This window comes from Ammospiza caudacuta, chromosome 2, assembly GCF_027887145.1.
Source record: "Ammospiza caudacuta isolate bAmmCau1 chromosome 2, bAmmCau1.pri, whole genome shotgun sequence".
NCBI lineage: Eukaryota > Metazoa > Chordata > Aves > Passeriformes > Passerellidae > Ammospiza > Ammospiza caudacuta.
The window spans coordinates 20,977,333-21,048,715 of NC_080594.1; the positions used below are offsets into that span (position 1 = coordinate 20,977,333).

Below are 71,383 nucleotides of genomic sequence, written 5' to 3' on the forward strand. Positions count from 1 at the left end.
TTTCCCAATCCATGTTTCCCTTGACATTATGGCCTTAAAATTGCTTTTGTAGTATTAGGGTGAACATCTACCACTTACATAGCACCTGTACATTTTCTGAAACACTCATGGTGTTTCCAGAATTACAACTGCACAATCTTTTGCCTAGCACAGAGCACCACTAGACTATAAGCAAGTAGAACTGTTGCATGCAATAATACATAATGCTTAGCCCTCAGATATATATTTCTCATTTTCATGTTTTAAAAACTATTCTTTTCACAAAGGAATATTAGCTCAATTCTATACATATAGAAATGAAAGCAAAGAGAGCCTGTTGAGCACATGAGATTATTATAGTGCAGCCTGAGGCAGAAGGGGGATGCACCATCACAGAGCCTGAACTATTCACTTTCTGTAACAAATAAGTAGTGCTGTGACTAGAAATCCATTTTCCCATTTCTAAGAGAAATTGCCAAGCCTACACTTGGGTTTGCTGGGTTGAATTCTAAATTTTAGCCACTGACTAGTGGTCTGGTAAGATTAGTGACCCGAGTAGGCGCAGGAACTGAATTTTATTAGAGACTTGTATAAATATATATACAAGATTGTCACGATCCGTCCTTACGAACAGGTTTCGTGATGGTTTGTGGATTGATCTCAGGGTGCAAAAAAAACTGACACGGCACAGGGGATTTGCAGTAATAATCAAAACAAATGCACTTTTATTGAATGACTACAGCAAAATGCGATAGAGGGATTAAGGGAGAGAAAAAGAGAGAGAAAAGAGGGAGAGAGAGAGAGAGAAAGAAGGGGATATAGATACCAAACGTAGAGGCGAAGTCCTTTGGTCCAGTCCAGCCAAGGATCCGCCTGTTACATTGGGGAGATCTCAAAATCTCTAGCTAACTCAGAGGTTTTTATTATGATAACTCTATTGGAAATTGCGAGGGGGGGGGGGGGGACAGATACAAAAAGGAATAGATGTTACAGGTAGTCCATGTTCTCAGCAGTAAGTGAGAGCCATTGTCTTCTTGGTCCAGTGGTCACACTTGCAACATCTGTCTTGCTTTGGTCAGCTTGCCTCCCCCCACACACCTCCCCCAGGTTGGTGATTTCAGTCCCAGTCCTTGCAAAGTATGAGAGGGGGTCTTCTCACATAGGGGTTTCATGTCTTGGTTTTTCTCCAGTGAAGAGGCTTCTTACATCTCAGTCTGTCTGTCACGGCAGTTGTAGACAAGTGAGGGATCTTCTGTGGGGGGACCACCCAGAACGCAGGAGAAGTCCAGCCAGGCCAAGAGGTGGGACAGCTTCCAAGGCTGTTGTTGCAAAAAGGGCACGGTGTCCCCTTCTTTCATTGGGCTCAGTGTAGCATACAGCAAACACCACCTGTGAACAATAGCTTAGCACTATGCTCAGGTCTTGGGGCCCTTGGCGTGTGTAACTTTCTCCTACAGAACCAGAGATTTAAGACGGGGGTGGGTCTCTTCTTCAGTGGTCCCCAAATGACGATTCTGAGGCAGATGAGTGATATTTCAGACAGACTCTCACAAAGATGTACTATGTAGAACTAGCACTGAAGTAGAAATCCTGTACTTCAGCTTTCAGACAACCATTAAAACTTCCAGTTTGTAATTTCTCCTCTCTGTAGCTATGCTGGGTTTAAATGCTCTGAATCAGTGGTGCTCCTTTTGATGTAGTTATCAGGCACTTTTACATGTCCAAGGCACAATTAGGGAGTTTGTTTCTGTCAGAAGGAAATGGTGTCCTTCTGAATTGAAAGGTAAAGCAAGGGTCTTCCCTGTGCTGGGTGATGCGCTTGGGTCTCCAAAACCCCAAGCAGAGCTCCAGGCTGAGGCAGAGTGGCTGGAGAGCTGCCAGTCAGGAAAGGCCCTGGGGGTGCTGGTCAAGAGCAGCTGCACATGAGCCAAGTGTGCTCAGGTAAGCTAGAAGGTCAAAGGCACCTGGCCTGTATCAGCAATGGTGTGTCCAGCAGGACCAGCACAGTGACTGTCCCTCTGTGCTGGGCACTGCTGAAGTGCTATAGATGGATAATGGGATGATTTGCTCTCGCAATTAAAAGATACCTATTGTGTTGTGAATATTAATAAAAGCTTTAGTGATGTATAGTTATGTTATTGTAGTTTAGATGTCCTCTGTTCTCCCCACAGTTCCCTTTTCCCCCTGTATTGTGACCATCAGACAGCCAGGGCTGTCTAGGGCAGGTAAAAAGAAGGCTGCACAGGTGTCCCTTGTATGGGGCAGTGGGGAATGGATAAGCTTGTTGCTTAGGGGGTGCGGCATGGCAACACCTGACCTCCAATCAAGTTACAAGAAAGCAGTCTCCAGTGGTAAATGGCAAAGAAGAACTGACGGACAGACTTTGGGAGGGGCCAGGGCTGGCTGATGGAACCCCCAGGGATATAAAAGACTGAGCATCCATCTTGAAGATGAACTGGCCATATGGTATGCACGAGGGGCAGTTCTCAGCACTGCAGCTTTTCCCTTATGTAGTCGTTTGTTGTATTTTTGTTAAAGTTTAATAAACCTTTTTAAATTTTCAAAGTTGTCTCTCACATGAAGCATGTCCAATCCTGGGGTCTCTCACTATAAGGACATTGAAGTGCTGGAGCGTATCAAGAGAAGGGAACAGAGCTGGGGAAGGATCTGGAGCACTAGGAGTAGCAGAGGGAGGTGGGAGAAAAGAAGGCTCAGGGGGGACTTTCTCACTGCCCACAATTCCTTGACAGGAGAGTGGAGCCAGGTGGGGATCAGGCTCTGCTCACAGGGAACAAGGGACAGGACAAAATAGAACAGCCTCAGGTTTTCAATGGCACTGGGGCAGGTTTAGATTAGATATTAGGAAAAAAGGGTTGTCAAGTTTTGGAACAGGCTTCTCAGGGAAGTGGCCAAGTCACTATAGCTGGAAATATTCAAAACCCATGTGGATACAGTACCTGAGGACACTGTTTAATAGTGAACATGGAGGTGGTGCTCGGTTTATGATTGGACTTGAGGATCTTAAATGTCTTTTCCAACCTTAACAATTCCATGATTCAAGGCAGGCTATTACTGCCCTGAAATCTCTGGGCAGCAGTGTGGTTATGATTGTACTCCCTTTTATCCCATTTTACAAGGAGGATACTACTATGGAGTAATCTAGATGAAGAGTACTCATCCATGAAAAGGTATTAAGGTATCTGCCTTCAGATCAGTCAATGACCTTGCAAAGAAGTAATTTAGAGTAACCAAAGTGATGAAACAGAGACAATGATGGAGTTTTAGCATCAGTAACTATGAAACAATACAGTTTGTTCCCTACTCTGTCTTTTCAGTTAGACCTTCTCAATACCAGCTTTAAATCCTTTCCATTCTCACCTACTCAAAACAAAAGGTCAAGGAATTTCTCCTCTGGCAGCCCAGCATTATCTGTTAAAAATACAGACTTCAGTTATCAACAGCTAAAAATCTAAAATAATAGCTGTTGAGGTACAGCCAATTGACCATGCTACAAACTCGGCCTCTGAAAATCTATAAAATTAATTTCTAAAAGTTTATCACACACAGGAACAGATAGCAAACCAGAGACTACAGAGATTGACAACATTTATTTATTTATTTATTCCCCACTTCTATTGACTTTTCAAAGAAACCCACCACAAATACCATCCAAGTTGGAATATACTAGTATGCTACCACTGTTAAAAAAAATGGCATGAAAAAATGTATAGTTGAAGGCTATTAAATTCTGATACATCTGGATGCTCACTTAAGAGTCCTTATTATTCTAGGACAGTGGAAGTACAGTAGACATTTGGTGATAGCTAATTTGCCAGCTCATGAAGACAAACAAGAACTGATCAGTGCATCTGCCTTCTCTTTAAAAGCCAATCAGCAATAAATAGATGGTATCATTGTGATGCAGGAACTTTGTTGGTCTCTCTCTTTGTGGTCTCTCTCCTTAGTTGGCCTTCTGGGTTTTCATGATTTTAGGCTACTGGATGGTTGGGGAGTTTTGGCAAAAAGAAACTTTGAAAGGTGAAAGTTCATTTTATTAGAAGAGGCTATGTTTAAATTTTACGCTTTAACAGATTATCACCCCAGTTTCATGCCTTAATGTCTAACAGCAAACACATTCTTTTTTCCCCAAAAAAAGGGACTATTATGAATGCATTATAATAAAAAATCAAATCTTTAGGTGGTAACCTATGTTATATTCAGCTGTTATATTAAGAGGTATCACCTGGGTTAATTACATAACACCATGTTAGAATATGCCTAAAATAAGAGTTTTTAATTAACTATGCTGTGGCTTAAACACCATTTTTCAGACATAACTCCACATTATTTCTGAAAATTTTAATATATCTTAAAAATATACCAATTAAAATAAATTATTGTTATATATTTCTTTATATCAAAGAAGAATCTTCAAATTTACAAAAAGCCAGTCCAGAGGTGTGTCATATTCCACTAGTGAAGAACTTAAAGTAACTGACATTATTTCCAAATAGTTAACTTCTTTCAACATACAGTTTATTGCCTGCTCTTATTTCTTATTTGGCTCACAGAAAGAAGAACGTTTTGTTTCACAAGAATGTCTCTCGACAGAGTGGACATGTGGATTTGTTGCTGGATGAGAACCATTTGTACTGAAAAAGAGAAATACATCTGTTTAATATACGAAGGCAAGCTGAGTACAGAAACACTAGTACATCATCAATAACCATTATTGCCAAGGATCTGTGTTAAGCTGCACCAGGGCAGGTTTAGACTGGACAATAGGAAGAAGTTCTTCACAGAAGTAGTGACTGGGCATTGGATTGGGCTGCCCAGGGAGGTGGTGGAGTCACTGTCCCCATGACTGAATTATGACACGAAGTGCCACATCCAGTCTTTTCTTAAACATCTCTGGAGATGTTTAAGAAAAGACTGGATGTGGCACTTAGTGTCATAGTCCAGCTGACAAGGTGGTGTTAGGTCATAGGTTGGACTTGATCTCAAATGTCTTTTCTAAGCTAGTTAATGTTGTGATTCTGTGAATGTAACTATCAAAACATTACCTATACTTAAAAAAAAAAACAAGAAACGGTAAAAAACCCCTTTTCACTCACACATGTATGCATGTGTGTATGTATATATGTATTTGTATATACACTTATTAGACATACACTATGTAGCAGCTCTTCTTTCATTACCTGCCCTTACATCTTAGTACAAAATTCACAAAAATAACTTATGAGTGCTCTTAATCCCAGATACTCCAATGACAAAGTGGAAAATTGTTGGTAATACAGTAGAAGTTTCTGGTTTAAACTATATGGATAGCCAGGCTGGATGGGGCTTGGACAACCTGGTCTAGCAGAAGGTGTCCCTGCCCATGGCAGGAGGATGGAACAGATGAGCTTTAAGCTCCTTCTGACCCTGCTCTATGATTCTAGGGTATTTTGCCTATTTTAAAAGATTTACTCCAGGTACTTACCAAGCAAGCTGAATGAAACTTCTTCTTGCATGTTCTGCAAGCTTTTTTGGGAAGAGAATAGTTTGAACCATGAATGACTGAAAAACAGATCATGCAATCTTCAACGCCTTCAAAACGTTTATCCACATTATTTTTCCACAAAGATAAGCCTTCCATAATACTTCCATTCTAAAAGAGGGAAAAGAGCTGTAAATACTGGAGAACTCCTTTGAACTATTCCTGTTGTAGTCATAAAAACATGAAGGAAACAAGGCCTGAAGGATTTACAATCTGAAACTACATGCAATACATGCAGTGCATAATTTATAATACTCTGATCTACAGAAAAGTGAGTATTCAATAATGCAGGAAGAGCATGTTCAGGAGCACTTAAAAACAGATTTTGAAATTTTCAATCACTGCTTTGTTTTGGTCTAACCACAGATTATGCCATTTCAGCAACCACCAGTCTTTTAGAGAATTCCATGGATGGGGTTTTTGGTTTTGATTTTTGTTGTTGTCATTTGTTTGTCTGTGTTTTTTTTTCAAATTATAGTTGAGATGGTACTGACACACAGGACAAACACTGGGCCATATCTTAAGAGATCTAAATTTTCAACTTGGGCTGTGGATTTAACAGTAGGCTGATCATTTTACCTCTGTTGATGTATCTGGAGAAAAGCAGATGGTAAGAGTGACCCAATTCTACAAAGCTTTGCAATCTAATGAGATCTATTACACAGATCTATACAATATTGCATTACTAGGAATGTTTTTCTGCTATAAGGACTTATTAAGTTTTCAAAACTAAGAACTTTATTTAAATTCACCTGATGTGTAAGATATGTGCTTAACTGTAGCATCCAATTGCGCCACTGCTGTACAGCTACACCAACTCTCTTTCCACTCTCAACTGTTATGCATCCCAGTGGATAATTTGATGGAAGCTGTATTATTAGTTCAATAAATATATCATCAACAGAATAGGTTGCAATGACTTCTCGTGCTGCAGACCGAGCTTTAACCTTTGAAAAAAATACACGTATTAAAAAATGCCATTCAGCATCTCTAGTCTTTGTATACATATGTATATATATATATATATATATATATATACACACTATAAACACATTCCTATGCATATTAAATGATTTTCTTAGATCAGGTAAACACTTTTTTCAAGGAAAACAAAAATCTATTCATATCTCAATAAACTAAAAAGGAATTACCAGCCAGTTTTCAATCTACTGATTGATTACATCTTTTAATAAATAAAAAGTAGTATATTGATAGCAGTACCTTCCACTTCCTCAAATTCTTCAACATCCTAAAATCCATTCTTTCAAGTTTTTTGCAAGCAGAATATTAATAAACATCAATTTAATTTATTGATACCAAGCAAAATTATGTTTAATCAGTCATTTAGAACAACAAAATTGCAATCATATAAAACAGAACCACAGTCTGGTTCTGAGAAGTAAAATTTCCTGAAATGTTTGCAAAAAACTCAAGTAAATTAAAAGAAAGAACAAAAAGTCTTACTGTCATGCCGTTAAATAACTGTGTGCTAGTCTGAACAGAAGATATTTCCTGGGAGGAGAGCACACTGCTGACATATTTGCTTGTGAATTTATCCACAACATTGAAGACACGCTTCTCACAGCTATTCCACCACAGCCTCACCATGGCTGGCAGATCTTTCAGTGTTATATGGTACACAGAGCAGGCCAAGTGTGGGATCTGGGATGACAGCCCCCCAGTCCCTGGGAGGGAAAGAAAAGGTGTTGAAATACTCTTAATACATTAGTCACGGAAGTCGGTGCCTCCACACCACATACAAATTTCTGATTCCAATACAATTGTGGTACTTGGAATTTCATGTACATGTTCCTACTACTGCAATTCTAAGGGCCTGTTTGACTCAGCCCTTCTTAACCAGGCTGTTTTTTTTGTTCCTTAGCCTGATACTCCACACCTCAGAATTCACCTTTTCATTTAGAGACTCAACTCCAAGTGGACACCAGGAATCAAAAATAATTTTATATTGTAGAAATCACAAAACACTCACTTTGGAGTGAACAAACAATAAGGTGTTTGGAGGACAGCTGAGCTTTGCAAGCATGTCGAGTTCTACCAACAGAGTTTGGATATTAGGAAATAATTCTTTGCTGAAGGAGTGAATAAGCATTCCTGCCCAAGGAAGTGGTGGAGTCACCATCCCTGGAGGTGTTCAAAAAACACACTGACAGGGCACTTTGTGATATGGTTTAGGGGACATGGTGGTGTTCAAAGGGTGAACTTGGATGATCCCAGAGGTCTTAATGATTCTATGATGAGTTAAGGGAAGACTTTCCCTTGGGATGTCGTGTTAGTAATTCTTTCTTACGGTCATGCAGATAAATTGTTCTGCAACATACAGTGATGTCCAAGAGAAAAATTAAGAAATGGAAACTCCATTTCCTTGTTTATATCTATGTAGGTACATTAAAAAAATTAAATGAAGGGACTTCAAAATCTAATTCCCTTTTTCATGTTTCTCAGGTAAAAAAAACAGCGTATCTTCTCTCATCATCACTGATTAACTGGGTCTTTTGAACAACATGACAAAAACAACACACAATTTAACATCTCAAACATTTAAAAATATATATTAAAATGGTTTTTAATACTTTGAATTTATATATTGAAATACAATAAAATATAGAAATTTTATTTAATATTAAAAATTATCTCTAGAAGCAATGGTTTCAGAATAGATCACACATTTCTAGTGTTTTGGAATTGTTATGTTCATGATTCAATAGTAGCAATGTATTATTCCTGACTTTTGTTTTTCTTGGTTTCTCTGATAAACATGTCAACTTTAGTTAAGTTTCAAATGGGGAGAGTTAACAAAAGATTATTAAACATATGTATGTATTTGTCTCTCTGTGTATTTGTTTTATAGGTAAGATTTTCTAAATAAGTATTTTTAAGAAAAACAGCTTATTCAAATAGAACAACTCTCTCAAATGCACAAATAGAGTTTTTACTAACCTTTGACATCTAAACGAAGCTCTTCAGTAAAGAAGGTTTTTGTGTCCTTATTTGCAACTTCTGAAGTTGGCCCAGAAAAGACAGGGTTTTCAGGCATAAGCCTGAACAAGTGATAAAGCAGTTTATTCAAGCTTTTAGTTCTTCTAAGGTATTGTGAGTAGAGAACGCGTAGCTGGTAGCATTAAAAAAATTCACAAAAAAACCAAAACATGGTAAATACATCTTACTCTGTAAATAATACAAATATGTCCTTGCAGGAAGGAACAGCAACATTGTGACTCAGAAGCAGTGTTTAGAAGACAAGTTTAGTTCTCTGCACCATTTTGAATGATTAAAAGATTATAATATGTACCAAGCTTGTTTGAAAATGCAAGAAAGAGTAATCTTTTCATGAATCTTAGTTCTTCGTTGCTCTAATTTTACCATCCTCAAATACAGTGGTGCAGAAATCTAAGTCTATTGGTGATTTCAGAATTTTCACTAATTTCACAGAAACAAGGGATAAGAAATTACATAATTAAAAGAAAACGGCTGGATGAAACTGAGACTGAAACTAAAAAAGTAGGTTAAGAAATTCAGTTAAAAAGACTCTGAAAATATACCTGAGAAGAAGCTGCTTTAAAGAAAGCTAATGTTAACTTCCAAGTGAGAAGATATCCTAGAACAAGGCAGAACTCATCACTCAGGGGTTGAATAACTGCAAATTCTCCAACTGGAATGCATTCCAGGATGTTTTCTAGCAAGAGTTCTTGAGTGGCCAGGATAGACATAAGAGCTGCTGGAGGTGATCTGTGGAAAAATATTATCTGGAATAGTAAACTCAAATCTTGAGCACAACATGAACTGAATTTAAGTTCATAGCCTTCCTAGAGAGTCATGAAAGTAAAGCCATGCATGCAGAGTATAAAATAAGCCTTTTATTACAAGAAAATTTACTCTTTTAAAAATTTCTTCTTTTTCCCTGAATGGGAGAGTTGGTGCTTTTACCTTCTTAGAAGACAAATTTAAACTGAATGCTGATCACTTCATATGGGAGTGGTCTATGACTGATCTGATTTAACCTACATCATGGATAGCCGCTTTGCTTGCTTTCTCTGGAGTCACACCAACAAACGAACAACTGAACAATGATCTCCTAATCACTGTTGGCTCTAGGTTGAAAAGCCTTTTGCTTCTCTGCAGTTAGGAAAGGTATTAATCATTGGGCTGAGGTTAAAAAGGAGTTTTAACCAGTTACTGCATTCTCTCTTCAAACCAGAGAATTCGCGGGATTCAAGCTGTGTAAAACACAGACTTAATTTTTGTTCTGTTTCAAGTAACTGAAATTACCTGTGCAGATACATCCTGAATACAAGTAAAAATTTGCTAAGATTTCCTAATATACAACATTTAGTCCAGTAACTGCACCTAAAAACAACTGCAAATACTGTCTCCAGTTTTAGTGCAAAGGACCACAATATTTAATATTTTACACATTTATAACCTTATTGTCATAGCTATGCAATTTTTTAACATCTCCTGCTGACAGCTACTCTGCTGCAAATTTCAAGCTTTTAACACATTTTAAAAATATGGAAGACAGTCCTATAAAAAGTGAGGGAAAAAATACACACAATGCCAATTCCTCCTCTTCATCACCATAGGACTTGAGATCTTCATCATCAAATTTAGGCAATTCAGGCATTAATCTATAAAAATATGGAAAGGAAATCAGGTTTAATTTAAAAATAATTTTAATAAACTATTTTAATATATGTGATGCATAGTTCTTTGCTTATCAACATCAACATTTTGACAGACAATAAAATAAAGGCAGTTATTCCTTAACAACAACACAGAATCTTTCAGAAACATGCCACCATCTTTGGTCAAGAGCGACACCCAACAAGCATGTATCCTTGCACACTTCTCTTTCCAGACCTCTTACTTTTCCTGAGCCATGCTAAAATAAAATTCTCTATCAGAATAAAGCTATTGCAACTTTATGCCTCAGTATAAGTGAAAGATAATGGTGGCTGGCTTAAGCCATCTGCCTTGCAATTGCATTTTGGGGAGCCAAATGCACAAATTTTACAAATTCTGTATTGTCTCTCTGGGTATTAGAAATATCCAAGAAGTTCACAGCAATACTACCTATCTGTATTTACTTTCTTACCTAAATGAATGAAAATAAAAATGTCATACTATTTAATGGTAGTGTCAGGCCCAGATAAAACCTGGAATATTTCAGTTTACATTTTAGGATTCCATGAGTGCTAAAATAAGGGCTGAAAATAAATACCTTTCTTAAGTCTGCTAATACAATTAACTTTAGCATTCATAGTTTTATATAGTGTCCTCCAAAAAAGAATACAAATTGCCCAGTTGAGGATTTTCTCCCATAATGGAACATGATTTTGCTACAAGTGCATATTCTATAGCACATAGTGCATATTTTTAAGAAAAGGGGCAGGAGGGTTGAGAGGCAATGAGAGTGAAAAATTTGTTGCTTCTTACTTATGCAGCATATGGTAGACAGAAACCTGTACAGGTCGAGCCCGGAAAAGCAATAACGGACAGAGTGTGTTCAGTAGAGTCTGGAGTTTATCTGGAAGATTTGTCTTCTGGCCTGCAACAAACTTCGGTGGCAGCTTATGGTTTAAGAACTGGTCCTTTGAGATGTAAGTTAGAGCTTCACCCAAAGATGATAATACAGAGTTCTGAAAAGAGCCTTCTGATGCATTTTTGGTTTCTCCTGTTTAAAAGAAAACAAGTTGTGATGCAGAATGTATGGATGATACCATAAACAAGTTCTGCTGGAAACAACTCAAGATTGCACTTGACAGGTTCCATCTAATCTTAACAATCTCTATGTTATATGCAATCACTTTACTAATTAACACATAAGTGTTAAACAAACTGAGTTGTTATAAACTCTATTTACATTATATTCCTGTAAATTCAAAAATGTGGCCTGTTCAGTTCTATTTCAAAACAGCCTGGCTGTTATCCCCTTGTCATATACTTGCCTGTGATTTTCACCAACAAGGGTAACAGCAAATTGTGAATTCCCTCAGAAAAGAATTCCTTCCATTCACTGACCAAGTTCTTAGGAAGAACAGTACTGTCAGGAGCTGCAGCCTCAAAGTAAGCGCTAAGGGCAGATGCCAAGTCACAACTGACACAAGCAAAAATCTGCACAAGCGGGATATGGTAAAGCAAACGGCTTTCACTTGTTGTCTAGGAGGAAATAAACACAGAGGAAGATTCCTTAACCATACATTTGCTTTAAAATTTGTTTCACATTTCCTGTCTACAACAGAAAGTATAATTTCAAAGACAATTAAATTGCAAGAACCATTCGAAAATTCTGTGGGTCGGGTAGGTTGGGTTAAAAATAGAAATTGTACTTCAATAGGACTACCTGAAATTAATTCCCAAGTCTCACCAACATTAGAAACATGGATTGTTTCCATTATATAACCTTCCTTATAATGACAAAAAGAAAATTCAATGGACAACATACTACTAAAAACTGGAAATTATTGAAGTGGCTATCAGGCGAATATTTCCTCTCCCCCAACAAAGCTGCTTTCATTTTATCTTTGTTCTTACTCATTCTGTCAGAAAGGAGTATCATTATCAATTAAAAATATTCCCTACTTAGTCTACACAACAAGATTTTCTTATAAGTTTGTTGCCTGTTTTTAAACAAAATACATAGTTTTAAGGCACATACCACTAGGTAAGATTAATCCTGAGACCAATAAAGGTCACATGAAATTTCCAGCCTGCCCTTCTGAATGCACAGGTGACAGAGAGTGACAGATTCTGTATATTTTTTTGATTAATCAGTAAGTAGTCATCTGACTACTAACATTACTGTCCTCTTTCCTAACAGCATTAGAATATAACTTTGATACTTCATGTGATCAGTTAGATATTGAAATGTAGACATTGATTTTCATTCAGCTGATTTTGATGTATCATGTTAAACTATGTTTTAAAGAAATATTATTTTTCAAGATAGAGACCTACAGCAGATATATTTCAAAATTATTCTCCAATTACCAATGCCATTATTAAATATCATATTACTTGAAGAGTGAGCTGATTTTATCTCCAAACACAAAAACAAACAGGACAGTATAACTGCTTGTGCTTTTAAATCTTTGTCCAGAGTCCAACATAAACTGGATTTTGTGCAATTCTACTTATCATCGTGTCAAGAATTTGGCTGAGATTACAGTGTCATTGCCATATTCAGGGAATAATCAAAAAGGTAAGTACATTAAAAGTGAAGATCCTTCCATATTACCTCTAACCAAGCCAGCATGGAGCACATCAAGAAGTCCCACTCATTATCAGCCAAAGGAGCTGCAGAATATTTCAGCAACAAGGGAAGGTAACGCATCAACTCAATGTTGAAACCAAGCAATTGAGCACTTGCTTCTTTCAGACTGCTGTAATAAAAATACAACCAAAGCTTACATAGATTCATATTGTAGACCTGAGTATTCATATTCTTGCCTTCACTCCTCCTCACAGGACAAATTTGTCTGGCACCACAATGCTATGTTCTGTGTGCTTTTGATATTCTGTCTTTCAAAGGTAGAGTGCTACATTAGCTGCCAAGTCTAAACAAGATTCCTAAATTACAGATTCATACATTTCTACAATTTAAACATTTGCTCAATCAATATACTTACATAAATTAGGAGTGTCGGCAATTTTAATTAAATCAATGCAAGAAAAATAATCATTTTAAAGTTACCGATTTAGGAAAAGTTATTAGCCCTCAAGTGTCCAAATACTATATATTATATATTATAGGTTTAGATTAGCAGGAAGAAATTCTTCCCTGTGAGGGAGACCTTGGCACAGTTGCCAGAGGAGCTGTGGCTGCCCCATTCCTAGAAGTTCAAGCCCAAGTTGGACAGATCTTGGAGCAACTTGGTCTTACGGAAGGTGTCCCTGCCCATGGCAGGGGTTGGAACTGGATGAGCTTTAAGGTCTCTTCCAACCCAGAACACTCAATGGTTTTATGATTATTTTGGAACTTTGTTATCTGGATTTTTCTCACTATAGTCAAAAAAGATAATCTCAGTATATTTTCATTCCTCGCTGGAAGCTTTTCAAGTTACATTTTTGGGTCCAGACCTTTAAAAGACAGCTAAGTCTGGTATGCAAGTTTTTTTCCTGCTACCAAAATAAGCAAACAGAACTTGGAACTGAACATCCAGCAACACCTGCAAAAGTTGGTCAGTTCTGAATACATTTGAAAACAGTTGACATCTTTCAAAAGCATTTTCAAAGCTCCTCAGTCTCCCAGCCTTCCAGGTACTTTTGTGCAGTATGAGTTAGTGATATACTAAGCCAAGGTTTTTACAAAAACTTAAATATGTAATATTAGAGCAGTAGATGGCAATTGTACAGATTGATTTTATTTGAATTAATTAATTTATTTGAATTAGTCTGTATTTTTAAACTCTTGTCTTAGAAATAAGAAAAAAAGTCAAATTATCTCAAAGTTGCACCTACCAGCTAAAGAGAAAGCTGTCCTCATTATCATTTTTCCAAGATATTATGATTTTCAGTACTGCAGGTAATAAATGATCACAATCAATACTTCTATCCTTCAAGCAGGTGTTCAAAATGGAAAGACACCCAAATGCTCCTGTGACATAATAAAATGTAAACTCAATAGTCTTAACTATCAAGACAAAACAAACATTAGAATGTGTGTCAATAGAACTTCATTTTAATATTGTAAGACAGTTTGGATAATACCTAAGCTTTCTTCTTTGAACACTTAATCCACAAATGTCATTGTTAAATCAAAATACAATATCTTACCAAACTTTTAAAATTAAACAGCTCCTATAAGATAAGGTGATAGATTATAAAACCTAAAAAAGGAAAATACCTGCTAAGATTGAAATTTCTTTGTGCTACTAAAAATACAGTAAGCTAAGCAATAATTTGGGCAGATAATGAAGACAATGCAACTGAAAGTTTTGAATTCTAATATTATTGGAATGTTAATTGGAGTTCTAGTCAGAATGTTAATTTTTACTTTTAGAGTGAAGTACAACTGTTGCATTAGTACTGGTTTCCATTTTTAAGAAGAACTGTATTTATCTAGATTTCTTGGAGAAAATGAACATTTCCAACAAGCACAATGACAAAAAAAAAGGTAAAGTATCACATATGCATAGCAAAACCAACCAAATAAACCCCTGCTTCACTTAAACAAGTTCAGCAGCAATTTTTTTCAGCTGCTGAAAAGAAAAATCACCATTGGAATGGTAAGCCTACAACCTACATCCCACTTAATGTGAATTTGGACATATACGTTCTGCTCCGGAATACCTAGAAAACAGAGAAGTAGTAGAAGGGAAGCACCAATTACAAATAAAAGACCTCCACAACAGAGGAGAAGTGAGGATTCTTCCATTTTCTTCTGTTCAAAGTTTCACAGACACATTTGTTTGCCTCACTGGTTCAATTAGAAAGCCAGAAAGCCTCCACTAAGTTGAAAGAGTAGAAAACTACTATGGTAGAGATACTTAATATTTCTCTCAATTTCTGCATGTCATTAACACTGATCATTTTCACACCTGAAGAACATCCATTTGAAGAACTCATCTGAAATCCTAAGAACACTGCCAAGGGACGGATGTCCACAGTTTAAAGTAACCAAAGATAGGTTTTTCCAATTTAAGTAAGCACAGTTCTGTTACAAAATAAAAACCATACATTTCAGTTTTCATATAGACTGATCAATAAGAGTAGATACAAGTACACACAAAAGCAGTAAGGGACAAAAACACAAAGGACTTTCCTCTTAAATTACATGTAATCCATACAGATAGAAGGACTGTATGTGAGCATTCCCAGTTTTCTTGAAAAGCAGCAAGTTTGTGAAAACTTACATCCAAATAGAGTGGCTGTAGACCCAAAATAAGTGGCTACATTCAAAGCAATATCATAATACATCTCAACCTTATCTTAGGTAATTTTTCACAGCTGCAGACATTTCATGTAGTGCAGTTTCAGTTGGAGGAGTTACTAAAAAATTATATGTGTGTAAACTGTGAAAGAGTTCTTGGCAAACTATCTAAAGACTATCATGACCAGCTGACAATAGTAGTATTTTTGCATGCTGTGTAAAGCGTAAATGGTTCACTGAAGTACAGTGACATCAGGATGCTTTTAATAACAGCCTAAGTCTCTTCATCTTAATTTTGTATCTGGCAGTAAGGCTTGTCCTTTCTGAATGAGATTATGCCAAACAGTCTAGAAGAAATAGGCAAACTGAGAAAGCATTTCTTTCTAGGAAAAATGATATTATAATAAGTATGTTTTATCTAAAACCAAACTTTATTACAAAATAATGTTCTTAAATTCTGATGAACTACACCGAGGTAAGAACATACTCACCGTCAGTGCTGGAAAGCTCTGTCTGTGTACATGTCATAAGTTTGGCCACACAATGGAAGACAAGTTCCCTCTTTTCTTCCTCAATTAAGAAAGATGATAAACACTGAAGTGTATGCAATCTGCCCTCTGTTAATGGAAGAAACCTATTCATACAAGCAAAACACCAACAATGAAAGGAACGCAAAAGCTGAACTAGGAAACAAAGTATCAGTTAGTTCATAATGAGGCAATATCCTCTGACATAACTAATCCCACATGCTAAACCAAGTCTGACTTTGACATGCCATACACAAGTATCTTCATTGCCAGCCTTCAGCTGTCGATGGTCAGAATCAGGATCATTTCACACTATCAACATTCACAAGAAACTGCAAGTTTATAGGCAGCAGTATTAAGATACCCTTCTGTTGTCTTGAAAAGTTCTTTCCTCTCCCAGGATCCAGCATTCTCAGCACGGATTACTTTGGCCATGGTTAAGGACCAGAGTCTTCCATGTTCCTCTGATCTTCAAAGAAGAAGAAATACCCTGGTTAATATATACAGATGCTCAGGGCTCACCACAAAAGCATCTGGATGCATTCTGAATCAACACACATATGGAAATACAGTGGCACTCCATACAATACAAACTGTGAAAACAGAGCTAAGAGTTGTTTCACTTATTCTTACATACCTGTCAAATATAGTTTGCTGCAGGTTAGCTGTACTACTCAGAGTACTGAACTCCTCATATGTTATGTGCATCTCTTCTAACATATGAAGATATTCCAGAAGCAGATAAGGAGGATTCTCCAATTCTTCAATCCATTGTAGCGAATATAACAGTTCTGCAACTAATTAAATAACAGATGTTGTTTATAAATGACTACTGACTTGCATAAGCCAGAAGTTTCAGGTCAAGATTTTGTTGATTTTTTAAAATATGTTTTTAATGCAATAAAGATATTATTTTTACATGCAATCTCAGGTGGTTCAGAGCATGAACTGAATATTTGCCATTTTATCATAACATACAAGAGAAAAAAAGCTACAGTAATCTGTTCTAGATAGTCAAGAAATTTTAAAGCAAATTAAGCATGATATGACTCCTCTCTGTTCTCCCCCTTTTCTTTAACATATATTTCTTGCAGACAACGCAGTCAACACCTAAGTCCAGAAGAAAACCAAGTAAATGTCATAAGAGTTAGCACACGGTTCCTTCATCAGCTTACAAGACCCACACTACACAATTACACTTCTCATCATGGTGAGAATTCTGGAGATAGAATTGTTAATTTGATAATGCTGCATTTAATTTGAGTATTCTTGAAAATAAAAGGAAACTAGATTCCACCTCATGGAATTAAGAAAAGTTGTTGTCTCAAACCATCTTTACATTATGGTTAAACTCTCAAGGGAGGGATACAGTTCTTGTTGCCCACTCATGCCAATGCACAGTGTGTTTTGGCAATGAACATAACTGAAGTTTTAAAAATTCATACTTCTCCCAGTTCAAAATTTTATTGAGACAGGATGTATATAACCAAAAGAGGTCCCACGAATATAAAAACTACTTTTAAAGAAGACCTGAACATTACAAAAGAAAAGAAAGGAAAAAAGGCAACAAAAGGTAAAAGGATAATTTCTCATACCTGTATGCCAAACTTTAACTATGCATTTCTAATTTTCAATTCAGGTTACAACTACTACAAAATAAAATTCCTTTAAGTTTTACCATTGTAACTTACTTATATTATCAATTTCCTTTCTTTCAGAATCATGATTTCCATGGACTACACGATTTTTCAGTTGAAGTAGTACTATTTTACTTAATAAGGCTGAAGTACACAGATGGCCTGGAAGTTTAGTTGTGCCACACAGCTTGACACTTGATCCCAGAGGTTCACAATTCATACTAAGCCTTCCTTCCAAAAGAGGCTTGTGCATCCACTGTAATATGTGCATAAAAAGAGTATGAAAAAATACTGTGATCTGTTTAACCTTGAAAATTCAGAATTATTAAGAAACAAACACGAAACATACACATTCATATCAAAAGCACAATGGTGAGGATGACCCACTCCAGTGTATTAAAAACCTAATTGTACAGCAGTAATTTGGAATTGTACTGCTGCTCAGAAACAAATACATTTCTTTAGAACTCTATGTATTTTACAAGAAATTATAGGGTTACTGGTGGCTGCACGGGAAATTTATGTCCTTCCCCACTCTCTATTCTATGCATGTCAGCATTCTGTTAAAAGATAGCAAACCACATTCTTCTGCAGATATTGGTGTCTTTCACAAAATTAATCCTTATGAAGAATTAACTTAGAGATAAAAACATCTTCACAATGTATACTCTGTCAGATAAAATTCCTGAACTGTAAAGCAAGTTGCTGGTGTTCTGTGCAGAAAAGGGTAATTTCATGGATTTTGATTTTTCTCCAGTAGTACTGGATGGATCCATAAACAGAGATTTTATCCTCTTTATAGACAAAGGTTGACAAGAACCTCTGCACAAACATATGGTACTCATAAGTGCAGTGCCATGTCATAAGAAATAAAGCTTACCACCCTAGGGGACAGAGGCTTGAGGAAAGACTGACCGCCCTGTACAATCCATTAACATTTCCATACCTCAGAGCACAGAGATTCATGCAATTTCCCCCATTCAATTTTGTTCGGTGTCACATGCTCAACATAAGCTCTCACAAGACATTCAGACTGTCCATCAGCTTCCATGAGCTTCAACAACAAATCACTGACTGCAGAGATCAAAACCTGAAGCCTGAGAAAAGGAGAAAACACTGCAAACAAGTTTGGCACTATTCATTAAGAGCCACCTGCATATTTTCCATTGATACAATGCTCCATACTTGCTGTACCAGGGGTGGTATAAGTTTTGCTCTACCCACTGCCTCCAATAGGCTGAAAAGTCTCAGTAATACAGATGTTAATTAAATAAAGGCTATTATAGCACTGATCCTGGTTTGTTTTGGAGAACAACACATTATAGAACAAATGTGAATCCCAATTACCTTTTAACATCCAAAGAGGAAGACTGAACTTGGTTCTTGACCCACAGTGCAGCTTTAAGCAAAAAGGTGCTCTGAGTGCCCTGAAGCTGATGCACAAGTGAATTTATACCAGACATCCAAGTGTGTTTTAACTTGCATACAAGTACATCTATTATAGGGAAAAGGAAAAAAGAAAACAAAACAGCAAGTAGACAAGCAAAACTATCACAAACAGGTAAACTCTAATTACAAACTACAGCATATAGCAACAATCACATGTCTAAAGGTCCTACAGTAGGAAAATAATTATCTTTTCTGTGGTTACATGCAAAAACCATCAAAGGCACATACATAGCTTTCTTGTTGAAGAGCAATTTTAAATTAACTGTGACTCACAGGTAAGATTTAATTCATTTGAGAATTAGAGTGATGTTCTTGTTGTCTGCAACCATATGTCCATACAGTCTTCAAAACTACATACCTTTCTACCAAAATATTGAACATTCACAATATCAACAGTCATTTATAAAGCAGCAGTGTTTTCCAAGCTAGTACTGTCCTACTTCACTTCTATGACAACACTGAAACATTGTATTTACTTGTATTAATTTCAGTAAATGCATGTATCAATTTAACACCCTCAAATTCTACATTCAGAGAATATAAATCAGCATCTCAGATAAACATAAACATGAGACACTGGTAGAGAGAGGCATGGATCACAATTTGTCTGGGCAACTTGGCCAATATAAATGGTTTCAGAATGTTATCTGTAAAGAAGCGATTGTACACATTTTTTCATAGACTCCCCAGATTGCAAAATGAACAAAAAAAAGTTCATTTGTTATATTTCATAGACTCTAAACAACTTCTGTAACAGTCCAAAAAGTGTGCAATATCATAGCCTCCAAGTTAGCTGATACTAACATTAAAAAAATCTTAAAAATCCTTGTAAACCTGTTCAGGACTTGATACTTAGTAGTAACTATGGGCACCGTAAATTAAAGCACAGATTTTCATGTCAGTTACAGCTGCAATTGCTCAATGTATGTGAAGCCAGTATTCTATCACATACTTTCGTGATTCTGTTTCATGAAAAGGAAGAATTTATATGTAATCATCACCTATGAAAAAGCTCAGCTGAAGTTCTTTTTCCAGATTACCTGTCAAGTATGTTGCATCCTGCCTCTGAGCACACAGCTGGAAGATGGTAAGGAGCAAGTCTTCTGAGGATGGCATCAGCAAACAGCCTTTCACTGAGCTGAAAAAGCTTGAGGCCACATCGCAGATGAAAGATACTGATGGTTCAGTATCTCCAGCTTGAGAAAGATCCTTTGCTTTAGACAGAGCTGCTTGAAGTTTATCAATAATCCTTTCAACAAAGGTTTCACCAATCAATGATTCTATTGGGCAGAGGAAAAAGACAATATGCTTTGATTGCTTGATAAACACGACCATGCAAAGATGTCATATTAATATAGACTAATTTGATTTTTATTAACTAATTTTGAATGCAAAATGAAGTGCAAAACAGTTTCAGTCTAACGGATACCTAAACTCTTCTATTTCACAGACACCAGCCAACATTTCACACTACTAAGTATCTTTTCTCTAAGCCAGCTGAAGCAGCTTTGAAAAAGGTATTAAAGATAGAGCAAGTGCAAAGTGATCCTTCCCCCTTTTATGCCCTCCTAGCTTCTGGCAACCAACTGTGAGCCGAAGATTTCACTGTACTATTGCATATAGCCACAAACATGCTTAGATCCTTTTTCATGGGATACAAGCAAGCCAATCCCACTTCTCCTCAAACTCCACAGTATCCTGTGGCAATGAGTTCCATTATTTAATTATAAACTGCACGAAGAAGTATACTTTTCTCGGCCCTCAAGACTGCTATCTAAGCATGTGTTAGAAATTCAAGTTCTTCCACTGAAAGAAACAATGATGCATTTCTCATTATTTGCATTTTCTATACAAATTGCGATTTTACGACTTTTAAGCACAACCCCATCCTTAATCACTTCCACTAGAAACTTACAAATTCTAGTCTGTTTTCTTGCCTCCACAAGCAGAAGCCACTGCTTGTCTAACCATCCCTGCCAGATTTCTCTGGGCATATTCTATTACATGTTTTTCAAAAGCATATAGAATATTGCAAGTGACCAAACTTGAACAAGAATATTGCAGTGACCAAAACTACATGCAGTATTCCAGATATTAACAACATATTCAGTATATTGACTACATGCTATAATAATTTTCATTTGTCCTCTGTTCTTTTCACAGCAGCTCCTAATAAACTGTGTTCCTCTTTTACTACTCTTTTACAACCTGTCACTTACAGGGAAACACCACAATGACTGAAGATCTCTTTCTGAGTTTTAACAGGTCAGAGTCTGTCATTGAATTGATACAGTTACAATTGTGTTCTTCCAATGTATACTTGTAGTATTTACTGGCTTTGGATTTCTTTTGTAATCTTTTGTATCAGTTAAGCATTCAGCATCACAACACACTGCTATGGATCTGTGAAGTTTCAGCAACAATTATCTTCCTTTCACTATTTATCCTTTTTCCCCTTTAATTCCTTTCATCCTAGGCTACAGACCCATGAAAGGCTCTCCTATTCTCTCCAAGACAATTTGCTTAAGAAACTTAGATAAGAGATCTCATTAAAAAAATCCTTTTGGAAGTCCACATACTCTACTTTGGTTTTAATGACTAAGTCAAGAGCCATCATAGCTCCTCAAAATCTCTTCGGCTTCAATCAATATGATTTAAAAACAGGTCATCCACCACCCAGCAGAAAATGAGCTCAGGAGTGCCTCTGGCTCTAGAGTCAAAAAGCAAAGTCACTGGACAATCAGCCCTAGAACATCACACACTCACAAGCACATTTGTTGAACTCTCTGTGGAGAGAGGAAAGAGGTTTTCCTGATGGTCCTTTACATCAGAAATTCCAGTAACAGAAAAAACAATCTTAGGACACCTTCAGGATGCCTTGTCTAAGAACATGCACCACAGTGAACTGCCTGTGAAACTTGGAAGCACTATGAATGTGCACAGCATCCACTGACACTGAAATATGTCACCACAGGGATCAAAGTGAATGCTGAGTTTACATGGAAAACATGAAGAAAAATTAACTCCCCTGGAAGTCTATATAAGATACTAAAATTGCAAACAAATTAAACAGGATGATATTAACAAATTAAATAGGATGCTATGAGTAATAGCTATTAAGAAAAAAACCCGAATACATATACAGCATAAGACCACATACCGAGTTTTAAAGACAGAAAAATAAATGGAAATGGCTGAAAAAAATTCAAAGATCCTATAACAAAGCATTGCTAATAAAACACACATAGGTCCATAACAATTGATTTGGTATTCCAGTTTTGAAGGTAAATTTCACATGGTATGGTTTAAAAATTCACATTACAGCACATCAGCTGATAGATCAAGCTTACTTAAATTTTCCTCAAGTTTTCAAAACTTGCAAATCTGAATCTTCTCTTTGAACACTGCCCTTGTTTAGCAATGTGGACCAAAAAAAATGGCAGCTACTGCTGCAAGTTAGTGTTTACAAAATTAAATAGTATGTAGTAAACTGGCTTAAGTATAAAAAAAGCCCAAAACTATGAAACAAAAACCCCAATGAAAACCAACCAATCAACAATAAACTACCGGGAGAAAGCCTAAATGTTCTACATGAAGTATTCTGGAAGATCCCAAATTCTTTCAATCTTATGCAAAGGGTTAAGTGCAGCATTTACACTTCATGAACTCCAAGGATTATATATGCTCACCACTTTTAACGTCCTGTGACAACACCAAGCTCAGAAGAGTCCACATTTCTGAAGAGGCTGATCCTGATGAGGCTGCTCTAGGTTTTAAGCCCAGGTGACACAGATCATCTGCCAGCATTACCAGTCTTTCTCCAAGCGTGTCTCCTTTCAGCCAGTCAGAGACTAAGGAAAGTTTCGTTGTGCCTGAGCATGCCTGGATCACAAGAAAAACATTCCAGAAATCTTTTGAGGGTATCGAATAATAGAATGGTTTGGGTTGGAAGGGACCATAAAGATCATCTTCCAAGTTCCAATTTAAGTACCAACCCCCTCCCAGCAAACCAGGCTGCTCCAAAACCCATCCAACCTGGCCTTCAATACTTCCAGGGATGGGGCAGCCACAGCTTCTCTGTGTAATCCATTATTAACTATTAACTTTTATTACTAAGCACAAGATTAGTATGTCAAACTTGCACACACAGAGTGAGAATTACATCATCTGCCATAAAAAGCCTTCAGATTTTACATCTGTAACAACATCCCCCATCTTTCTTTTTGTCAGAGACCACAACTTATGGCTGGGTCAGATCTCTATTGCAGAGTGAAACAAGTCACTTTCTGAAAATGCTTCCTTATGTTTCTCCTCCAATTATAGAGCCCTGGAAATTCCTACATTGGAGTTAGAAAAATAACTTCTGGATGACCAAGTTGGCTGAAATAAAATCTATTTACAACATAAAAACTGTTTACAGCACCTGAATTTCTTTAAGAAGAAAGAGAAGGTCACAAAAACTTTATTTTGCTGATGAGCCACTGTAAGTTAAAAAAAAATCACAAAAACTCAGTATTCCTAATATACACAGCATATGTGAGGGAAGATCCTGTGGTCTATGTACCGGACCGTAAGTCAAGTGTTATGAGTTCTTGTCCAAAAATTCATCATACACTTCCTATTTCATCCCATCCCAACTTAAATGTCAGTTTGTCAATATTCAGCGGAAAATATCGAATACTACCTTTCCCTTATAAGCACCTTGTAGGATGATGATATAAATAATAATTTTAATTATTGGTCTAATCCCCAGCTCCATTCTGTCTAGCTTAGAATAGATGATCCACAAATCAGGAATCCCTCTAGCTCACAAAACAAACTGATCAAAACCAGATGGGACAAATATTTTTTTGTTTTGGCATCATCATTTCATTTTTAAGAATGTCCCCAGATTTAAGTGCATTTAAATCAAACACTACTCTAAAACTGTAAAATTTTCAAACTATGGAAATTATCACTACAAACACATATGAGTCTCAAAGCTAACATCAGAGAATTATTAAAAATTACGCATAACAAGAACAAAGAAAAATCTTAATCTTACCTTTTGAATTATCTGGAGAAAAATGACCCACTTAAGATCCATCTGAAAAGAAAAACAAAATTCCCCAATATTTAATAAAAATCTTTGCTGACTAGGAAGAAATAATGCCATTTTATCTGTTCTGTAGGCATAAGTAGAAGCTGATAAAATTCAGTAACAAAGTTATTGATTGTATCATTTTTGTCTTGTAAATCTTTCCCACAAAATTCAGTAAGGGACTGTATACAAAAGGCTACCAATGACTACTATTAAAGTACACTGTATAAAGAACCAAGAGGAGAGAAATTCTGATGATACTTTTCCAAAATTATTTAGACCATATAGAAAAGGACAGAACCTTTCACCCCAACACTATAATGTCCACCTTTCCAAAAACTATCTTCCTTATGTTGAACTTAACCCAAATTCATGTAGAATTATCATCCATGCAACAGTGCCAAAATAAGATTATTAGTGAACCACAGCCCACGATAACAGTAATGACTGATAAAAATTAACATCATGTACCAGTCATACCTTTACTAAATCATCAAGAATGACTTTCCTTTCATCATTATTGTTGCAACAATGAAGTACACTGTATAAAATATCAATCAGGAAATTGGTGTCTTTTCTCCAGTCTTCTTTCAGCCAGGTTATTAAATTCAGATACAGAAATTGTACAGATGGACTTCGGTTATGAGCTTTCACTTCATTTTGGGATTCAGCTTGACCAGGACTTACATTATTTCCCTGCTCTAAAAGTACTTGGAAAACTCTGTTTGAGGAAAAAGTGTTGAGCAGGGTAGAGAGAAAGTTCAAATGCTGTTCTGACTTCTGTTCATTGACATACACAATGCTCAGCTCGGCCAGGTTGCAGACTAAGTTCTCTAGAGGTTCTTTCCTTAGACGTGACGTTTGCTGCAAGTCAGCTTGAATTTCAGAGTCACCATTTCTAACTTCCATGAGCTTTCGACTCTCAGTGTTCCTTTCAAATTCATCCTCATCTGTAAATCTGATTTTTAGAGATTTTCTATTGTTTGGTTTCATAGCACTCTTCGGATTATGAAGAATTTCTAGCATACCAGATATGGCAAACAGTAATTTCCTGTCAGCATCCAACCTATCAACATGAAGTATACACATTTTTGAAAGATGGTCCCAAAAATCTGTCAACAGTTTCTGGAAAACTTCATCTGTGCCATCATCATTGGAGAGTTCTGCTTTAGCTTCCCAGGAACTCAGCATTTCTGCTGTTTGATAAAACAATGGTCCACTTTGTAACTTGGGCTCCTTAAGTACAGCACTGACAAAAGGAATTAACTATAAAGACAAAAAAAAAATGTATTAAAGAACAGTGATCCAATTTATAAAATCATTTTATTCTTTATAATATCAAGAAATTATATAATTCTGAAAAACATTCTGGAAGCAACTCTGCAAATACCAGAATTATTTATGTTTGAACATTTTATAAAAACATACAGGATGGGAGGCACTTTTTTCCCCCATAAATATAACTTTAATTGCACAGTAAAAAGGATGATTTCATAGGAAGAAAAAAAACCCTAAATTCAGTACCTGTACTTTTGCTACACATTACTGTCTACAAATTCCTGAAAGGAGGTGGAGGTGGGTCTCTTCTGCCGTGTCTCAACTGAAAGGATGACAAGGAGTGGCCTTAAATTGCAGCAGGGAAAATTCAAACCAGGTATTGGAAAAAAAAAACAATGGAAATGTGGTCAGGTATTGGAATAGGTTGCCCAGGGAGTTGGTGGAGTCACCAGCTCTGGAAGTGCTTAAGAGACACCTGGATGAGACTCTTGGGCACATGGTCTGGGGGTGATTTTTGGTGGTGCTGGGCTGACAGTGAGACTGGATGATCATGTCTTTTCCAGCCCTGACAATTCTGTGTGGTTTTTTTCCATAAAATCTAGGGAAAATCTAAACAGAGAAGTAAATCCTCACCTAAAATTCACATTTCTCTTTAATTTTGACTTATTAAATGCACACACAACAATATTCAGTATTTCTCATTAATACCTGGTCACATATAAGCATTTGATGAATCTGGCTTTGGTCTTCTCCTTTCTGTAGTACAGCAAAGCACAGACACTCCATAAATGCAGTTATAATTGCTGAACTTTCTGAAGGACTGGCTATTGTCCTCTCATTTGACAACCTGTGAGAAGACACAGAAGAAACCAAGTAACCCAGTTTTCAAGAAACCCAGTATGAATGTTATCAATGTACCCTGAATTACCTTGTTCTGATCCAGACACCAGTATGAGAATACAGGATCAGAGAGTCATTTGCAGGAATCAGATAAAAATAAAGTCAATTTAGAAAGTTGATAAACCCAAGAATTTAACAGAATCTATATCAATGAAATTCTTCATTCAGTCTTAGCTTCAGAAAAAACAGATCTACATAGACAGAGAAACCATATACAGCCTAGCACACTGTCTCCTGTTTCAGCTGGCTGTCAAAACTCTTTTGCAATTTTCCATACAATACACAGAAGTTCAGAGAATGTGACTTTTTGTCATTACGGGGAAAAAAAAAGAGGAAGAAAAAAAAAAAAGAGGAAAAAAAAGAAAGCCACTTAAAGACAGTCTCCCCAGTTTTGAGTCGGAAAATCTGCAATTTCTTTGCTTTTTAATGAATATTAGATCACACGAATGATCACAGAAATATTACAATCATTACTACGTGTAATAAAATTCTATACACTTTTCAAACAAACCCCTACATAACTCTCTTCTCCAAGAGCTCTGCTAATTTTCACACCAACATCAGCAGAGTACTGAATTTGTTTTTCATTTATTTTTTAAATAAATTAAATTTCAGCATTTCGTAAAATAATTTCTATATCCTTCTGAGTACGCAATGCACAGGTGCACATTTAAATTACATTTGATAGAAAGGTGGTTTTGAGGTATTTTAAAGGCACAAAGTACAAGCAGTTTCATCCTTTAAAAATGAGAATCACAAGAATTACAGTTTGTGCATAAAGGAAATGTCACTATCACAAAGTTAATCCCCTATGTAAGAATTACACACTGGTGAGAAGAGTGTGATTCCTAAGAGTCACTCTTAATTATAATAATGTTCCATATTCAAATTTGTCATGGAATAAACACAAGGCTTTGACAAGGAAAGATAAGAATGCTTCATGTAAGGAAGACATAGTAAAATCAAAAGGAAAGCTGAAGGTTTAAAATGACAGGAACAGCCACAAAGGACTGACTCCAGTTTTGGATTTTGAAAATAATTTTAAAAATATAATCTCATTTATCTTCAAATGCTTAAAGATTAGTTTCTTTGTTTCCAAACGTAAAAGAGACTGATTCCAAATAAATAAATTTGTGGTCCATACCCTTGAATTATAGAGCTGAAAAAAACTCTGAAGTATTCCAGCTTCGGTTCCACAATGTCAGGAGGCACCTTGCTAATGAAGGGCAGGAGGTTTGGGTAGATAACAGTAGCTAATCCTTGCCCACCTTCTCGAAGCACTGTCCAGAGCTTCGGCAGAACTCCTTTTCTGGCATTTACATGACTCCAACAGTCCTACAGAAAGAAATTAACTTACTGTAAATTAAACAACAATATGTTGCCTCAGAAGAACCCCCAAGTTAGCCATTTAACCTACATCCCCATATTATAGTGAAACATGTCATTGTGAAATTTAAATTCTGTTATGTTACTCACTAGCCAGTATCTTTAAAATCACTTTCTCCCTATTTTGGCTTGTGAAGTTAACATGATAAAACTATTTCTGCACTGTTTAAAATCAATTGACCTTTCTTAATAGCAACTGCAATTAAAGGTTTCTCTTTAATCATACTTTCATGATGCTTCATAGGAATCACTATTGTAATTAATACTGTATTTAATTTTAAGTTCTCATTATCACGGAAAGCCAATGAGTTTGGAAGTATCACTAACTTCAAAACTCTCTTCAAAAATTTTCTGATGGTTAGAAACTGCTTTGGCACTTCCCCCTCCCTAAATTTTTTTGTCATCTGATCTATTTTAATTATTATCATATCTATTATAGTTCAAGGTACCTATATTTATAACAAGCTGAACAAAGACTGTTAGGGTTTTTTCTTCAAGAAAACTTGTTCCAGTTCATTCCAGCAGTTGCAAAAGGGAGCTGCAGCATTAAACCTTCAAAGCATCCCAGTCTATGGCAACAACTCATCCTGCTAATAAATTCAGAGCCAGTGTTTCACTTAAAATTAAGGGGAAAAAAAAAAGCTACAGAACCCTTACATTTGAAGGGGAAACAAACTAACCAAAAATGCACTGCAGGTCTTTTTTGTAACTGTCTTTAACAAAGAAAAAGGTTTTAAGCATTATTTGACTAACTAGTAACTACATTGGATGAAAGGGTTTCAGATTAATTAAGTTAAATTCATAAAACAACTCTAATTTTCAGACATGCTGGACATGACATATTTGAAAGTTACACTGAAAGAAGGAGGATGTACCCTTATGGAGTTCCTGTTATTAACCATAAAGAAAACTCAGTCAAGCCTGTCTTCCTAATTCTACACAGAGAATTACTTGGTGAAAAGTTAAATTTGATGAAAATATCTCACATTACCTCAATAGTGGTGATAGTATAAAGCACTGCTTCCCAAAGAGCAAGACACACCACTGCATCACTGTCATCAATGCTGAGAAGAACAGCAGGACAAACTCTTGGTGCTTCAGCTTTCACCACCTCAGGCAAGTGCTGGCAAAAAGCAGAAATCAGCTCAAAGAAAGCTGAGCGAACCTGACAGAGGCCACAGAAGGAAAAACAGAATTTGTCACTACATGTAGTTAATAAGATTCCTTTTAAAGTCAATAAAAGTTTACAACACACCATGCCCATATTTCATCACATTAACAAAGGTTAAAATATTATTAAAAACCAAGAAAAACAAAATAGTTATTAAACAGTCTTATCAAATATTTTAATACAATTTGTTTACTGATGAAATGCCTGTCAAAAGTTGTATTTTTATATACTTCTCAAAAGGCATTTTTTCCCAAAAGCAACTTAAAGCTTTTAAACAAAATACTATTGCATTACTTCATTACTCTATGTACAGATTAAAAACCAGTAAAACTATTTAAAAAATGAAAACCCCAAAGCACCAAGAATACATGCTGTAAGTTGACAGTTTGTATCTTCTACATGAATTTTAATGATGGCAGATTGCCAAAAAGTAGATTATGATGATACGGAAATAAAAATTTAGCCTACTAGATAAATTTTCAAGTAATATTGTCTATATTGAGTTTGGCAGGTTTTTTAACATTAAGTCCAGTCAGATATTAGTCCCACATCAAAAAAATTTATAATTATGTTAACTGAACAGTTTCTTTAGCCTTTCTGGAATCTACCTAGAAACCTGAAGGCTGTTTCAAACCTAAGCAAAGTACCAAGAGCATCCTTGTAGAATACAAGTAATTAATACTTCCTTAGGTTAAGGGTATTACCTGTAACAAAAACCAAGCAAAATAAAGAAGAAACTAAAAACTCACCTGTGATACATTGTTTTTGCTATATTTCCAAAATTTGTTTTGGGACAGAAGTGACATTAACTTTTCCTCCAATGAATGCATCTCTTTCTTTGGCAATATGCTGAGCAACTTTTTTAAAGCTAACAAGGAACAGGTCAGAATCCGGAAAAATTTGGCTTTCCTTTCTTCTTCTGGTACAGTTCTCAGAAAGCAAAACAAAATAAAGTTAAAAGTGGACCACAAATAAACCAGCAGTCATCCCAAGTTTGTCTAAACTAAACTGCCTTCATTTTTTTTTGTGTTTATTTTTTGATTTCAGGTGCCAGCAATATAAATACATAAACTTTCCATAGGTTCTAAATTACACTATGAAGTTTTAGAAAAAAAGTTACAAGTCATCTCATCTTCCAGCTACTCACAAATTATATTCTTAAAAGAGCTGAAACAAAATTAGATAACTGATAACACTTTCAAAAATATTTATATTAAATGTTGTAGTAATAAGCAGCTGGGACTCAATTTTATCATAAATTTATCAAATTTATCAGAAAAAGTCAATTCTTTATTCACAAAGCTCATATTAATAGGAAATATCAGAAGGTACTTTGTTAGACCAAATTCGCTAACAATACACTGACACTCAGTTTAATCGTCAATAAATGGCTAGGGTGTCCATCTGTCAAATCTCTTCATTTTTGTTTAGTTTAGATATTTTGTTCACTGACCCCTATGAGACAGATTTTTTGTTTATTGTAGGTGCTAACAATTCTCTTACCAGAATAGTCTGTTGTGTTAACTGCCTTCATTTTTTATGATTTTTCACATGGGAATGTGAAAAATCATAAAAAAATGCTAAGCTAGCTGCATTTAGAATAAGTAACAGGCTAGCTGGTAATTTAGCAGAACAAGGCCTGATTCTGTATAATAAACTATATAATATTAATATTTTATATAATATATATATATATATATATATATATATATATTATTATATATATATATATATATTTGGCCTTTCTTTTATAATATCTCTACTTGTATGCAACACTTAAGTCCCAATTAAAGTTGCTGGAATCTGGATTCAAATAATTATTCTGTCTCCTGAAACAAAACTAAATTCACTACTTCCAGGGACAGAGAACCCAATAAAGACCAAGATTTAAAGAATTAAATATACATTTATCAGGCAAACATACTGAGGGTCACTAAGTGTATCAGCTGTTTCCTTCAGAAGGTGATCTTGAAGTACCTATGGGGGAAAAAACCATGCATATAAACCCAAAGAAATGTAATACTTATATGTGAACAATATAGTCCACACATTATTCAGAGACAGCCCTACAATAAAATTTCACAGCCTCTGAGCTGTCTAATATCTTTGGACATGCTAGTAAACATGCTAGAAGAGAATTTGACTCATGGTGAACATAGTAGCTGTGGTACTGTCTGAATTGAGTCTCCCTAACACTTACTGAATTGCAGCCCCATGCCAATGTGCTCCTGCTAAAAAGAAGCCAAAATGTGGTAAATCAAATCAGTTAGGTTTGCACATGACAGACCGGCAATGCAATCTTTGAACTTTTTTTAATTCGGTCCATTGAGTATCATATCTAACTGACAGAAAAGCATAATGGCCAGAATTAAACTTGTAGATGCTGAAACATTGCTCAGCATTCTGCATTCTTCTTCACTATAGCTAAACTACTCCAGCATCATTATTCCATCTGTCAGCAACATTATGTGTTGACTGAACATTATTACATAGGAATGCACACAAGGAAATTCACGATTCATTCCTTTGGTTCCAGTCGTTCTCATCTCAAGTCCAAAAAAACATATGTATTTTTTCCTCTGCATTCCTTATTATTTTTCTTTTTTATATTTCCTTACAGAAGAAATTCTCCCCTGTGAGGGTGGTGAGGCACTGGCATAAGTTGCCCACAGAAGCTGGGACTGTCCCATCCCTGGAAGCGCTCAAGGCCAGGTTGGACAGGGCTTCTCTTCACAAGGGCAAAGTTTCAGGCAAGAAAGAAATTTAACCATGAAGCACAGATGGGGGAAGGATGACTTTAAAACTTGTAACAGAAGTTGACATATACAAAGCCTTAAAAAATACAAAAGTAAACTCACATTAAGAATTTCATCCTTACAGAATACTAAGGCTTCAGGTTGTTTGCTTGAAGGAAAAGCTTTTTCAAAAGCTACTTTTGCAGCAGAAGCAGCAGGGGAGTAAGTGTCACACTGAGCAATCAGCCAGTAACCCATGATACTTTTTAAGTAAGGAGCTAAGTGTTTTTTGACTTTAAGAATCAGTTGCTCAAAAGATTGCTGAGTTGCTTCTCGAACACGGCGATCATGATCCTGTTAAACAAGGAAAAGAAGGAAAAAAAGAGAAAGGTTTATTGGTTTAAGAAATGCACCTTTGATTTCAGGTACTTCAAAGCAAAAGTGGTGATTAAAAAGCCATGTTTGCAATTAATTGGATTTGAAACATAGATTTGAAAATACACACCAATGACAAAAAAGTTTTGGTATCCCAAGATATGGGGAGCATCCTAATTTAGTACCATCATATTCCCAAACTGTTGTACACTCAGATTGTAACTTTCTCCTGATATCCCAAACAACAGTTTTTGTTTCCAATTTATACAAACACTTTACAGACAGACAAGAGGCAGGAGAAACAGGAAGCCTTGAAGACATCTGAGTTAGAACTACCATAAGCTGTACACTGCAATCCTTCATTTGCAAATGAGTTTACAACATCATGATTTTTTACACTCTTGACTCCAGAAAGAAACAGTAGGAATCCCTCTAATAGTTAAGAATAGCGATTCATTTTGTTCCATACCATGTTTTCAACAGTAGCCATTCTAGACAGCTTGGAAATACTATAAATAGATGAAGAAACTTATTGCTAATCTGGCTACACACGGTCTTTTCATATTTGGGTTTGGGGTATTTTTTTAATGTTAAGTCTGGTCAGCCCTAGATCAAGAAAGTTTATAACTATCTTAACTGAACAGACTCTCTAGCCTTTTTGGAATCCACATAAAAGAACTTTTCCTCAGAAATATAGTACCATCTTTTAAACATAAAGGTCTAATAGACCTATCAAGGCAGTACATCCCAGACATTTACAGTTCAAGATTCCACCCACTGCCAATACTGAAATATGTCCACAAAAAGAACAGTATTTTTCTTCAACTTGATGTTTCTCCTAGAACAAGTCAGTAATTCCAACAAAGGTAGACAGGTCAAACAAACAAACAAAGACCACCTTAGAGGTAGTCACAGGAAGTAGATAGGTAAGTTTCTAATTTAAATGTTTCAATACTTACCAGTGAAATTTTACAATAAATTCTTGGCCAGTAAGGAAGAACACCTTTAACAACTTCCGCTTCTCTTTCCTTGCACATCGTCCCAAACTCTTGCATAGCCTAAAATTAAAATACCAAGGGCATGACTTAAAAAGTCAGGTAGATATAATCTCTAATTTACCAGTTTGTATCTGAAACTGCAACTTCCTTTTCCAAAAATCAAATAATTTCTTGCAAATGAGCATCTATAGAGATAATTGCATGATGGACCTTGCTATAGGTTATCCTGGATATAATCTGTATTGCAGTTCTAGCAAATCCACCAAAGTGAAATTAGGTATTTCCTCTTTCTCCCTTAAAAAAACGGTATCATTCTCCAATTAAAAAAAAAAAAAAAAATGGCAGGCAAAGGATACACCTACTTTTAACTTGGTTGTGACATCCCTTTTAGAAAGTTTTCGCAATACCATTCGGAAATCAGCATCCACAAGGCTGTCTACTTCTTCTGCTCCTTGAATTGCAGGAACATATCCTAGATCGCTCTGAGACGTCCCAAAGCCGATAAACCCAGGCACTGTTCCACGTTCTTTGGCAAGGAGCTCTGCAGCTCGGCCACTGCTAGAAGGCTGACAAAAGGAAAGGGACAGGAGTCAATTATCCATTTAATTTTATTTTGCACACATTACGCATTTAAAAATATGATGCTAATTTTATTTTATAATGAACCTTCTAATTAACATAAAGTATCTCAAAGAAGAGTCCACCTGTGCTTTAAACATAGAAACCTAGAAAATTATTCTTCTCTTTAGGATCAGGCTGAGAGACTTGGGGCTGTTCAACCTGGAAAAGGCTCAAGGGAGCCCTCATAACATCCTTCCAGTACCAGCAGAGAGCCTACAAGGAAGCTGGAGAGAAGTCTTCATCAGGAACTGTAGTGATACAACAAGGAGGAATGACTTCAAACTGAAACACAATAGGTTTAGATTAGATATGAAATTCTTGCCTGTAAGGGTGGTGAAGCCCTAGCACAGGTTGCCCAGAAAAGCAGGGGCTGCCCCATCCCTGGAAGTGTTCAAAGCCAGGTTGGACAGGGCTTGGAATAACCTGGTCCAGTGGAAGGTGTCCCTTCCCCTCGCAGGAGGTGGGACTGGATGAGCTTTAAAGTCCCTTCCAACCTAAATCACCCTGTGAGTCTATTTGATGATTCTGTGAATCAAAATTCTCTTTTCACATAATGCATGAATACTTATGGAAAATTATTGCTTTTATTGTTTTTTTTTGCTAACAGAAAATTCCTTCTGCAAGCAAACAATTTATTAAGAATCTATAAACAATTTATTAAGAAACTATTTATCCTCCTTCACTATTTCTGGCTTTCCTAGTTCTTATAGTTTCCTAGTTCTTATACAGGCCAATACAGCTCCCAGGGAATTCTCCTTTATTCTCTGAACAAACAAAAACATACAGACAAAATAAAGGATTCTCCCAGCAACCAAGTGGCCAAAAATGATTTAGAGAAATGTAGCAAAAGCATGCATATGTAACAAATATAATAAATACCATCAGACAGTGTGTGTTCTGGAGCTCAGCACCACTTCTAGCTTACCCCATTTGCCCATTGTATTATTGGCTCAGGTTTGTTTCAATGCTCTTTTCGAAAGACTGCCCCAAAACTACCTGAGGCTAAAATGTCGTCTGGGACACCTTATAATGCAAATAACTTTTATTTCCTTATGGCAGCAGCAATTTTGTGAGCTTGTGGGGTTTAAATAATCTTTTCTGCATGTGAGCTGTAAAAGATATGCTGCTTTGCGTTCCCTAGTCTTCCCTAAATGCACGGAGGAATTAGGGAACCTGAACACCAGACTTCTCCCACAATTCTGAGTGATAGGGCAGATGTCACGTCATCTCCGGCCTTTCGGCAAGTGTATTCTAAAACTCTGCACAGAAAACCACACCGAATGTACCACCGGCCCCTTGCTGAATCTACACCCGCGGTGATTTTGCTCTCCGTCTCCGTACAAATACCACAGCAGCAGCAGTCACGCTCCCCTAAAGCACGACCCAGGCCAAGAGGCGGCTTCGGGCCCGGCCCCAGCTACCACAACCGGCCCCGAAGATCGCGCTGCCCCGCCAAAGGAGCCGTGCTCCGGCGGCCCGCGGCCCTCCGCCCAGGGCACCCGGAGTTCCGGAACCGCGAGCCCCCGAGCCCTGGGCCCGGCCCCGCCACCCGGCCCCGCGGGCCGCGCTCACCCGCAGGTTGCCCTTGGTTCGCTGCTTGTTCTTGCCCCCCATGGCGGCGGCGGCACCGGGACCGGGGCCGACTGGAGCCACCGCGGGTACCCCAACACTTCCGGGGCGGGGCCGCGCGGCGCGGGAGGGTACCTGCCTCGAGTGGCCCCAAACACAGCAATATCCTTTAAAGAAATAAAAGTGAAATCAATCGATCTTAAACTTCGAGCGTCCCGTGGGGCCTTTACGGAGTCGCAGCGTTCTTGTACACTTACAAGGACTTTGGATTTGGGAAAGTTTCACCCACCCTTGTGGAATGACATCGCTATAAAGTATCCCTACAAGAGGTGTTCCAAGTCCATACCAGAGAGCTGAATGTTAGCGATTTTACTGGATGGGTACAGAAACATTTAATCAATATTTAATAAAAATATTTAATCAAAAGAAACCAATGTCTGCTTTTTCTACAGGGATTTAGATGCAGTATCTGCAAAATTAGCATTCATTGATACAACTTTGTTGAAATTCCACTCAAAAATACATAATGCACTTCACATTACAGGATTGAAAACTTGGTAACTCAGAAGGCTGAGGATCATTTCAGAGTTTTTGAGCATGCTATAAGGGAACCCGATCCTTGGTACCCTGCTGCTTTTACACAAACCAAATTAACAGATGTAGTGGAGACACCATGGTATCTATCTTACCTGCACACACACTTTTACTACAGAAAATTCTTAAGCCTTAGAGTAGGAATCCTAGCTTATCTTGGTAGCATGAATAAGACTCCAGTAAACTTGCTCCCTCCATTTGTTCTTTTTTAAAATAAAATAATGATCTCAGGGCTTACTAAACTTTCAGGTTGAATGTAGAAGATTGTTTAGAAAACAAGTTTTCATTAAGGGTATGTAGACAGTAACAATTAATGTAAACATCATGTTCTCACTCCTGAGATACCCACACTGCAATTTTGTCTTTTCTTATTTGTATATTCATTCACCACACTCATCCATCTACAATTCTGTAACTGTCCAGTAGGTTGTCAAACACATTTTCTTTCATTTTAAATAGGTATGTACCCTAAATCTCTTTAACACCAGAAAGTGCACAAAGCATTCATATAGTCATTTCCATTATTCAGGACTTCGCTGGATATTTTTTTATACTGAAAACTGAATTCCTCACATGAATCATGAACTATTAACTCCCTCTCTGATCAACTGTTGCAGAAAAGCTAAGGAATCTGTTAAGAGGATTAAATTAAAAATGTAGCTGCTGGGGCCTCTGCTGATCAAACCCTTGAATGCCCTTCAACCCCAAAGTACATTTGAAATATGTCAGCACATCCTTTTTCTTCTAAAAAATTATATAGTTGCCCCAAGTCCATATGATTTCCCCGGGCACCATGTGCATCAAAACATTTTTCTTCCAAAGTGGGGAACTTCCGTTGCTTCTGGATCTCAGCATGTCCTCCACCTTCCAAAGAAACATCTTCTCGGTGCCGAATAAGGATTCTCTTCCATGTTAATCTTCTTATCCTGAAAGCAATTGAGGAAATATTAATCTGCTTATAAAATAAAGACTGTTTTGGGAAATATTATATATATTATTTTGGGAATAACTACTATCACAAAAGTAAATAAATTCTATTTGTGTATATATATTGACAGAGATAACGGTTCATGAGCTGGTCACAGAAATACCACTCACATGCAAACACTCATAAGCAGAAGCTTGGGGCTTTTTTATCTCCTCAGGACTGGAAATCTTTACTGCTATCCCTCACAAAATAATTAATGAGGATGTGGTTTCCATTTCAGGACTCACTTCTGTCTTCCCTGTGCTAAGAATTCTCCGAGACTCTTAGCTGATACAATCAAATTACAATGCTTATTTAGTCTGCACCACCAGAAAGATAAATGATGGGAGCAAAATTAAACACAAATGTGAAGTGATATAAAAGCACACAAATCTAACACAACTGGGGTGCTGCAGTCCATCTCTATCAAAGTGAAACACAGAAGAATATAAAACAGAAATAAATGTGCATCCTGCAGTACCAGTTTCTTTGAGTGTTGCAACCAACACTACAGCAGATATTCAGAGCTGTACATACATTATTATAAACACAAACAATTTGCAGATCTTCACAGCTTGAATTTCCACCTTCTGGCCACATGTACAACATGACAAAATGCAATATTCTAACTACTAATGGCATTTAAGTATAAAGAAGAACTAACCTTGACCAGAACTCTTCACAACTACTTTGTAAACCTTCTACACAAACAACACCTGGCTTTCCTGGCATGCAAAACCCTGACAGAGAGAGCTCCTTGGCCCAGTCAATAATATTCTTTCTTTTTTGCTTGTTGTAAATGTGATGACTGTAGATCCACAATCGAGTGAATGTGGTGACTTCTGACTTTGTGGCATCTGAGGCTGCCATTGAGAAGGATGAAAGATCTTTGTCAATGTAAGCAGCTGCGTGATCTTTAACCCATTCCCTCGCACTCAGTATGCAGGGCTCGCCACTGAAGTTTTGCATCAAGTATGTTTTCAGATCAGAGTTCAGGAGAATCTGCTGAGAGCGGCTTAATAACGATGACCTAAAAAAGAAAAAAATGCATATAAATATATATATGTGTTTACAATTTACCATGTTTTTAAAAGCACAGAATCCTTAGGTTTGGAAAAGACATCCCAGATCAAGCCCAAACTTTGACTGATGATCACCTTGTTAACCAAACCAGTGCACTGAGTGCCACATCCAATCATGTACTGACCACCTCCAGGGAAGTGACACCAGCACCTCCCTGGGCAGCTCCTTCCAAAGACTGACCAACTTTTCCATGAAGAAGTTCTTCCTAATGTCCAACCTGAACCTCCCCTGGCACAGCTTGAGGCCATTTCCTCTTGACCCGTCACTGGTTCCCCAGAAGAGGCCAATCTCCACCTGGCTACAGTCTCCTTTCAGGTAACTCTAGAGAGTGATAAGGTCCCCCAAGTCTCCTTTTCTCCAGCCTAAACCACCCCAGCTCCCTCAGCTGCTTCTGATTAGGACTTGTGTTCCAGACCCTTAATAACTTTTGAAAAGTTTTGCTTCAAGTTGCCAAGAAAATCAGGCATAGCTAGATAATATGCACATGCATATTTAACTCATATTAGCTATGAAAACATCTTAATTATTATTTAATTGGTGTGCTAGCTCTTGAATTCACAAACAGCACTACAAATCTGTAAAATAAAATCAAAAAAAAGGTACTTTCAAGTAAGTATGGTGGCTGAACTAATTTCCTGGAATACACAAGTCTACTTCTTTAAACAGAAAAAAAAATCAGAAGGGTGGAAGAAAGAGCATTGTGACAAGGGAAGAGTAATACCTTTGATTATCTTTTCACCCGTTTAGTAAGTCTTAAGCTTTATTAAAATAGACACATCTTTCTTCTTGAGCATCAGACCTATGAACAGTATCTACATGTAACCCTTCTATACAGGTGATGGCTCCTTCATACTTTCTCCCTTTCCCTCACTAATTTGCTGACCACAACAGAGAAATCCTAAGCTTGTATATTTGTTTTTTCTTCAGCACTATTGTCAATCTGGCTTAATTCAGCAGTAAACCATCAAAAAAAAAGGACTGCTTTCTCTGATCATAATTGTATTTGTGCAGTACACTATAACTTATAAATATTTTTATTAGCAGTTGTACCTCACGGTAATTTCTGGGAGAACACTTGGATATTTAAATGGTAAAGCACAGGATATAGAGAATTCCACCTAAAAACAAATGAGGAAATGTTTACTTCACATAAGCCATAAAATCCCACAAAGTAATACAATAATTTTTTTAAAAGGGTTTACAATACCGTAGAGGCATTAGGCACCTCTGTCTTTATGTTCAGTAAAAACTGAACTTTTGAAGATGGCACCTTTGCAGACTCATTTTCAACATAGTGTTTCAGTTCAGCTAGAGCCAGTTGGTCTGTGACAGCAAACTCTTCCTCATAAGGAAACATGCTAGACAGTAAATCTAACTCTGAAATTTGTATCTCTGCTGCTTCTTGGTTGGCCATTTTTGTTGTTCCCTGAGCAAAGAAAAATAAAGGAAAGAAAGACACAGCTTGAATACGGGACAAAGTTCTTTAACTACTCATATGAAAATCATGTTAAAGAATCACAGAATACACTGAGTTAGAAGGAACTCACAAGGATCATCGAGTCTGACTTCTGGCCCTGCACAGGACAATCATAAGTCACACCCTGTGCGTGAAAAGCATTGTCCAAACACTTTTTGAGCTCGGTCAGGCCGATGCAGTGACCACTTTCCCGGGGGGACTGTTCCAGTTCCCAACCACCCTCTGAGGGAAAAAACTTTTTAAGTATCCAACCCTAAACCTCCCCTGACACAGCTTCATGTCCTGCCCTCGGGTCCTGTCACTGGTCACCAGAGTGCCTCCCTCTCCACTTCCCCTCCCGACGAAGCCGTAGATTTAACGGATATTAATAGTTATGAACAAGCCCATCTTAACCGGTTCGTGTCTGCCGGGCAGTCTGGGTAACACACATACACAGCAGTTTACACTGCCCTGAGGTGGGACAGGACGCGCTGGTGTCTCACCAAACCAACGCCTTCGACACAGGGCTGCTACTCGGGTGTCTTGAGCGCTGGAGAGCCTCCCCTGCCCCTCGAACACTCCCACCGCCCCGCCGCACAGCGCGGCCTACAGAGAACAGAGGAGGGGAAAGTGAGCCGGCGTCGCACCCGCGCATGCGCGTACGCGTCCCGCACCACCCCACACCCCCCCTCCCCCCCGTCACGGCCCCACAATGCAGCGCGCCAGAAGCACGCATGGAAGCCGGTGACCGACGCCCCTCCACTGGTGATTGAGGTAAGAGGTTGCCGTCTGCCTCGTTTGGTGGAGTCATGCTCCAGCAAGTTGTTCGCCCCGCCGCCCCGGCAGGTAAGGGACGGGAATCCCCCGTGGCTGCTGCCGCCGCGCTCCTACCGCCGCGGCCACTCTCCTCCTAAGTCCGGACTCGCTCCGCCGGCACGCTGCAGCCGTCGCTTCTGCCAGAACGCGCGGGGCTCCTGGTTGGCTACAACAGCTGTCGCTCATTGCGCGGGCCAATCGGAAGCAGGCGGGGTCATGGGGGCGGCCCGGCCGCGGGCTGGGCCGGGCCGGGGGGGCTGCGGGCTCGAGGGTTACGACTCACCTGGTGCGCGCCGGGCGGGAAGTGCGGGATGGCGACAGGGTCCGGCCTGTTGCCCGCCGCAACCTGAAGGTTCCCCAAGCGAAAAAGCTCTCAGGGCTTTTTTCCAGGGTGTCAGTCAAAGGGAGGTGCGCGTTTGGTCGTTTACAGACCGTTCGATCTTATTTAAAAAATATATAAAATGCTTCAGTCGTTTAGGCTGTGCATTCATCGTGAGGGCTGCCGTGGTGCAAAGCGTGTCGGACAAGTCTGCCCAGGCACAGCTTGGGTTAAATTAACAGCCCCACCTGTTGATGCTGGCCTGCATTCCCGGCAGGAGCAAGGACAATTTGGAAAGGATTTTATTAATTAAAATTGTTTATACAAGATCAAGTGTTGTAGCTTTTTGCAGAAAAATATGCTGTAGAGGAAGGTTGTTGGGTGAACAGTTACTTCTTTTTCTGAACAAGGTGAATGCTAAGTTGCAAAAGTTGGCAATTCTGCTCTCGATCAAGTGGCTGCCGAGCAGCCATCAATAATTGGGTCATCTGTCCTAAGAGTATGCTCATGCAAACATGCTCGTGTTTGTAAATGGCTTTTCATACAAAACGTCCTCTGTGAGTATCATGCCTAAGCTCTCCCCAGCTTAATTTTTCTCTGATTCTCTTGGTCTGACTTAATCATTTTGCCTGTGAAAGCTCCAAGCACACAGTTGTGCTCTGGGGCTGGTGTGCTGCCATGTACCAGCATAGAAATTAATTTGAAAAGGTGGACTGATACAGATTTAGTGCTGGTTGTGTTTATGTGAAGGGTGGACAGCAGGGTTAAGCTAGCCTGCAAAGATTGCAGAGATTTGATTTTGAACCCTTTTAGCTTTTTTGTTTTCATTGTACAATGTGAGTTTTAAGTTTACCTGAGATTTTTGGATGAGCTTTTGTCAGGTAAGGTACAGGGACTACAGACTTGTGGAGACCCTGGGGGGCATTCCCTGGTTTAGGGATACACAAGAAACTTACCTCAAAAAGCTTTAAGACTCCATTGGCTCGTTCCCCTGTTCCTACGTCTCTGAGCCACTCCCTCCCTATTCTCTGATTGGCCCTCATCTTCGTACTGCCCCGAGACCAGGCTCACCCCCAGGCCCCTCAGAGACTGATAAGCTTGGACCCTCCACGTGTGTGTGCCTGTGACCTGAACATCTTACTGGGCGGCTGAATAATATATCTGTGGATATTATGCAAAGGCCCTCTTTGCCTCTTTACCTGGGACTTTACTAGCAGCTGCCACACAGACTAGAAACTAAACGTGGTCTATCACATGTGCAGTAGCCACCTATCTGAAGCCAAGCACTTGGGTTAGGACACTGAAGTGGTAGATCACTCTTGTCGAGAAGGGTCCACAGGTATAGTGGATAACAGACCTGTCTGAATTATTTGCTTGATATGAGGGGAAGGTGATGATAAATCTTCCTCTGCAAAGAAATTGAAAAATCAGAATTCCCATGGTCTGTGTATCTTCAAATATGTCAAGAGAATATTACTTGTGTCAGATTTCATCGAAGACACAGGAAATTTGCAGTAAACAAAATAAAAAGGTTGCAAATTTTTCAAGATTGAATTCAGAGAAAACAAATTCTTTTTCATAAAATTCCTGTGGTGTTATTTTAAGTCCTTAAGGTTTATAGGATTTTTGATAACGAAGCTTCCAGTCTACTTGTTTTGTACAATGCTTTTGATTTAACATTTTAAATCATTTGGGTTTTGTAATTCACATTGTGATCTTGTCTATACAACAGCTACAATTGTTTCATGTTAAACTATAATTAATATTTTTTGTTTTGAAAATGTCAAATTAAAACAAGTTTATTCACCTCAAGGGACAGCTTGGCCATAGAAATAACTTGTGTAGCAATGAACAAGGACAACTAAAACTACTTTCTAATCTTACTGGTTTTTTTTTTTAGGTCACTCTTCCTTTTAGGAACAATTACAGACAACAAATATGGGCAAGAAACGCATCAAAGTCAAAACTGCACAGTCTGATGAGTCTCCAGATATACTGAGTATGTTTCCTTGGAGAAGTTTGTGGATGTAATGTTTATTTTAACTCAGAGAAGGCTTGAAAGCTGATTAACATTAGAAGGCCTTCACACTAGCCACTGGCTTTGATGTCACATATACAAAATCTGGATTTTTAATTGAAACTCAAGTCTAGCAAGAAGTATTGTTGTCGTGACTTTTCTAAGCATGCTAGAAAATAATAATCCTGTCTTGAAAAGTGAGATTAGTTTCTGGTTTTTTTTTAGGAAACTCAAACACACAGTTCTTTACTGATACAGATTGTGTAAAATTACTCAGAATATAAAGAGTTTCTGGAGTCAGCTGCCAAGCTTAAGTTGCATTTTCCTAGTGAAAAGTTTGTTGCAGAAGATTCTTGCTTTAACAGTAAAAGCTGTGACTAAAATACTTTTTGTGAAGCAGTTTCCCTTTATTCTAGCAGCTAATTTGGTACTGACTCTGGACACTTCAGCTCTTATAGTGTATTTTGGTTAAAACATGTTCTTTCTGTTCTTCTGTTCCAAACAGTTCCTAATCACAGATACTAAATTTTATTCTCCTAGCTCCATTCAGTCTCACCTGTGAATTTTTTTTGGACTTGTTTACCTTGGTTGTTGTAGCTTTTTTTTAACTTATGTTGTGTAGCATTCTCTTCTACTACCTTATCTGCCAGGTTACAGATTGTGTCTTTCTCATCTTTTTTGGGGAAGTGATTTGAACCAGATTAATTTAGTTGGGGGAGAGAGCATTTAAGAGTTTGAGGAGACTTGGTGGGATGGCCTGTTTAAGTCCACTGTGCTTTGGTTTCCTGATTGTCCTGGTCTTCTTGTGTTAGCTTCTGTCTCTAATGGATGCCTTTTTTATCTACTTTTGTCTGGTTTGGTTGTTGGGGGCTTGTTTCCTGGAGTCAGGGTTAGTGTCTACTGTAACTGTTCCTCTTTTTCTCCTGCAAAAGAGACCAGTTATGTTCTAGCTGCTGCTGGCATCTCAATTTTTTGCCTATGAATAGGTTACCTTATGATGACAAAGACCTGTAAAGCTACAAATGAAACTAAGACTAATCATGGTGAATAATTCCACTGTAACAGTAGTTGCTGATATACAAAATTTTTTTTGTTTCTTTTTTAAATGACAGTTTTGTAGATGAAGCTTATGTTTTTCAGAAAGGCTAAAAGAATGCTGAATATCTATGTTTGTCCCTTGTCGGCTAGCATTTGCACTTTGATAAAATCCTGTAATCTGACAGAAACAAAACTGGAGGTACAAAAATTTGCACCAATTTCAGCTTATGCCAATAGAAGTTTGCCATCTTGAGGCTGTAATCTTGCCTCAACAAAGATAGTTTATGAACTGTCACACTCTGAGCAATAAAAACAGTTCAAAGTTTAGGATGTAGCAACAGTATTTCCATATTGTCAATGGTGGTAACAAAAGGTTTCTTTCTGATACTCTGATAAATTGTTCGTGTTTCATTGGCTCTAGAAAGACTATCCTAGCTTCTGTATTACTGCCAGTGTATTCAAAGCTTGGATTTTTTTATGCTACCTACATCCTTCTTGTGCTTTTTAATTTGTAGAACCTGTGTGCAAGCATATTCGTAAAGGACTGGACCAAGGCCTTGTGAGAAAGGCACTGCAGAATGTGGAATGGCATGTTTGTCAGGACTGCAAGGCAGACAGTAAGATACAAGAGAAGGCTGAGGAGGAGGAGACTGATGAAGGCACTTCGATATGGTTATGCCTAAAATGTGGCCATAGGGTATCTCTTTTGTTGTTAATTTGTCTTAATACCTTTCAGTGTCTCATAATGCAGTGGAAAGTTTGAATTATTTTTCAGAAAAAATAAAAATACTCCTAATCTGTGGGGTTTTTTTGCAAGATCTTAATGCTCATGTTAGTTCATGAAACTTAGAACTCTGCATGCTGAAGAGGTTTTGGTTCTGTTTCGTTCTTTCAGGTGTTTAGAACTGGAATTTATTCATTAAATGTTCAGTCCCATAGCAGCTTTATTCTGCACCCAGTAATTTATCCATCTGCAAAAATAAATATTTTGAAATAGATATCCCTCTGTTGATCCCAATTAGTTGAACATAATTGAACAGTTTTGATTGTAATACTTTGTTTTTACTCTGAATTTATGTATGTTTCATTGGCAGTCAAATGGATTTTGTGACACTTGTGGTTATCAATATTGTAGGGCTGTGACAGAAATTCTCCTGACCAGCATGCTTTAAAGCATTATGAAACACCGAGATCAGATCCCCACTGTTTGGTTCTCAATTTGGACAACTGGAGTGTGTGGTGAGTTTGTCAGGCAGCACAAGACAGAGCTGGAGGGCAACAGAGGCTGGAATATAATTTGTCCTTTCTTTGTGAATTCTGAGATTTCTCTCTAGGCATATATTAAAGGGTTTCCAAACATGTAATTTCTAGCAGTCTTTGCTGAAATTTGCAGAATAAATGTTATTTTAATGTAAAATTTACGATTTGGAAATCTTCATAATTAAGGTTGTACTTGACCAACTAGTAAATGTCTTTGACTTAATATTTCACTGTTTTTACTTGGTCAGAATACTGACACATGGACACAAGTGTTGATCAGTGGATCTAAATCTTAAGTTTTGACCTTGGGAAGAAAGTTCTTTCTGATGTGCACTTAGTGACAACATTACTTTTATCTCCTCTGAAAATATGATTTTTTAATACTACATATAGACAGGAAGCATAGCTAGAATTACGAGATGCTACTGGATCAAGCAATACAAAATCCACGTCCCTGGTAGTTTTTGCTTCTCTCAAAAGTAATTATACACTTGTATATATGAGGGGAACCCCAGTTTTCTAAACTGTGCTATATAGAAATACTGTACTTGACATAAAGAGTTTTTGTTTTGCTTAGTAATGTGGTTTTGCAACTTAGTATCTGTCATTTTGTTCATTTTATATAACATTATCTATTTACTTGATCATACTTAGTACTTACATGTAATGATCACTACTTTTAATGAATTCTAGAATGGAAATGGACATTGTCAGTAACATTATAACTAATGAGCTAGTGAGCTTGTCTTTGTGAATTTAAATTAGTGTTAAAATTGTGGGTTTGAAGTGCCCTATTTTCCCTGTTTTTTAATCAAAATACTTGCAAGTAAGAGAAGTTGTGGAAGTAAGATGTTTTGGCTTCCTTCTAGAATTTCTTGGTTGTACAAACTTGCCCAAGAAATTATTCAAAGATTGATATATTGGCTATAAATTAGTTGTAGATCAAACCCACTGTCAAGAACTGTATTTCAGAGTGGGCCTAGTACAGAAATTCTGATCAAAATTTTAACCAAAATTCTAATTCTAATCAAAATTCTTTTATTAATTATATGAATGTGTGACCAAACCTGTCTGTGGTGTGCATACACATGTGGTTCAAATTGGATGTAAGTAATAACTGTAAAGAGTTTAAAGACGTGGAGAAGAAAGGGAGAGTTCTAAGTATTCACTAAGTTCTGTGCTTTTGGGTTTACAACTGCTGTTGTACTCATTTTCAGTGCTGGTCAAACAGCCATCACTAACAAAACCTTTTCCACTACCTTGATTCTTTCAAGATTGTCTACAACTTTTTTTGACAGGTAGAAGGTTATGGTGTTAAAACACACCATGGAAGTAACTGTCCTTTGTCATTCCAGGAGTGAGAATGTCTATTTTTGTTATTAATCAGATAGACAATAGACAAGCAATCAGGGATACAAAAGCTGAATCAGTTTTTTAAATTAAATATGAGAAAATGTGATGACTAAAGCTAATGCCAGGGAGGCTGGAGATTTGGGGAAACACTTCACTGCAGACTTCTGCTTTTAATATCAGAAAATTAAGTCTGACTTATGGTAATCTGAAATCTGCCTAAGAACTGTAATTGGTGTTTTCCAAAATGCAGAAGTATCAGTACTTCTTTAAAGAGTTGATTGGGTGGAACTACAAAATTGGTACATGTAAAACTCCTTCAGATATTTGTGTCCTGTCATGGTTTTAGCCTTCTTGAGCCTTTATGACTGCAACTTCTCCTACAATTTTTTCTAAAGCACATTACTGGCATAACCTGAGCTTCTTTGCTTGTAAAGAGACAAATGGGGTTTGTATCAGCAGTAGAAGAGCAAATACAAGTCTGCAGGTTTAAGGGTGGACACTTGAGTTACTTCTTATCTGACTTAAATACAATTTGCTTGGCTAGAATATTCAAAATATTTTTCCATACCATAATATTCATAAATAATTTCCTTTAAGGCTTGATATCTTAGATTCTTGATTTTGGCAAAGTTATCCAAGCTTTTCTTTTTCTTGCTGCAGGGTTTCTAAGCACATCTTTTAAAAGTCTAATTTATACTTGTAAATTGCAACTGCCAGTCACCAAAATAATTTACTAAAGATAATTTTAAGTGTTTTAGTTTTGTGACAAGTAGATTGAATTCTTCTCTAAGACTTATAACTCTTACACTAAACCTTGTAATTTTATAACTTTGTGTAATGAATTGCATCAAAAAAGTAAATAGCTTGGGATTTTTAAATAATAGAAAAAAAATAGGATTAATTGTCTTCTTTTGGCGGTGGCGGAGACAGGTGCTACCCATGTGATAATGAAGTTCCATATAAAACTTCAACCCTTTTGGGCCAGACTGTGGATTTTGTTAGAAAACAAGTTGGTATTGACTCATCACATGCAGGTAAGTAATTATAGTATAGGTACAGTAAATCAGGTCTCCTAAGTTTTGGAGACAATGTTATAAATCCAGAATTTACACTTTTTATGGTAAAAGGAAAAACTAATTTCTCCCCTTTTTTAATATTCTTTGTCACAATTCTGATAGCATAAGTAATGTCCTAGCCCATAGGCCTAATTAGATCAGGATTTTGCTCAGCATCCCCTAAACATTTACAGACAAAACATACAAGAACAGGCAGATAAAAGGACAGTTTTACTGTGACTTTTTCTAAAATGCTATGTTCAGTTTTTCTGCAAATAGGCATTTGACTTTCAGTACTTAGGGTGCTGTGTTTATTCATCAGTGTTGCTCAGTCTGTCTTGAGGCCTAAAGAAAAATTGTCCTTGTTTAAGCATAATTTGATTTGATTTTTCTAAAGTCTTTTTGTGGGTATTTTTGAATGTATTAGGAATGACTAAGTCTCCAGCTGTTGCAGCACATATCCTAATGGAAGCAGTAGTATACAGAGGTTTTATCACTGGATCTGTATGTTTTGTTTAGGCAGCTGCAGTGCTTTTAGAACTCTAAAGTATTGTGTTCAGCCTGCAGTCTATCTGTAAAATATGATTGTTTAAAAGAAAGCAAACCCAGCAAAAACCCCCTAGTTTCCATAGTGGCAAAACTAGTTTTGTACAAGGCATTCCCACTAGAAAAATTGGATTAATTTGCATATGAAAATAAGTGCTATAACAAATGACTGTAAGAAATTCCAACACTTGGGTGAAATCACAGGCCTTGTGGGAAATTGAATACAAACATCCAGCAACATGGCTGTCTCTGAATTCAATTTTTTTCAGAAAGCAGCTGAGGTTTTCTCATAGGGAGCAGAGTTTTTTGAGTGGTCAGTCTTTTGCAGAGACACAGTTGAACTTCATATGAGTTGACAAAATCTTCTTCTTGGGTTTGAACTGGAAAACCAATGAATACTGGCGTCCAGTTGTTGCCTGCTTCGTGTATTCTGTGTTGTTGTTCATCTATCTGTTTCTTGTTCTAAGATTGTATTGTCTGTTTTTCTTGTTTTTTCTGAACTTGTTTTACTTGATTTTACAGATAGTATTAGCTCTCAGCCCTATTTATCAGAAACCTAATAACAGCTGATGGCCAAACAGGTAGAACCAGTGTGGATGTTATTTTGAAAACAGCCTGGAACTCCCTTACAGCTTTATTAAACAGGCTGTTGAAATTTTCGACAATACACCAAAATAATTTGGGGGAAAATATTTTTAAATTGTCTTGAAGACTATAAACCTTTCAGTATCATCTGATTAGGTACATGAAATGAATATGAGAATGCCTCAACAGTGGGAACCATTTGGATGTTGTGGGAGAAAGCCCTCACATAGGTGATTTTGACAGGAACATTCTGAGGAATTTCAGAGTATGTTGGCATAAATTGCTTGTATGCCAAGAGATGTTTAATTTGCTTGCTGATTCGAAATGGCATTTCAGGGGGCTCACAATTTGTTGTTTTGTTTGTTTTTTAACTTCTATTACCTAGATAATTTAAGAACCAAAACCAGTTTTGTATTTAAAAATGAAAGAATTAAATATCATGTGTATGAGCTCTAAACATCATAGATTGCTGCCTGCTGTAGTAATCTTTCCTAGCCTATACCCTATAACTGTGTTAACATGTGATATGTTTTTATTATTTCAGTCGAAAAACAAGAGAACAAAGAAGTTGAAAATAAAAAAGTAGAAAAAGACAGCAAAAATAAACAAGGAAAAGAAATTTCACTTAAAGAAGAAAATTCTCCTTCAACTGCTAATGGAGAAGTCACTGTGAAAGGACTTAGTAACTTGGGGAATACATGTTTCTTTAATGCAGTGATGCAGGTACAGGTCTTGCTGTTGTTTTTAGAAAAACTTTAAATGGAAAAAAAGCCACAAAAAAAATAAAAACCAACAACCCTGCCTCCAGCATTTTACAGTGACACAATTAGAATGGGATATTTTATCTGCCAGGAATGATGGCTTCTTTCTAAAAATAGTGTGTTGGCCCAGAGAAATACGAAGAAATGGAGCCACAGGTTCAGACTTGCTCTAAGGGTAAACACAATAAGCTGTGTTGTCCTTGAGGGACAGCATTTTTCACTGAAATAAAATAAGCTTGCCAACTTCTAGTTATTTTTTTTTAAATATGAAATATTTCACCCTTGTGACCTCTTAGACTATAAGAGATTAGTACTCAAAAAACCATGGGTGTTTATTGTAATAAAACTGTCTCTCTCAGCAAAAGGAAATCAAAAGTAATATTGGATTAAAAAAACAGGATGAGCAAGTTGCAGGCATTACCATTTTGCATGACTTGTTCAGCTCAGAAATGTAAAATAAACTTGTTCTTTCATGTGTATTGAAACTGACATTATCTTGTCCTCTTTGGCTTTTGATACTGAAGCTTTACTCAAAATTCCCACTGTACTTGCAGATTTTAGTAAACTGCTTTTGATTCACTTTTAAACACTTTAAACCAAGCAAATACATACATTGCATTTTATCCTTTGAATTTTTAGAAATAGACACTAGTAAATACACTTGTCAAAAGATCAGTCTCTATAAGGAAAATACATTTAGGGTTTCTGCTATATGAGCTAATGCTTATGGAGGGCACTGGAGGTTCTATTAGCTATACAGAATGTACCTTTAAATCTTAAACACAGATGGGGATTCTAGAGTGATAATTAACTACTTTAGTTCCCTGTTTGGGAAAATGCTGCTAAACTGGTTGCTACAAATTCCATGACTAACGAAGTTCAACTGCCCTTCCTGTTGTCCCTATTTTCCAATTTTTTTCTGTCTTCTGTGTTCTACAGAATTTATCACAAACTCCAGTCCTGAGGGAGCTGCTTAAAGAAGCTAAAATACCTGGCACAACGATTAAAATTGAGTCACCTGAGCTGTGCATGGTAATATGCTTTGACCTCCGTAGTGTTTGTCCCCACCTTCCAGTATGTTAAGGAAATCAGCAATACTGATCTGTCAGTTTTAAAGCTGTTCCTATTGCCAGCTTCCTACTCACAGCCAGTAAACTCCAACTCCATCCCCAGCAGACTGCCCTTGGCTAGCTAGCCCACTGTTTTATAACACCCATCCTCATTGGATGGGCAAGGCTGTTTCCACTCTTTGATAATTAGCACAAGCTGTGATTCATCAGGGGCAGGGTTGCTTACAGTCCCTTCTCCTACATGGTCCAGCTAAATACTAACAAGATTAGGGTGTAAAATCAGCAGGAGCTTCACCACTGCTTTCTATAAAACTGCTTCTGAAGTCAGTGGAGGTATTTTGTTCAGAGTGTAAGAGCAGTGATTCAATACTCTGTTGTAGGAGTGCTTATAGTATGATGATGTTATTTAAAGGATGAAAATGTGTAACTCTTGCTATAGTGCCACTTGTCTAAATGCAGAATAGGAAATTAGAGGATGTCTGTAGCACTAACTTAAATAGCACACCTGTCATTATAGTTAGAGATTTGGATGACAGAAAATGCACAACCTTTTTTAAGAAATTAGGTTTTTTCCTAGTAAAGGTAAGAAATCCAGACTTTGAACTAAGCAATAAATAAATGAGTTGTGATATCGTTTCATGATAAACCACACATTGTTTTTGTCAGGTTAACTGATTACCATTTTGGAATTTTGGGTATTCTATTTGACAATAACATTTTTAATGAACTGAAAAGGAAAACCTTAATTCAAAACAATCTGCCACTGAATTAAGGCAAAACAGCTCTGTTGTTTTTCTCTCAAACAGGAACCTCAGCTAATAAAACTAGATCAGCCGGGTCCTTTAACACTAGCCATGCATCAGTTTGTGACAGAAATGCAAGAGACAAAAAAAGGGGTAGTGACTCCTAAGGAACTTTTTGCTCAGGTTTGTAAAAAGTAAGTATCTGTACAATTGCACGTCATAGTGAGTATGAAAAAATTTGTTATTTAAGACTGTCAGTTGTTCCTCTTTTTTTTATCTCTAGCTCAGAACACAGCATACAGAATACAGAATTTATAGAAAAATTTTTAATTATTGAAAGAAATCTTAATTTTTGAAAGAGTAAAATAAAAATGAATAGCTGTAAAATGAAAGCTACTCAGTGACATACTGTGTAGCTGGCATCGTATTTTTAGAAAATACTGTATGTAGACACTTGTTGCTTTTATATACTTACATTCTGGAGATTTTGTCCATGTATGTTTGCTGTGAATAATTTTTGCTTTATCTCTGAGTTCAGTTATACTTTAAAATTTCATTTAACAGAGCAATACGATTCAAAGGTTATCAGCAGCAAGACAGTCATGAACTGCTTCGTTACTTACTTGATGGAATGAGAGCAGAAGAAATCCAGGTGAGTGCTAAAGTCATAGTTGTGCATATCTTTCTCTTCGTACTCTGGACCCAGACTCTTTATTCTGCTGAAGGGAGAAAGAACATACTTCCTGAGATATGTCAGCTTCTGAAGTGTGTTTGTGCTGTCCATAGCACTCACTTGAACCATATTAACAATGAGAACCCACAGAAAAAGTGGGTTTGGAGTATGTGTAGGCACCCTAAAGAATATCCTTATATTTTAATTTCTGAAACACACTTGCAGAAATTCCTGGGTTTTATGTCAGTTTTAATTTGCAGCTTCTCTGTTGATTTCTTTTCTTTTTCTTTTTTTTTTTTTTGATATCCACAGGAACTGTTGTGTGGTTCTACAGGTATTTGTGTTGTTTGTATTGATTCTCTTAGTTTATGAAGATTATACTTTTTCCTCCATCTGAAACACATAAAATGAAGTAGCTAACTGAATTATTTTAGGAAATTTTACAGAGTATATTTGTTTTGAAAATTTCAGCAAATAAACATTGGAATTCTAAAGGCACTGAGTGACTCTAGCAAACAAAATGAAGAAGAACTTAAAAAGAAAATTAAAGGTAAATTATCACAGCATCAGTAACTTGTAAAATCTCCTTTGTTGAAGTATATAAAGTAACATTAATAGTATCAACTAAAAGATACATATTTATTTGTACAGCTTTATGACCTCTTGAGTATGCATGTATCTAGAATAAAAGGCTCAATAATTTTAGTCTATATTTAAATGTCTTGCTGAACTTTGTTGGCATTTCCTTCTTAACAGGATAAGAGAGAGTTGATTCTGAAGACATCATACATTAAAATATGTTTGGGCAATGATTAATAATTCAGACATAAGAAATTAAAATACTAGTATGTGAATATAATTTATGCAGCTGCTAATAGTCCATTGTTACCTAACAGTAGTATAGAAAAATTCCAAACAGTGAACAGAAGAATTTTTTAACTTTTCAACATGACCTGGGAGATGATCTGACAATTTAAATTCAGACTGTGTTACTCTGAAATTACAACGTGAGGAAAATGGTTTTGTTTGTCTGACAAAAGTTGGTGGTCATTTTTTAAGTTCAGATAGTTGTTTCAGTCTTCAGAGAAAACAGGAATTCTTACTGAAATGCAGTACTTCTGAGAAAATAGGGAAATGCATTTGAGCAGAGAAAGTGGTAGAGGTATGGTTTAACCAAGCTGTGTTCTGGGAATGTATTTTCATCCCCATTCTTTTGATCCACAAAAGATTCTTAATTTAAGAATCTTGCTGTATTTGCTATCCTGAGGAAACCAGAGCAGGCCAACATGTTCCGTCGCTCATCTTGCATGTTATAGTCTCCTTTTTTATTAGGTATGTTGTAATGAGATTGGTTGCCAGTATATTGTGTGTAATATTTTTAACTTTACTGTATACTTTTTGAATTCTCAGAATATGAAAAGAAAAAGGGAATACAAAGTTTTGTAGATCGAATCTTTGGTGGAGAATTAACCAGCACAATTATGTGTGAGGAATGCAGAACTGTGAGTAAACTGCCTGCTCTGAATAACGTAGAGTGTCAGGTCCTGTAATCTGCAGGATAACCCCAAAGTGACTGCCTATAGAAATAAGACTTGACTAGCTGCATGCTTTTCAAAAAAGAAGGATGATTTGGCTGGAATCTTTCTTCCACTCTGTTTTAAAGTTAATCTTGCAGTACCTTTCAAAAGCCTTCCAGAAAAAGAGGTCCGAAACAGCAAGCTTAATTGCCAGAATTCTCTCCTAGATTCCCAGTGAACACTTTCCAGTGGTACAGATCATAGAGCAAATTTATTGTTATGGTGCGCTTTCCTTTTTCATTCAGGGGATTGCATTTTCCCCTTTACCACAATGAAAAATGGTAGTGGGAGTGCCAGGAGGACAGTCAAGAAGATGCTATTGGGATAATATATCCTGAGAATGAAGTAATTGAGTGTATTAGCAAATGGACTAGTTGAATGTTATGATGGATTACAGCTATGAGTCTCTTAGGACCTAAGGTGCAATCTCACTAGATAACTGAAATTCATAAAAGTATTTCCTGCTCATTTCTGTGGTAATGTGACTGCTGGATTTTTGGTCATTGGAAGCTATTTGTGGAGGTAAATGAGCCATGTTTTACAGTTCAGTGCACAAGCAGGCCTTGATTGCACACGTGCAAATACACCTATTGACAGCAAGCCAGCTGTTTCCAAACAAAATTAAATTGGACTCTTGATTATTCATTTAAAGGTGTCCTTGGTCCATGAGTCTTTCCTTGATTTGTCACTTCCCGTACTAGATGTTCAGGTAAGAAACAGTCATAGGTACTCTTCAGCTTTTATTTTTTTTTTTATTCATAGGGAAACACTTATTATACAGTCATTAGGAAAAGTATTTAAGCTTCTTTCTAGAAGTCTCTTTTGCAAGTCAAAATTGCACAGAAAGATAGAGAATAAGATTTTTAATGAGAGTCATTCCTGTAAGTTGTGGCTTATGAATTGTCTCAGCAAAATCACACAGATTGTTTGATTTCTTTGTGGGTTTGTTTTCACATTTTTCATCCATTTTCCTGCACCAAGTCCAAGAACATCTCTCCTAATATTCAGATTATGGAATAAAGATAAGAAATGTTGATAGGATAGTATGTGAATACTTATTGGATAAATCTTCAGACACTCAAAGTACTTGATTTGCTTTATGTTTTGTATTGATAATCTCTATGTGTAATAATTCAGATTTTTTTGTGTAGCACTGTTTACTCATAAACATTGAAATGGAACCCCCGAGCCAAAGGGGTCATGACTTTGGCATCAAACAAGTTTCCTTTTAGCAGAAACAAATTCTGTGGCAGACAGTTAAACAGAAAATGTCTCTGCTTGTGTAAAACATTACTCTTCAATGTATTTAATGAGATCTGTTAGAGGCAAAGGTGATGTTGCCCCTTTACAGGTTTAGATTTTGGCCCTCAATAGCCTTACTTTTCATACTGTTTCATTCTGTTTCATATGGACTCTCTGAAGTGAGACACTCCTTCCATTAACATCAGGGTGTGAGTTAGTTGTATGTTACATGATTAAAATGTTACCTTAAGTTGAAAACTCAGACAACATCTCTGTTTCTGTGGTTCTTCTGTGGCTTTTTGGGTTTTGTAGAAAGGGAAAATTACAAAGAGAGACAACGTTAAAAAAAACAAAGAAAAGGAATCTGAAGATGAAGAGGATAAAATCAATGACCATTACCTTAAGCAGAAATATGAGCCCCTTGGTACAAGTAAGCACCTTCAGAAAAAAATGAAGAAACAGGCCAAAAAAAAAGCCAAGGTTGGTTTGGATAGGTATTTCACTTTGCGCTTGCTGTTTCTGTTCAAGAAATTCTTTTTTGTTTCCTTAGTTTACATGAAGGAAGAGATAGCGTAGAACTTCTCCTCTTTTCAAAATACATAACTGAAAAGACCAATTATACCCATGTCTTTGGTGTTAAGATGTTCTGTTGAGTGTTGCTGGGTAGGAATAATATAATAATATCCACTAGAATTTGTTGTGTGTCTGAAGATGCCTTAATTTGTATCATACTGTTTTTCAGTCATTGATTGTAAGAATCTTCACAAAACTTTAGAATACAGACACAAGAAAGATCAGGAAGATAGCAAGGGCATCATTAGCTGTCTTTTGATGATACTATATAACAGGGAGCAGTAGGAACTATGTCCGAGTGAGGATAAATTCAGTATTGGAACTGATTACCTCTGATCATTAAATCATAGATTATTCTTCCCCCTCCTGCCTTGTGTGCGCATCTATGGCATGCAACAAAGATTATAAAGAAGTGGTAAGAAATGCTAAATATAAATTATACTTACTTTGTTGTTTGTACTCTTGTTTATTATGTATTCAAATAAGCAGAGCCAACGCCGGCAGGAAAAACTTCAAGGAAAGGTGCTTCACTTGGCATATCTCTGCACAACTGAACAGCCAGAGACAGATGTCAAGTACAACCAAGAATCAGATACTGAAATGAGCTCCAAAACTCTTGATAAGAAGCAAGAAAAGGAATCATCACATGATTGCAAAGATTACTGCTTAACTCAGAAAGACTTGAGTATACAGGGAAATAGTAGAGAACTTCAGAGCAGGCATGAAAATGGAGGAAAGCCAGAACAAGAGTGGGAAGAAAACAAGTCACTTGTGGATCTCTCTATGGAAGGCTTAGATTCTCCTGTGAAGTTTGTCAATGGCCTTGACAACCTGTCTTTGGAAGAGGAGGATGATGACAATGAAAATGAGGAAGAGCTTACTATGGACTTTTCAAAACTCCACTTGAGTGCCAGTGACACAAGTGACACAAATACCTTGGATGGCCTTCAGCCTGTTCCTAACAAGACCTGCGAAGTATCTACAGATGACCCCGAAATGGCATTTTGTACTCTGGCAAACAGGGAAGAGCTAAACCCTGAGGAAGATTCAGTCCATCATTGTTTATATCAGTTTACCCGTAATGAAACACTTACTGAGACCAATAAACTACTGTGTGATGTGTGTACACAAAGGCATTTTGGACCAAAGAACAACATAAGTATGACAGACTTTTTAAAAGAAAACTTTAAACATATCCCTGTCTGCTTCTTGAGTGGGTAAAGAGTGGGGGGATTATCCCTTGTGTAACTTCGTCTACTTTCATTCGTTGTATTAAAGGAGAATGCTCAGCTTCTCAGGTCTTGCAATAGATGACATTGTAACACTTTAAATAGTAAAAATAAATTCCTGCTGTGACCTTTATTTTGATATAAATCACTTGTTTTAATCTTTGGTGATTTTTCTTTTCTGCAGGTGAAAAGAAGTGTGTTTATACTAATGCCAAAAAACAGATGCTCATCTCTTTAGCTCCTCCAATTTTAACCCTTCACTTAAAGAGGTTTCAGCAGGTAAGCAGCAGGTTGATACATGTATATAGCCTCAAGTTATACATATACATGCACATATGTGTGTAGTATTAGCTTAACTTGAAAATATGCTAACATTACTTTTATTTTCTGTAAAACTAGTTTGGGTTTTTTCCCAAAGTTTGGAAGGCATTCGTATGCAGCATTGTGTTTTGTGGTCGTTGAGGCACTAACATGTGTTTCCCTGAAAGAATATTCCCTTAATTAACTGGAAAATACTGTTTTGTAAATGTATTCACAACATATTCCCTCATTATTCTTACTGCTCACTGTATTAACCAGAATCCGAGCATTAATGGTTTCCTACAATTACAGCTGCTCATGGGCTCAATATATTTCAGTAGGTATAGGTAAATAGGATCCCTTACTAGTAACAAATAAGTAACAAGTTGGCAGAAGTGGAAAAGAGAGGATTCTGAGCCTTGTGGAGGAGAAGGAAGGATGAAAAGAAAGAAAAGTAACTTAAGTTTTATTTACAGACACTGAAGTCACTTACCTGTTTATTCCCAAGTTGTAGAAAAATTTTTGACTCAGGGCTTTAGCTTTTCAAGAGAGGAGGAAGAAAGGAAAGGGAGACAGTACCTCTAAATTTGAACCTGTTTGGTGTTTTTGGTCAATATCCTTGAAAAATAAGGGAGGCATCTTTAATTAGATGAAAACCAATTTCATATAGAAAATGGAAATGTGTAGCCTGATCCACGAGACTGTACTATGAAGAAAATAACATTTATCATCATCTCCTTTTGTTTTTCCAGTTTGATACTGGACGATTGTTTGATTAAGGTGGGAGCAGTTTGCGTCAGTTCGGGTGTTCTAAGATCAGATCCTCAGGCATGTGACAGTATCTGAGAAGCCAGAGTTGTCCTCATAGTTACTGAAGTGCATTAGAGCTGATTATTTTTCCACTTCTGCTGCTATTACATTAATGTATGAGTGAGCTGAAGAGCCATCTTAACTTGTGCTCCAGTGCAGCATGTGGGGCCAAGGAAATAATGCTGGAATACTGGACATCAGAGGAAAAAAACCTGCTTTTTCTCAGTTTTGTGTAATGTAAAACTAATTTGTATTGTTGAAACTTTAACCTGAAACATTTAGTAACTAAGTGTGGTTTTAGTATGCTCCATTTTAACATGATGGGGTTTTCCCTCTACTTTGGTTGTTTAAGGCTGGATTTAATCTGCAGAAGGTTAACAGGCATATCAAGTTCCCAGAAGTGATAGACTTGGCTCCTTTCTGTACAGCTAAATGTAAAGTAAGTGGGAAAACAATCAGATTCTCCTTTCCCATGTTCTAATGTGCTTTCACAACAAAGCTGCATAGTAAAATCTTTGTACAATGCTTGTCAAGCCTGTTACTTTGTGTGATAACTTGTACTTCACTGCTCATAACTGTAGTGCTTGCATGAATCTCTAATGATCAGTTTCCATTTCATCAACAAAAAAATCAAAGAGTTTGCATTCTTCAAAACCCAGCACTTGGCTGACATAGCTAAACTTGTGGTTTTCTAGAATGTGGCTGAAGGGAATACAAAGGTCTTGTACTCTCTCTATGGAGTTGTTGAACACAGCGGAACAATGAGGTCTGGGCACTACACTGCCTATGTTAAAATGAGAGCTATGAACAGCCACCTCTCTGATCTTGTTCTTAGAGGACAATCTCAAGGTAAATAATTAGAAATATTTTACAAATTATTTCTTACAGAATCACAAAATGGTTTGGGTTGGAAGGGGTCCTAAAGATCATGTAGTTCCAGCCTCCTGCCATGGCTCTTAAGTTCTGTGAGAAAGGCAATGAAGCTAGTGAAATGATATAATGAGTGGCTGAAGGAACTGGGAGGGCTCAGCCTGGAGAAAAGGAGGCTCAGGGGAGATCTTATCACACTCCAGAACTGCCTGAAAGGAGGGTGTAGCAAGGTGGACGTCCAGCTCTGGTCCCAGGCAACCAGTGACAGGATGTGAGGAAATGGCCTTGAGCTGTGCCAGAGGAGGTTCAGGTTGGACATTAGGAAGAAAAGAGGACAAAATAGTGGTTAAGCATTGGAAGGGGCTGCCCAAGGATGTGGCGACATCCCCATCCCTGGAGGTGTTCAGCGGACAACCAGATGTAGCACTCAGTGCTCTGGTCCGGTTAACAAGGCAATGATCAGTCACAGGTTGGATTCCATCTTGGAGGTCTTTTCCACCTCAATGATTCTATGATTATACTCTATGATTCTTACTGATTGCTTCAATTCTTTGTAGTAACTTTTACTCCTAAATTTTTCCTTTCACAGCTTCAGAAACTGAGCCAGTCAAGGGTCAGTGGTTCCACATCAGCGATACCCACGTACAACCTGTCTCTGTGTCCAAAGTGCTGAGCTCCCAAGCCTATCTTCTGTTCTATGAGAGGCTGCTGTAACTCATCAGAAGAGCCTTCTTGTATGTGCAGCCACCTTGTTTGGAGGTCTGAGAAGGCAGATTTGCAAATCATGTTAATATGTTGGAGCTTCTGTATAGCAGGAATTCACTTTATGCGTTTTAGGCACACTGACAAGCAGTTAACTTACACTTTTTCCAGTGTTTTACTACTTTTCAATAAAAGATTTTTTCAAAGTTACAGCTTTGGGTTTTTGTTGAATAATTTGGTTTCGTTTAGTTTACAGACTGCCAAGGGACTGTTATGGCCAACACTGCCTTTTTGTTGTAGGACTTTTTCTTTGAGAGCAGCTGCTGGACATTTTGAAGCGGTTTGGGATCTTCAGGAGTTAGAGTGCAGGATGGTACATAGATCTTGATGGAAAGTGCATATCTCCAGGGAGCTGGATGCGGTTCAATGGGTGCGAGTTCCATGCTGAGCAGCTGATGGCCCAGAAAGCATTCTAAAATGAAAAGGCCATGCTGCAATTGCCTTTTATTTTGAAGCTTATAAACTGTACATCCAACAATAAAATGATTCCTCTTCCTTCTCTGCTATATGCAGTATCACATTCTGTCAGTGCCCAAGAGCCAGGATCCCCAGTGGAGCTCTTGCCCCCACCCTGCTCCCACACAAACAGGGCTGGGCTAGAAAAGCACTCGTCTTTTTCCTGGGTACTGTGAATGCTCATCAAAATAACCACACCATGGTGTTGTCGACTCACAAAACAAGGACACACATCGAGCCCAGCTCGAAACCACCCCCAGCATACAGCCAAGTCAGCAACGTCCCTGCTCTCAAATCAACTCTGTCCGGACAAAAAGATTTAGCCAATCTTCCCCTTGCAACACAGGAACCCCTGGGCAGGTGCTGTTGGGGTGACAACCTTCCCAAGAGCAATCCCCTCCCGGTCCAGATGACCAGCTCCCCCAGACCACCTTAAACTCAGGCCCGAATGGAATAAATGCACGCTCGACCAGAAAATGAAGGAGGGCTCTTGACTCGAGGACTCCAACTGGGCTTTATTACAGGAACAGCGGAGGTTCTAGGGAAGGTAGGGTCCAGGTGAGGTGGAGAGTATGACTGGCTGGAAGGCCCACAACCACAACTGAAGGGTCTCTGGACCCTTCAAGGGTCTCTCAAGAAGCCAGAGAGAGGGTGCTGATCGCTCCCACAGAAGCACAAGACACCCAGGCAGAAGGCACTGACAGCCCCAAGCAGGGGAGGGGACCAGGTATATAACTGGGGAAAAGTGGGAGGAGTTGGGACACAAATACACCAACAGGGTTAGGGGAGAAGGGAGGAGCTGGGATGGGGTGACACGACCACAGCCAATGGGGACCGGAAAGGGGAGTGGTTCTGAACAGAGGCCAGTGGGTGAACAGAAGGTACAGAGTCTTCTAGAACAGGGGAGGGAGTACTATTGGAGTGCCAAGGCTAGATTTACATAATGGAATGGAGAATCTTGGGAAAATGTTTCAGTTTCTCGCCCTGAACTGGAATGGAGTTTCTTCCCAGGGCATTCCCACTTCAGTGCCTGACCCGTGGCCTCCCACATTCCAAGTGGATACTTTTCTTTGCACCACACTCAAAGGCCAACACCAATTCCTCTGCCCTAACAAACTTTTTCTTTATCTCTTAGAGTCTGGTAACAAACTTATAAACATTGGCCAAAAACAGAGCTTGCAAAACTGTCAGTGGAGAAAGCTCTTTGCTACCTACAATTTCAATTGCACCCATCAAACTACAAACACCCACCCTGCTATTACCACTTTCCTTCTCAGCTCTAGTTACCATTGTTAGCCTTCAGTCTCTGAGTCAGGATCCAAATGGCACTAGGGTCTGCTCACGCATGAAAGCTACAAGGGACAAAACCCTGCCTGGCCTCTGCATTCCCACTGACAGTTCAACAACTCTAACCCAGAGTACTGCCTGTTGGGAAAAGCCTTTCAATTCACTGAGACCACCCAAAGTGCCCATCCAAACTTTGCCAAGGAGAAGAAGAACTAGAAGCCCATCTCAAAAGAAAAGGCAGCCCCTCCAAAATCCAAAACATCCAGGGCCTGATCCTATAGAAAAATGTCGGAACACTGCTATTGGGCATTAGCTGCATGGGGCACTAGATATGCTGCACACTAAGACCCAGCCCAGCTCTTTACCTTGTCCAAAAGAAGTGTGCTTGCAGAATTTCAAGAAGGCTGCCTTGAGGAAGTGGAAAACATATGCCAAATGGATTCTTTCAGGAGGGAGACTGCCTTCCAAAGATGGATACCAACTTCATGAATGTACGAATTGAGTCAGTGCTTCCAAACCAAATATGCCAGGATAGAAAGTTACTGCTGCCCTTAAGCTGCATGACACAGCTTCTTATCTCCAACTCCAACACTGGGGCTAAGTTCTTTCCTTCCCATGAGAAAGCATTGCTGTTCTCCTTCAGGAACTTAACAAGCAAAAGTTGTATACCATGTCCGGTACTGACTCTGTCCAACAATGGCTCCTACACAGAAGGGTCCAGGACAGAAATGTCTTGCTGGACTATACCTCCCCACGGTACCTTATCAGCTGCCCTACCAACATTGCTGCCATATCTTTTACTTCCTATGGAAAGGCACTCCAAGTCACTTGGCTTTGCCTTGCCTCCAGTACTGTGCCTAGTTTTCCTAGCCTATCCTAGCTTTGCTTCCTTGCCTATTATGTCTGCCTCACCTAGCCCTACAAATAACTTCCTAGCTTGGCTTTGCCTTGCCTACCACTCTTTGCCTTGCCTTCCATGCAGTAAGGCAATGCAAAGCAAGTGTAGGCGATTGTAGGCAAATCAAGGGAGAGGTTGGCAAGGCTGGAGCTGTGAGGGGAAAGCAAATGGAGTGGTAGGTGAGAAAAGTCCCAGAAGTTAGAGGCAAGGCTGGGCATAGGAAGTAATGTTAGCAGAAAGGGCTAGGCAAAGCAAAGCCCCAGAGGAAAACTGTAGGCGGGTCAAATGTGGGGCATGGGCATGCAAGAGAATGCAAAGCAATGGAGGATCAGCAGGGCAAGGCAAGGAAAATGTTGGGTTGCCAAAGCAAGGCAAGTGGCAGGTACATTCAAATATGGCTGGTACACAAAAATGGCCAGGTTAGACCGCTCTGTCCAGCCTTGATCTTGCATGGGCCATTGCTAATCTGCACTAAGACACTTGCATTACCTGCTTTCCTTTGTATGCAAAAGAATTGTCATTCTGGTCCTGAAGCCCAAGGGTGAAACCTGAATTTTGCATCCAAAATTCAAGACATGCAAGGATAGATGTCAGAACAAAGCTGTCAGGACAGATAGGTATGCTTGCATGTGACTTCCTCCGGGCTTCCTCCCACATGCTCCTGAAACACTGGGGCCTTGAGAAAAAAAAGCCAGTGAAAGCCTGGAGAATCCTAGGAGAAGCAGGCAGGGCAATGCAAGTTGAAGAAATTCCACAAAAGGAGATTTTTGCCATCGGCACACTATATACAGTCGCGAACAGGATGGGACACTCAAAATTAGTGCCGTGAGCTGTTTATTTCGAACATCAATCTCAGTAGATTGTCAGGACAATGGAGACAACAGATGTTAACAGCTCGCTGATTCAAATAGAATGCCAAGGAAACGTAATGTTACAGCGTAGCATAAAGCCATCTCAGTCCAAGTTTCAGCCAATCACACATAGAACAAAAACATATTGACAATAATTCTATCCCATCATATGAAGCACACATAGTTAACACAATAGAGACTTTTTCTGTAACAGAATGGCTCGTTTATGAGAGACAACGCACAGAGACTCATTCATATTAACTTTCTAAAGATGTACATTAAATAAACTTGTTGCAACCTAAAAGGGCAAATCACAGAAGCTTATTGTTCTATTTCTCACGTCTGCTCTACAGCTTAGAAAACCTTTTCTGCTGCATTAGCACTGTTCACAAATCTGCTGTCTGAGGCCTGTCTTTTTTACCACTTTCTCAAAACCCTCTAATTTTATAGATCCCAACAGAGATGTGTTGAATTCCAGGTGGGGGACAGGTGAGCAAGGTCATGCAAGGCAAGGAAGGCATTCAAGGGCAAGGCAAGACAAGTGGTGGCTTTGCCAGGCAACACAAAAGAGAGGGAGGCAAGGCAGTAAGAGTCCTAGAAGGAGAAGGAAATGAAAGATTGGAGCTGGTCAACTGGGAAGGAAAAGGAGGGTAGGTGAGCAAGCCACTGGGTTGGTACGAAGGGCAAGGGAAGGACATGCATGGGTCAGCAAGGTGAAGGAGTGGTCAGGAATGAAAAGGAAATGCAAGATTGGGTAGGAAAGGCAAGGCAATATAGGGGAGGGGTAGGCAACACAATGGGTGTCTTAAGAGGAAATGTCCATGCACAGCAAAGCCAAGAGAAAAGTGGTAGAAAGTTCAAGGTAGGGGATGAGACAGAGTGAAAAATCTCCCAGAGTAAAAATCGATTTTGAATTAGGTGAAATGTCTAGGAAGGGTGAAAAGTCTGTAAGGCCAAAGCTGATGGGAAAACTGCAGGACAGAGATAATGAAGAGACAGAGAGAGACAGAAAAAAAAAAAAACAAACCAGAAACTACTGCACGGGCAGGCCACCCTGACCCAGGAATTCTTTTTGATAAAGAGGAACTGATGATAAATGTCACACAGAGTCCATAAGAATGAATATGTATGAACCTATTGTGAAACTGTATGCATATGTATTTGGGAGGAGAGATAAAAAGAGATCTGAAGTTCTCAGAGGCATGCATGCCCTTTTAGGGAGAGAAATCTCCGCATGTGTCCAGCACTGCAATAAACAAACATACCAGCTTTACAACTTTTACAAAGTTGTGGAGTTCTCTTATTTTCTCTGCAAAACAGGGATAGGTGAGTGCAGCTGAGAAAGAAAGAAAGTGCATAGCTCTCTCCTGTGTGTGTGTGTGTGTGTGTGTGTGAGAGAGAGAGAGAGAGAGAGAGAGAGAGAGAGAGAGAGAGAAGTTTGCAGGATGTAAAGCAAAGAAAGCTGTCTCTTGATTGTGGAGTGAACGGATGTTTTCAAACCTAAGCAGCAAGGTCCAATCAACCTTTTCATCCTGGCATATCTGTGTGTGTGAGACATAGCCAGAAACTTCTCCATTGAGATTCAGATGGTGTGAATAGCTGAGCAGGAAAGCACATCACATCAGCATGTTTCAACAGAAGCAGTTTGTGAGAGAAGGAGATGGATATATGGGATTCCAGCAATATGACAATAAACTCAGTTGAGAAGCAAAGTGCAATGCCTCAGTGCGTGCTCTGAAAATAGAAGGCTGCAAGGAAAAGGCAAGGGGACAAGTCAATGGAAGCTTTCTGTCCTGGCACACTTGAGCTGTTTGTAGGTGAACCGCTGTTCAGTTTCACTAAGGATTGTGTGACACTCAGAGGATGCGCTTTTCCATGTAGCTGAGAAGGAAAATGAGAATCACCAGTGTGTCTGGCAGAGTTTGTAGGCTGCGAGGAGAAGGTGAAGGCCAGGCCTGGTTTTTGGCTGTGGTGGTTGTTGCAAGGAAGAAGCTGCTGGATGTTTTAAACTTTTGGGGATCTGCGAGAGTGAAAGACTATGCTGGTACCTCATTAAACTAATGATTGTTGATCATCTGGCTGAATCTATGACATAAACCATAAGTGAGATTTCCCCCCATTCACGCCAGTTCACCTTTTCACTTTTTTTCACGTTTTCATCCAACAGCCTGAGCCTTTTTGAGGCTGCTGTCAAACACCTTGCCTTGAAAGCTACAAGTGTCTCAGTTCAGCCACTAAGAAACATGGAAAAGAGCTCAAGCCAATTTCAGAATTACCCTGAGCAGAGCTGGTGTTTCAGTACCTGAAATTACCATTGTGAATATGTGCAAGAATCACCATTTTATTAGGCAAACATTTGGAATATGGTAGCAGCTTCATCTTCTTGTCGTTGCAGTCCTTGGAAGTTTTGCTATTTACTGAAACAGGAAACAGATCAAACACAAGAAACCTAAGAATCCAAGCTCCCTGGCCATTGGTCAAATAAGCACTTGATTAATTCAAGGTGCCATTGTAACATACAGAATGGCTCTGAGCAGGAAAATGGAAGTGTTATCCTTCATGGGGGCAGAAAACCTTTATACCGCATGAACTCTGGGAGTAATCCATCATGCCTCAGTGTGCTGTGGCTGGTCAGAGAGCTACACGATGGGTCTCTGTGCCCATGGCACTCTCAGGGCTCAAGGCCCCACAGAAACTCCCCACCTTACAGACATGCAAGTAAAACGAAAATGCAGTTCTCCAGACAGCTTACTGAAACCAGCTAGGAGTTCCCAGCATCATGCTGGGCACTTCTGACCACAGATAGATTTGGTTTTAATGAATCCAGAGCAAAGTTGCATTTTCCTAGTCTTCAGCTCTACTAAGGTATTTTAAGTAACATGGTGAGAAAAACTTTTTTTCGGAAATGATACATAACAGAGGGCATAATATATGTTTTGCTGCTATCTTCTTTTGCTGCTCCATTTTGCTTGCTTTGCTATCACTTTCTGTCAAATAAATGCTAGCAAAATACCTAATCAAGTCCTGCTGTAAAGACAGACTGCCAGAGAGGTAGAGACACTTTGAAGATTTACAAGACCCTTGTAGCATGTGTCTAGGTCAATTTGTATGCAGATTCTTTCTTCCAGCAGGACTTTTTTTGCACCATTAGGGCACATTGAACTGAATCCAGTACAAAAGCAGTGAATATGGGAATTGTTCTCTTTCAGTTTGAATGGTGATAAAAATGCATATCAAATAAAAGCATTTTAGAGCAGGAGGAAGATTTTAAATGTTGCTAGCAAATCATAAAAAGATGCATATTTACAGGTTGGGTTCCTTTCAAAATTTACAAGATTTCCAGACAGAAAACATAGCTTAGTAAATTGCAAATCTAAATCACTATCTATCTAGAAAGGTGAAATAACAAAGAGCAAGAGGAAGAAAACCAAAAAGAAAATCAAAGGAAGCCAGAAATAAGGCACAACCTCCCCTACTTTTCAGCTTATTACAGTACCTCAGAAGTACCTTTGAGTGTCCTAATAGTCATGTTAAGTAGAAAACTGTGCCAAGAACAATTGTGGAAAACTGGAAAACTTTGCTATCCGAACAGAAACACTTGGTTTGCTTTCACAACTATTTAATCTGCATGCAATATGTAAGGTAAGGGTATGTTTCATATATTCAAAACCAATTTAAAAATATTTCCAAATTGAAGGGACTACTTTTTATTTGTTTTGAATTACTTGGCTAAATATGGCACACATTAAAATACCACAGACATGTCATTCGTTTTAGAGTTACCAAGTGCAAAGGAGGGAAGTATTTTGTGTGCTTAAAAAAGTAAAGTATTGGAGAGTGCTTTTGTTACTTGTTTAGAAGGTTAGAATATGTGTAAAAGATGCTAGCTGGGGACTTGGAATTAATGAATTATTTGCTGTAAGTAGGTCAAATGACATTAGCTTTCAAAAAGAAAAAGTAATCTTATTCCACATTTCACTATTCTGAAGTAAATTAGTATCCCACAAGCTCAATATGGATATGAAGAGGGATATGACATAAAAGGTTAAGTAACACTGTTGATGGCAAAAGGCTTACCTGCTTCACACAAATACAGGAGATAAAATACTGTTTTTACACAAATATTGCTATTCAGAGCTTTCCTTGAAAAGTTTCAATGACAATCATGACAGTAAAATTGAGTGACAGTGAAATTTACTCAATCATGACAGTAAAATTTACTCACTCGTGAGAAAAATTCTTAGTGTGAGCTAAGTACCTTAAGCAAAGGATAGGTCAAGCATAACTAATATTTGATGCAAAAAAAAGGCAATTTGGCCTGTGTTTGGCACATCTACTCCATTAAAAAGCTTACTCTGTCTCAGATTCCTTTTCACGGATACCAATTCAAGTTGTGAAACTTCATGGAAATGATTTAAGGAAGGATATATTAGAAGAATGGAATAATGATTAATGTTCATTTTCTTTCAACTGCTTTGTTTGCCCTTTTACATTTTTTATGTCCTTTCTGTTATCACCATGATAGCAGTGCAGCAAGTGTTCAGTTCTAAGCTGTCCATATTGCCAGCTTCTGGACTACGTTCAGAAAACTTCCCACTGGTTTCATATAGAAATCACAAGCAGTAGAGATGAGTAAGATTGCAAAAATCTTCTCATCTCCTTCTGGAGCAGGACGATGTCTTTGACCAATTCTTAACTAGACAACTTTCATCAGTCAAGAGGGACTCTCATGTTCAAGAGCTAAGTAATGACAGCTGTAAATGATAAAAAGTACATTGAAATTCTCTTTGGACTCCAGAGCAGAGAAATGAAGGAGCTTGAATTCACCTTCTTGGGCAATTTTAAAATGCACATTAACTTTAGGATGGGAGCTAAGTCATTGTAACATTTGTGGAGTATGTCTGTGTAGACAGAGTTTCCATCACTGCAGAAGCAATGTCATTTAACCCATGTTATCATCACTAGCTGCAATGCTGCAGTTACTGCAGAGTATCCGCCACAGGTTTTACAGGGTGGGCTTTTGTGTGTAAACCCTGAGTAACATTTCAGAGAGAAGTATTTTGTGGGGGGGAAAACCCCCTACTCTTAACTATTTCAAATAATGGGTACATTTGAAAGAAAAAAAAGATCTAAAACCTTTAATTTCTAGATGTATTACCGGCACAAACTGTACCAGAATTTATGATGCTTTTGATTATGATGTCATAACTCTACCATGGATGCTCTTGCTCTGGAATATTCCTTAAGAAACAAAACCCTCTATAGAAATTAAAAAAAAAATAGCTAAAATATTGGGCTGCATGATTTCAAAGGCTATGTACTAAAGGCCAAACACTTGTAATAATAGTAATGAGTGGACTAAAAGTTAAATCAATACAGCATAACATAGTTCAAAGATATCTTGTGTCCTAATGTTCCCACAGAAGACTGTAAAAAACTCTATTTTTGTGGATTTAGATGTACCTTCTACTTCTTTTCACTGTATGAGAATGTTTATGACAAGATTGGATGACCTCATGTGACCTTATATAAGTAAAAAAAGAGGAACCAGAAAATAAAGGCAAAATTGTTAATTGCAGGTTGAAAGAGGGAGGTCAACAAAACAAAATAAAAAAGAAAAGTAATAATTAAACCTCCCACCATTTTCTGTGAAAGTAAAGGCACAGACAAGAAAGAACAACTGCAAAATTCTCACTAGAAAAACACACTTTATCCAGCTCAAGTATTTTGCGGTACATTTCTTGCTGTTTTTTCATGTCAAACATCTTAACCACTGAAGGTGTCCCTTTTCTCTTTCTGGAATACAGCTAGGAAGATGGCTGTGTCATTGCAGACAGGTTGCTATTCTTAGAGGTGTCCAGCTGAAAGTCCTGTATCAACTGATTTGCTCTGTCACTTTAATATGGCATGACTTAACCACTTACAGTTTCAGCACCTGAACTTGCCCAGCCCTACAATTCTTTGCCCCTTGAATGGTTATGCTCCTTGGCAACTGAAAACTATGCAGAACATGAAACTATGCAGAATTTGCACTATGAGATGATACCAAATGAGTCACACTGGCAGATTAACTGCTTAAGTAAGCCTTCAGGAAATCAGTGACCGCTGTTTTAGATAGGCCATTCAAGTTAATTTGCAGGTGCACCTTTCACTCCTTTTTCAACTGTCAGCATCACAGGGTGAATAGTAACCATGGAGTCATGATTATTTGGATTCTATTCTTAGCTTTAGGAGAGAAGTAAAGCAGCTGAAGTACCTATTTTTGATGTGATACCTAGGAACACAGAGTTGACACATTTCATTCAAGTCCAATCGCAAATAGTAATACTAAAAAGATAGGATTGGCCTCTTCATGATGCTCTTCTTGTTTTACAGCCTGCTCTGATTCTGGTGAAACTTTTTCATTATCTTCTCTCCAAAAAGGAGGAAGTCTAATTAAATTTCCCTCCCTACTGGTGCAGGTTTACCATTCAGTTTGTTGAGCCTAAAAATGGAATTGGAACTAGCAGGAATTGCTGTATTTTTAAATTCCTAGTCCATTAAGACAATCTCTGTTAAAAGCCTTCATGCTATTGGCTAAAGAATACTCTGTTTCCCCCAAGAGCGAATGCATGCAATTTAATCCAACTCTCTGTAACAAACTCCAGTAATACAAAATCCAGTAATACAAAAGAGTCACAAATAGCAGGAATAATTATTGGACCATTTAGGGAAGCAACTTTCTCACCTTCTTTTGGAGTGAGCATAATCTGCTAGCTGAAGTAACAAACTTGAGGACAGAAATCTCCCTGCTACTGAGAAGTTGCTGGCATGGGAACCACTTAAGCTCTGTGACTTTCCCCTTTCCATTCATCAGTCAACCGAAACCAGCTATGAGTTTTGATGGGGTCAAAAATTGACGGGGTCAATCAAAGACAAATGATAATCTATACAGAGGTCTATGAAAGGTCCTTTCACTGAAATGTTAATGTGAATGAAAAAGCAGGAGAGTTTCCTCTGTCAGTTTGAAAGCTGCACACACAATGCCTCTGTTGTGTAGCTTCATTCCAAACCTCTTACAAGCTGCCGCGCTCTCCGTCTCCCGGAGGCGCAGAAGCGCCTTCTTCGCACACAAATCATCACGCTGTCACCTTGCGCTCCAGAGTGCGGCTTCTGCCGAAAGATGACCGGGACCGGCGCTTACCTTCAGAGAGCCTCGTATCTCTGTCTTCTGTGTCTCTTGTCGCCTGCATTTAAGTGGAAAGCTTTTCCACTCCGTCTCGCATGGAGAAGCTGTACCAGCACATCAAACGTCCCCTGAACTTGCCCTAGGAGATCTATGAGTTTGCATCTTTGCATCTCGCAGCCTCAAGGGAAGCCCAAGATTCTCCATGGAGGGCTGCTAGAAAATTTGCTGGAAACAGAGGAAAGTTGTCTAAGAAGTCCTTCCATACAAATGCTAGAAGGAAATTGAAGTGGCATGCAAGTGGGAAAACACTGTCCTCTAGCAGTTTGAAAGCTGGGCACACAATGCCTCTGTTGTGGGGCTTCGTTCTTCACCTCTTGCTAGCTGCCGCGCTCTGTGCCTCCTGGCTGCCAAAAAGAGCACAGACCGTTGTGCCAGTCGCCGTGCACTCCAGAGTGGGGCTTCTGTCAAAAGATGCCCCGGAGCTGTGCTTAGCTTTGGAGAGCTCCGTATCATCATCTTTAGCATCTCTTGTCACGTGCAGCTTAGCAAAAAGCTTTCCCACTATGTCTCACAAGGAGAAACTGTGCCAGTACAGGAAGCATCCCCTATCTTACTGTAGAAGTTGCACAGACGTCTGCAGAGTGTTTAACAAGAAGCAACAGAAAGCTGTCCAAAACTCCTTCCATTTGAATGTTAATGTGAATGGGAAAGGCAGGAGAGTGGTAAGATACTGTTTTCTCTCAGTTTGAAAGTTGCACACTGTGACAGTGTTTATAGGGGTTTTCCAGTGAGGGAAGAGATGAGAATGTTGAATTCCATGTTCAGAAGGCTTGATTTATTATTTTATGATATATATATTACATTATAACTATACTAAAAAGAACAGAATGAAAAGTTTCATCTCAGAAGGCTTGCTAAGCTAAGAATAGAAAGGAATGCATAATAAAGGTTTGTGTCTTGGACAGAGAGTCCAAGCTAACTGGGGTGTGATTAGCCATTAATTATAAACATCCAAGATTGGCCAATCACAGATGCACCTGTTGCATTCCACAGCAGTAGATAACCATTGTTTACATTTTGTTCCTGAAGGCTCTCAACTTGTCAGAAAGAAAAATCCTAAGTAAGAATTTTTAATGAAAATATGTCGGTGACAGCGCACGCAATGCCAGTGTTGTGCGGCTTCATTCTTCGTCTTTCACAAGCTGCCTCTTTCTCTGTTTCCCGGAGGCGAAAAAGCGGCTTCTGTGTGCACAGAGCATTGTGCAGGTCGCCATGCACTCCGGAGGGCATCTTCTACCAAAAGATGGCCGGGACAGTCCCTTAGCTTCGGAGAGCTCCGTATCATCGTCTTTAGTGTCTCTTATCTCCTGTGGCTTAGTAAAAAGCTTTTCCACTATGTCTCACAAGGAGAAATTGTGCAGAAAACATCCCCGATCTTGTTCTAGAATTCCCAAAGAGTCTGGAGAGTGTTTAGCAAGAATCAACAAAAAGTTGTCCAAAACTCCTTCCATTTGAATGTTAATGTGAATGGAAAAGGCAGGAGAGTGGTAAGGTACTGTTTTCTCTAAGTTTGAAAGCTGCGCACACAATGCCAGTGTTGTGTGGTTTCATTCTTCGCCTCTCGGAAGCTGCCGCTCACTCTGTCTTCCGGAGGTGAAGAAGCAGTTTCTTCGTGCACAGAGCATTGTGCTGGTCATGGTGCGCTCTAGAGGGTGCCTTGTGCCAAAAGACACCCGGGTCCAGCACTTAGCTTTGGAGAGCTCTGTATCATCGTCTTTAGCGTCTCTTGTTGCCTGCAGCTTAGCAAAAAACTTTTCCACTATGTCTCACGAGGAGAAACCATGCCAGTACAGGATACATCCCTGATCTTGCTGGAGAAGCTGCACAGAGG

At 38.1% G+C, this 71,383-nt stretch overlaps 3 protein-coding genes across 11 annotated transcripts; 1 reads left to right on the forward strand and 2 right to left on the reverse strand.

The window, feature by feature from the left end:
* Positions 1-3,578: 3,578 nt before the first annotated feature.
* LTN1 (listerin E3 ubiquitin protein ligase 1) lies at positions 3,579-35,207 on the reverse strand. Its single transcript, XM_058800458.1, has 30 exons — positions 35,137-35,207; positions 33,306-33,509; positions 32,905-33,003; positions 31,694-31,924; positions 30,760-30,812; positions 29,585-29,765; positions 28,656-28,829; positions 27,423-27,613; positions 26,087-26,225; positions 24,581-25,366; positions 24,065-24,106; positions 22,710-22,902; positions 20,061-20,300; positions 18,919-19,066; positions 18,518-18,668; positions 17,626-17,827; positions 16,572-16,731; positions 16,299-16,403; positions 15,899-16,041; positions 13,997-14,132; positions 12,774-12,918; positions 11,485-11,695; positions 10,973-11,210; positions 10,090-10,164; positions 9,079-9,265; positions 8,477-8,648; positions 6,983-7,203; positions 6,271-6,465; positions 5,462-5,629; positions 3,579-4,631 (listed from the first exon to the last, which is right to left on the reverse strand). The coding sequence occupies exons 1-30, from the start codon at positions 35,176-35,178 to the stop codon at positions 4,569-4,571; spliced, it is 5,295 nt and encodes a 1,764-aa protein (XP_058656441.1). The 5' UTR covers positions 35,179-35,207; the 3' UTR covers positions 3,579-4,568.
* A 312-nt stretch (positions 35,208-35,519) lies between these two features.
* RWDD2B (RWD domain containing 2B) lies at positions 35,520-40,235 on the reverse strand. 3 transcript variants are annotated; one of them, XM_058824353.1, is made up of 5 exons: positions 40,125-40,235; positions 38,985-39,203; positions 38,828-38,895; positions 37,359-37,724; positions 35,520-36,653 (listed from the first exon to the last, which is right to left on the reverse strand). In XM_058824353.1, the coding sequence occupies exons 1-5, from the start codon at positions 40,233-40,235 to the stop codon at positions 36,407-36,409; spliced, it is 1,011 nt and encodes a 336-aa protein (XP_058680336.1). In that variant the 3' UTR covers positions 35,520-36,406. The 3 variants fall into 3 exon arrangements, with proteins under 3 accessions (XP_058680336.1, XP_058680352.1, XP_058680345.1); XM_058824369.1 differs by lacking the exon at positions 40,125-40,235 and adding an exon at positions 39,737-39,817; XM_058824362.1 differs by lacking the exon at positions 40,125-40,235 and adding an exon at positions 39,325-39,371.
* On the forward strand, positions 39,954-58,934 carry USP16 (ubiquitin specific peptidase 16). 7 transcript variants are annotated; one of them, XM_058824290.1, is made up of 18 exons: positions 39,954-40,079; positions 42,269-42,367; positions 43,939-44,120; positions 44,559-44,662; positions 46,967-47,070; positions 48,767-48,945; positions 49,923-50,015; positions 50,860-50,990; positions 51,361-51,448; positions 51,941-52,019; positions 52,880-52,971; positions 53,699-53,755; positions 54,601-54,768; positions 55,348-56,020; positions 56,275-56,369; positions 57,553-57,639; positions 57,896-58,049; positions 58,660-58,934. In XM_058824290.1, exons 2-18 carry the CDS (start codon positions 42,307-42,309, stop codon positions 58,782-58,784), a joined length of 2,472 nt encoding a protein of 823 aa, XP_058680273.1. In that variant the 5' UTR covers positions 39,954-40,079; positions 42,269-42,306; the 3' UTR covers positions 58,785-58,934. The 7 variants fall into 7 exon arrangements, with proteins under 7 accessions (XP_058680273.1, XP_058680298.1, XP_058680324.1 ...); XM_058824315.1 differs by having other exon boundaries at positions 55,351-56,020; XM_058824341.1 differs by having other exon boundaries at positions 43,939-44,040.
* Positions 58,935-71,383: the final 12,449 nt, after the last annotated feature.

Excerpts from the sequence above, each read along its gene's own strand:
- LTN1 (XM_058800458.1), bottom strand. The coding sequence starts at position 35,178 with ATGGGGGGCAAGAACAAGCAGCGAACCAAGGGCAACCTGCGG. Across the intron at positions 14,133-15,898 it reads AGAGCTTTCCAGCACTGACG|GAGCATTTGGGTGTCTTTCC; the intron begins GTGAGTATGTTC and ends ATTATGTCACAG. Across the intron at positions 5,630-6,270 it reads GCACATATCTTACACATCAG|AATGGAAGTATTATGGAAGG; the intron begins GTGAATTTAAAT and ends TCCCTCTTTTAG.
- USP16 (XM_058824290.1), top strand. The coding sequence starts at position 42,307 with ATGGGCAAGAAACGCATCAAAGTCAAAACTGCACAGTCTGATGAGTCT. Across the intron at positions 50,016-50,859 it reads AGTCACCTGAGCTGTGCATG|GAACCTCAGCTAATAAAACT; the intron begins GTAATATGCTTT and ends TCTCTCAAACAG. Across the intron at positions 54,769-55,347 it reads AGGCCAAAAAAAAAGCCAAG|CAGAGCCAACGCCGGCAGGA; the intron begins GTTGGTTTGGAT and ends TATTCAAATAAG.
- RWDD2B (XM_058824353.1), bottom strand. The coding sequence starts at position 40,235 with ATGAGCGACAGCTGTTGTAGCCAACCAGGAGCCCCGCGCGTTCTGGCA. Across the intron at positions 38,896-38,984 it reads AGGTGCCTAATGCCTCTACG|GTGGAATTCTCTATATCCTG; the intron begins GTATTGTAAACC and ends ATTTGTTTTTAG. Across the intron at positions 37,725-38,827 it reads CTCCCAGAAATTACCGTGAG|GTCATCGTTATTAAGCCGCT; the intron begins GTACAACTGCTA and ends TTTCTTTTTTAG.